We start from the raw sequence: 69336 nt of genomic DNA, 5'->3' as shown, positions 1-69336 counted from the left end.
TGGTACGCTTTGCTCTACGATCCCGTAATCTCAAAGTAAGATGCCTAGCATTGTCTCCCAGTCCTGCATGTCTCCATATGCTTTATTACACTTGTGTGTTTGAGTCCTCTTTTAAGCACATTCTTGGTTTTGTGTGTCTATTTAGGCTGGCATGGCAGGCCATGCGGCAGCTTCACCCAGAAGCAATTGCAGCAATCCAAAGCAAAGCTCTCTTCAGTCAGGCTGAGGAGGCACTGCTGGCCAAGATTGGTTCAGTAAGTTATACTGAGTGGGTTATCATGTATATTCAATTAAAGGTGCTCCACAGGGAAAACACATTCCCAGTTAAGGTCAGTTTTTAATGGCTCGAAATTGGGAGATTTCACCTGGATTGGAATGAAACACATTATTACTGTACACATTGGACTGTTGTATTCACACCCAGTGTTGTGTTATGTTTCTCTCTAAACAGACCAGTCAGCCTAAACTGGACGTGTTTCAGGAGCTTTTAAGTAAGCACCCTAATGTCTTTCACCCGTCTCGCAGTCCCAAGAGCCTACTGGTGCACTGGCAGCTGCTCAAGCAGTACTACCTACTGGACGACCAGAGTGGTGAGTTCAGTTTACCCGGAGGATCCATTCAGATTCCTGTTGACAGTTTGGTTATTGAGCAGCTGGAAAACCATACAAGTATAACTCATGTCAACATCAGATACATTGATCATCTTTGTGGCTTTGAGGGATTTGCAATGACATTTTAATAGAGGAGAGGAGGATGTTTGGACATAAGATAGCAAGCAGTTACGCCAACAGTGTTTTGAAAGATGAATCTTATAATTTTCTCCCAATAAAACTACTGAGAATTAACTTGACTTACCTGGTTGTTCTCTAAAATATGTACAAGAGATAAAAAACTGTTAAAAACATCTTACCTGTTAGGGAGATGATGTTGCTGTTTTTTCATACTGTTGACTTATTGTGCGTCTAGCTGACATGGCATTTAAGTTGGATGGAAAGTGTTAATTTTGCCCAACTTGTCTATTGTTTTCCTAAGTGATGCATGTAACAGCTTTTCATTTACTGTGTTGTTGTATCCGACTGTGTTTTGCAGTACAGCCCCTCCCTAAAGGTGACCAAGTCCTCAACTTCTCTGACGCCGAGCAGATGGTTGATGATGTGAAATTAAAGTAAGTCAGAAATTCAATTCACCATTCAGCATGTGTTTACTGCTAGTAACATTTCAGGTCATGGTGAAGGATATTGCATGCTATATTTTCCAAATGTTTAAAAACCATTGTATTTCCATGACTTCAGGGCACCTATAAGTTGTTCTGTTTCTTTTCACACAGGGACAGCAGAGATGAAGTGTTGGAACATGGTAAGTAATTTGCTTACAATGTAGATTCAGTTAATCTTGCCCACATCACACATCACCTTTATTTACATTAAACTAAGAAGAGACAAGAGAGGTCACTGCGGATGACTGTGATTTAGGAAATAGAGTGGATTTTCTGATGAATTTCTGGGTTCAAAGTGGTCCATATGTCAGTTTGTCCTTGAGATGATACTGAACAGTAGACTGACCCTGATGCAGTGTGAGTGTGTCTGTGATAGTTGGAAAGCACTGACAAGCATGAAACAGCACTGTAAATGGGTGAATTTGGCTTGTAATGAAAAGTGTATTGAGTGTTCACTTCAGAAATAAATGTGCTATAAAAGCACTGGTCCATTTACCCTTTACCAACCCATTTAATGTGTGAATGTCAAAAGAAGCTCAGATCATTTATTATTAATGTGAGCTGAAGTCAAATTCCAGATCAGATGCATTTTGTTCCAGTAGTTCTTTATTGCACGTCATTTGTTTTTCGTTGTTAATTGCCTGGAATTAAAATGTCTTAATGTATCCGTTTGTAGATAACATGGACTCAAACCTCTGGTCATATTAATATTTACTTGAACGTCCTTACTCCTGAAACCTGTAAAACCTCAGCAGGTTTAGCAAACACTGACGTCTGATTTAGCAGCCAAAGGTTGTGAACAACAACAGTCATTGTTAAAGAGCTAGATTAAATATTTATTCAGCTATAATTTAACAACACAGATGGCAATATAAATCAAACTGATAAGACAGTTTCTTTTGAAGACATGTGATTGTACCTGAACCCGTAATAATGAAATAGGTAATGTGCAGAGAAAAAAAAACAGCATCATGTAATTACTGATTCTAAACATACAGCAGAATTTGAATGGTGTAACTTAAATGCTCTTAAAACTAGATCAATAAAGACTCGGATTCAAACTTAGTTCAGTATTCAAATTTTCAAAAGTCTTTTTTTAGCTGCACTAAGGATGCACTAAAAACACTCAATCAAAGTCTGAAATGTTACATAATCTGAACCATTTGCATAATCTCATTGATAACTAGGACAGGAATGTTCCATCAGTATGCCCTGCCAAAACATGAGAAATTATGATTCATGGATTTCCCCCTTTTACATTCAGACTTTTTTACTTTTAATTATTCATTGATTGTGCTGATGTGCAGCCAATGTAAAAAGTTAAGGGGAACTCATTGACTCATTGGTCAACCTGGCTGTTCACTTAATGAGCTTGGATTCATGGGGGCATTACAAAAGTCAGTGTGTCGATTTATTCTAACCTGAGGCTGAATCCACCATGTGTATCTTTGAATGTCAGGACCTCACTATGTTCTGACCAGTGGATCCTAAAAGCTGCGTCATTACTATGAGTAGGCATTGGATAAGAAACTGATGTCTAAAAGGAATTCTGCTGTTGACATCTGTTTGTTTTAATGTCCTCTGTATGGATGGGGAAGTTCAGCTCCACTTGCGCTGCTGCGTCAGGGGTTGAGTTTAAGTTCAGAGTGACTCACTGGAAACTGACTCAGAGTAATCTCAGTTGCTCACCACACTTTTTTTTTTTCTTTCAGAGCTGATGATTTCAGACCGCCACCAGAAAAGAGAAATCAGACAGTTGGAGCAGGAGTTGCCTCGTTGGCAGGTTCTTGTGGACAGTATCACAGGTTACTTACGTTTTCTTTCATAAAGTGCAAGTGAAAGCCTTTATATCTGTTTATGTTCTGAGGAATGCAGAACTTATTTGTGTGCATATGTTTTTATTTTGTTTTGGGGGTTTCAGGGATGAGTATGCCTGACTTTGACAACCAGACGCTTGCAGCATTACGTGGAAGAATGGTACGCTACCTTATGAGATCGCGAGAGGTAAGTAATCGTTCAATAATAGAAACAAAGACTAAAAAGAAAAGACGCTTAAGTAAGATGTTTGTTAGAAAATGTCAAGAAACTGTAAAAGAAAATCTTATTGGGTTTTTGGGGGGTTTTTGGAGTATGATACAATTTTTATTTTATTTTTTTATTTTTTTTATAATTTTTATTTAACCCGTATTCACACAGATTACATTAGGCAGAGCAACCAAGGACAAACAGATCGATGTAGATCTGTCGCTAGAGGGGCCTGCTTGGAAAATCTCAAGAAAACAAGGTGACTTAAATTGTGCATTTTCTTAAATGACACCATGTTTAATCATTTGCTTTTTTTTTTCTTCTTCTCAAGTCCAGTCGTGTTTGTTTTGGCAGGAATTATTAAGTTGAAGAATAATGGAGACTTCTTCATTGCCAATGAGGGCAGGCGACCTATTTACATAGATGGCAGACCGGTCCTGTCAGGCAACAAGTGGAAATTAAATAATAACTCAGTGGTGGAGGTAAGCTCAAAATGTTAACCAAGTTGTGTATTATTATTTATATTAACCGGCTGTTTAATGTTTTATTCTTGCTTAAATAACCTGTCTGTTTCCTCAGATTGCAGGTCTTCGCTTCGTGTTTCTTATTAATCTGGAGCTCATCTCTCTAATAAAAGCTGAAGCAGCCAAGATGACACAACAGTGATCGCCAGCCGTGCAGCTGAAGAATCGGCCTATGGCAGCAGAGCATGCCATATCAGGCAGTCTGCTCAACACTGGTTACAGGTGCTCTTGTGAGGCTGTAGTGCTTCCAGGGGATAGGACTGGCAATGGCCTTCTCACCCTTCAGCCTGAAATGTGAATTTCACACAGGCTTCAGCTAAATCCTGAAGCACGACAGCAACAGGTTTTTACTTGGTGTGTGGATATTTTATGTTGTATGTAATGTAGACACTCTCACAGAGCCTCACTTTTTCCAGCTTTTCACAACGTTGTATTTAAATTCTGTAGTAAAACTTTTTCAAATTAATAAACTTGTATACACAATGAATGTCAGGCTGTTTGAATATTAAATTTTGCATGTTGCCGAAAAAGAAAAAAACAGTACTGGACAAAACAAATTTGCAAAGAAATCTGTTTGTAAATAAGCAGTTATCAGAAAAAACAGCTGAAAACACTGAATATTGACTTTACACAAAATGACTCAAAGTATAAGTCCACTATATCTTTTGGCTGAGACTCTTTATATGCTTATTTAAACTTTTCAGAAATGCAGCATGTATGATGAAGCATACTATCTGAAAATGAACTGCCCTGTATAAATCTCACTATCGATTAGAGAGCACCAGTGATTGCTAGTTTCTCTTTTCAAATTCAAAAAGTAATGCATGAGAGCAAAACTGAGTGCATTACGTTGTTCCTCTTAGACTGAGTGCCTTTAACTTAAGTTTAATCAGTTTTATTCCATCATCTCAAAAGTAAGAAAGATTTCACTGAACTATAACAGTCAGGTCAATGCACGGATTGGGAGAATATGAGAGGAAAATTATTTATGGTCTTTGCATTTCCCGTGTGATATTAGTCTGTCAGTCTGCAAGCAGCTGTGGCTAATTTTACTGAATCATTTATTTGTTGAATAAGGCGCCCTGCAGTTTTTTGCCCTATTCTTCTAGTGTAACTAGTTACTGTTTAACTAAGTTTAATATGCTATAATGAGGCTACTAGATGAAGTTATCTTGCCTAACATTCAGTTACTGTGGGATGGAGTAGAGTGGTAGAGTCATAAACTTTTACATCAAACCTTTTCACCATAAAGCTTTGTTGAATGACAACGAGTAATGGCGGATGAATGATCACTGCACTTCTTCCCAAAACACATACCAAGTGCAAAATAGCACAGTTCATTAAACTGACAGCACGTCGGTGCAGGTTTAACCTTCCTGCTCTGATGAATTTTAAACCAAAGTCAAAGAACCAGAAAATCCAGACACCTCACAACCATCCTTTTTATTACCAGTGTGCTGAAGTGTGAGGACATGAGGAGTACATTTCACCAGTAGATGGCACTAGAAAGCCAACCAGTTAACAAGACAGCAGGATCACTATTGTAGGTGTTATTATGCACATATGTGACAGAATTTTTCCTACAGAGACATGAACACACACACTCTGCTTGCCTCTTTCACCTCTCAGGAGAGACTAAATTCTATAGATTTTGAATGGCTTGTGGAAACTCCACAGCATTAAGAATGTAATCCATTAGATTTTTCCACCCGAACTGAACTCTTTTAAATTAATACATTGCACCTAATAGCAACAACCTACACACCACTGGCAGACTGTTAGTATTACATAAGCAACTGTTAAATATTTATACAAGGTGTGTGTAAAGTTTGAACGGAACCTGGTGGCTGGCTCTCTTTCCATGTGGAATCTTTCCATGTGGAATCTGTCCTTAACCAGGTTTCGTCTGTAAAATGTTTAAATACACAACATGATTATCTCTTTCACGGGCTACCTTAGCAACAACAAGAAGAGACAAAGGAAAAGGCAATGTATCACTACCTGGATACAAAAATATATATTTTGCTCTTAATATTTACAAGAGCACCATGTGTGCATATGTACCCGGGGATTGCCGAAACAAAGACAGTGCAGTCCACTGGCCTGAGGACGGGGTTGCTATGTCAACCCCGTCCTCAGGCCAGTTTTGACCGGATTACTCAAACATGGCAAAGCTCACATACTGACCAAGTTTAAACAAAGGAAACGGGCAACACTCAGTCACATCTTACACAAGAGTGGGCACACTGCTAAGTTCTTCCAAAATGTCTGTCATTGCAGGGTTTCTAAATTGCACGTGGAAAGAAAAGTGGAACTGTGGGTGTGACCTCAAAATGAAACTGAAAAGTCTGGATTAAAAGAGAAAACAGGTTGCCATGGTAACATCATAAAAAGGCATTTTGTCTTCTGTAACAGCAGTTTCATTCACCTCTTCCTGCTGAGACGCCCAGAGTAAAGAAGTTTCGTATCATTAAAGATAAAGTGGGAATGCTTTACAAAAGAGAAAAAGTGCTCACATCTGAATGAGGTGTGAGCACTTCTTGCCTTTTTAATAGACATTGTGACTGTGATTTTGGGCTTGTTGTCATTGCTACAGCATAAATTTGGGATCCATCAGTTCCCCCCCCATGGGGAATCTTTTTCTGACTAAGGATCTGTGTGCTTGGGGGCAATAATACTCAGTGATAATAATATCTACACTGATTTGAGAAGGTATTGTAGCCATGTAGCTAACCTCTCAGAGCTATCACAGCCTCTACAAATATAATGAATCCAGATGGATAAATGTCATGCTACTTGTCCAGATTTTGGGATTCACTTCAAATTCCTTGTATTTGAATAGAAAGTACAGGGTTATTTGTTCTGTCTTCCTCCCCTCACCCCCAACAGGTTGAGGCAGAAACTTGCCCCTCCCTGAGCCTGGTTCTACCAGAAGTTTGTTCCTTTTAGAAAGGAGATTTTCCTTCCCACTGTCATCAATTGCTTGCTCATATAGGCTCGTCTGATTGTTGGAGTTTTCTCTGTATTATTGTAGAGTCTTTACCTTATAATGTAAAGTGCCTTGAAGTGACCATTGTTGTGATTTGGCACTATATAAATAAATACACTGAATTGACATTTATGTCTATCTAATATAATGCCATACTGATCAGAAATGTTGTGACTGACAATTAAACGACCAGATATAAATCCCCATTTTTAGCAGAACATTTACATAAGTGTAGAGTAAGGCGCAGCCACCATTTCTGCAAGTTTACCATGTGTAAAGATTATTGAGCAAAGCTAAAAACTGCTGTGCTGATTGAAGAAACAATACAGTTAGTCTTGTGTCTGGAACACTAGCAGCTCTTCCAAACAGAGCTTTGTTGTCTCTATGAAACTGAGGTATCCCCATTTATTATATTTGCTCGTTTTAGCAGGGCAAAGTAGTCGAGTATGAGACATCCACACCTTCTTTGTTCCAGAGCATGAAGGCTTTTAATTGCTTCTACATTTGTGCATTTTTTCAGGGTGTGGTCTCTGAGTTTTCTGTTCTCTTGCTCTAAATTGTTGGTGTGGAGGACAAGCTGTGCTCCACCTTTCCCTCTGCATACCAGTTAGTATTTAACCTGTCAATCAGGTGCGTTCAGGATTATCTGGTCATTTAAGCAGAGGTGAGCATGTTAAAGTCACTGCTGGCACAGTCAGTTTAGCAAAGTGTTTATAATGCCTGTTCTGCCAGAGAGGTTGATATCACAATAATAACTAATTGATAATACGCTAATAAATGTGTTTTATATTTTGCAGCAAAAAAGTTAATAACGAGGTGTACATGGGTAGTTAAGGGTATAAAAATGGTGCTTCGTGTTTTATTTGTTAGAAAGATTTAACAGTTAGTAGTAAAGATGTGAAAAAAAAGGCAGGAGAACATCTCATTCAAAATGCTGTTTTATTAATTGTTTCGGGCGGATGAAGCGTGCCCTGTACTGTCATAACGTGGATGAGGTAAGTAGTAGCTTTCTTGAACGTCCTTCGTTCAGTGTTGCCAACTTAGCGACTTTGTCGCTATATTTAGGGAGTTTTCAGACCGCCTTAGCGACTTTTTTTCTAAAAAGCGACTAGCGACAAATCTGGCGACTTTTTCTGGTGTTATTGGAGACTTATTTATGACGACTTTTTGACGTGAAAGCGCGTATCGCTCTTACTCTCAAGAAGCAGCCCGTTCCCAAGCGCTCACGGGCGGAGGATAGTCCTCCCCCTATTTCGGGTCACTTTTGCCGGTGTTGTGCCAAAAAAGCGATTGTCTGCCAAAAACTGATTTCCAATGTTTCTGTGTATTTTTTACGTGTGATATCTTTACGTATGTTCGTAAATAGACTTCGGTGAACAGGGTTTACAAAGGGGTTACATAAAGAATTAAAAAATTATCTGTTCTTTAAGTATCTTTACAATCAGGTCCTTTGTGGGGATAATTATCTCCACTTAAAATATTTTTACAGAAGTATTGTAATATTTGCTGCCATCTCTGCTGTCCTGTTGGTCAGCTTACTCTTACAAAAGACATTTTTAATGTTAATGAGATTTTTTAACTGCATAAATAAAGGTTATATAAAAGGAACTGCCAAAAACTGATTGCGGCTTCTACCTTGTTACACGAATGTTGTTTGTGGCTCAAGATGACTTTATGTCATCTATAAGGGATGCATTTGACATTTGACATGTTTCACATATTATTGCCCAACAAGTTACTTATAGCAGTTTAAATATGAGCAATCAGTTTTTGGCAAATACCGGAAATCAGTTTTTGGCAGACAATCACTTTTTGGCACAACGTTGGAATTGTGATATTAAAAAAAAAACAATAATTGCCAAAAGAAATTTAATTTGTAGTTCTAAATAAACTCTAAATGCATTTAGTTTTTTATTCACTTTATGTCTCTTCCACAATGTTATTTCTCTCTCCAACGTAGGTCACAATTAAATTAGCATGATCAATTATGCAAATTAGGCGATGACGTCATTTAGCGACTTCTAGCGACTTTTAAGACAGCCAATAGCGATTTTCAATACTGAAGAGTTGGCAACACTGCCCTTGTTCACTCTTTGTATGCGTGTGTGTGGCGTTCAGAGGTCAGCAGGGTAGCTGTCCTTCGGGCATCTTGAGGAACGTCTGCACACAAACACAGGAGAGGTGAGTGTGCTGCAGTTTGGACCAAGAAGCGGGAGAAAACTGAGATTTCTTCTGTTCATGAAGACATATTTGCAGGTTGGGTGACTGCAGGCTACGAGATGCATGCTTGCTAACTGAAATGTTAGCTAGGTTAGCCGTGAGGCTGGATGGTGATGAAGCGCAACGCCAGCGTGTTAGTTACGTGAACATTGAAGTGCTGTCATTTAAAAAAAATAAATTAAAACTTTCTGCCTGTGTTGAATTCGTTAGGATTAATACCGCCTTGGTTCGCTGTGGTTGATATGAAATAGTCATTGAAGACTTTTGATTGATTTTTCCCTCGCTGTCCATCAGAAGCCTCTCACCGGTTTAGCTAACGTGTGCAACGCTGCAAGGCTCAGCGTGAACCAGCAGGGACCTGAAGCTTCTGTGCCCTCATACTTTATTTTGTATTATTAATATTATTGTTGTTATTATTATGACGTCCATGCTGGTTGTGTTGCCAGGTTTGCCCAAACTAAAAAAGACAGTATTTTATTTTTGTCTTAGTTGCTTTGTAAGTATGTATGTTGTTTTAGTTTACTTTTTCTAAAATTTAGGATTTTATATTATTTTCGTTTTAGTTTAATACATTATATATTATATACATTATATACATCTGCTAATATATGTAATTTACTTTTAGGGTAAAGGGTTCAGACTATGCTGAACGGTCATGGTGGTAAACGTGAAATGTAAGTGCGTCCTGGCCATTGATAATATAGTGCTAGCTTTGAGGAACACCATGCAGATACTACAGAAACAAGGTGATTTATCAGATGTAGAACCCGACCAAATATGGGATTTTGCAGATTTTGGTGATTTATAAATTCAGTATTCCAATACATTTTTTTTTTTTTTTTTTCTTTGAGATACATATTTCCATATTTCCATAACATTTGTTATTTATTTATTCCTTTACGCTCGACCTTGCTGGCATCAGTTGTTCTTGTGGCTTTCCAAAGATGTGTTACCACGATGTAGTTTGTCCACCCTTGGCTGGACAAATTATGCAATGTTAACACTCATAACATGGGTGAAGGGCATTTCTCCTATCCCTTCTTTACTTGTTTAAAATTCCATCTACTGGCTGTTATAAATGCTGATACCGACTGATTAGATCAGTTGGTCAGGCTGTAACAGGCATTTATTTATCCATTCATCCTTTCACCATTCAGAGCTGCGACAGCGACTGTGAGCTCTGCCCTGGCAGGCTGTGCTGGGGGAAGTTGTGTCTGTGGTTGTGGTTACTGATTCTGGTTGAATTTATGGGTGGTATGGATATTTCAGCATCTATCACCATTCAGACACAAAGAGTCTGTGATACCTTATTTAACAGGATTTTATGCATTTTCCTGTTATTTCAAGCCTTTTTCATGAACAAAAATGTGTTTCAGGTTTGAGTAAATTAACCCCCACTTGAACAGGTTTTATTTATTTATTTTCTATTTCAATCTATCTTTTTCTTATCGCTGTCCTGCTTTGCTGATTTCCCTTTGTTGGAAAGCCAACACCTCTTTCGCGCTTTGGTGGGTGCCAACAAAAACAGCATCATTGTGCTTTTATCACATGTTAGCATACTTGTAACAATACTGCTACATGTAGCTCGTGTTGCACCCATTCATAAAGTAATGTGTTGCCAAGAATCATAATTGCTAGTATACATCCACATTTAAAACCAGAACCATGGTGAAAGCTGTGTCATCTTTTAACTACAGTCTGTCTAAATCAGGTTTGTAGTTGAAATCAGCAGTGCAGAATCGTGCAGAGCATTGTACCAAGCTTGGTCCCAATACTTTATATGATAAAATATAAGGTAAGCCTAACTCTTCAGGTTAGACACACACACAGAAGTTTTTTTTGTAACCCTTTTGTTATTTTGCACCATTTCCAGTGATTGGGGTACAGTTGTGTTTATGCTCAGTTGTAACATCTCCAAAAGGCTGGAGTCGAATATAATTTGGTGATGTTTCTGTTAAAAAGTGAAATTTTCATTTGTCATTCTGAGTGAGACAGACTGAGGTCATGGCATTGTTTCCGTTCAGCTGTGTGAACACATGACTCAATGGTTGCACAATGCTTTCTGTTAAAAAGAAAGTGTTGAGATTCAGGAATTAATGACGTCATTCTTGAAAGTCTTTGAAAATCAGAATTTCCTCAGTGACTGTAATTGTGCTGCTTCTGTAAAAGCTGTCAGATAAGTCAAAGTAATGTTTATGGCTGCTGTGATAAGATATGTGTAATCACCTGATAAAGCACAGCTCCCTCATGTGATATCTTCTGGTTTATCAGTGGTCTGTAAATACGTTTTTTTTTGCAAAGTTGGTAGTTCTAGTTTAGTATAGTACCGTTCTCCGGTTAGCAAATCTTCTATTCCTCAAGTTAGTCATTCACAGAGCTTTCTAGAACAATCCCACCCAAACATATTTATCTGACTCTGAAACATATTTGGCCAGTTTAAGGCCTAATATGTTTCAAAGAAAAAATCCTGCTGAAGTACATTTCCATTGAACGGCAATATATTTCATTTAGTATTTATTGTGTGCTGGAGAACATACAAGAGTGAACTGAACCCTTGGCCTCCTTGTTCCCCTCCTACCTGCTCACTCCCCCTCAGCTGGTTGGTTATTTTTTTAAAGGCTGAAGTAACAGCCTGTTGTTCAGTTGATTAGAAACGGGAACATTTTAAGGTTCAGTTTGTCATTTACTCGAAACCCATTGGCTGTAAGTGTACACACAGTTTGGAGTTTCTTGATGAGTGCAACAACACTGAATTATACAAGTAAAAATTGGGAACTATGTTGAAATGTTTCACATTACTGACATTTTCAGAAGTACATTTATCTGCTCACTAAGTGTGGATGGAAAAATAATGATCAGCTACCAGATGATGCTCATGTGCCTTTTTTTTTTTTTTCTTTCTTCTTTTTCAGAACGTCAATGCAATGCTGCTCCTCAGACGCTGCCACAGGCTGAATCCGTTTGGCCCGCTCAGCATTGACAGGTACATTATTATAACAACGTATTTCTAATGTTTATTTCATATAATTTACTTCATTTTTACTTGTCGTACCTCTTGTGATGTAGTTCAGTAGCTGAGTTCCACTAAGACAAGTCTTTCTGGTTAACAGACTGTGTACCTGCAAATTAATTTAGTGTTACGAGTTGTTAGGTCACGTTTTAGTGTACAATAAATCTGAAAGCTTGCACTTTATTTGGGGGCTACAGTAGCAATTAGCAACACATATTTTATATACACTCACACACACACACTCACACACACTATGTGTGTGTCAAAGTTATATTTCCATTTTTTTAAATTTTCACAGAAATCAGGTGGCACCTGTAGTTGCATCGTGTGCAGTTCGTCTCTGCAGCAGCAGCAATGACCAGAGATTCCACCAACATGGCTTCAGTGTCAGCTGGAGACACGTCCTGGCAGGACTGCTGGCTGGTACAGGGGCTGTACTGGCATATGGTCTACACCATCACAAGGTTACAAAGCGACAATATCTGTCCATTTTTGCTTTCTTTTTAAAGTTTAATGCACTTTTTTTTTGCAATTTTTTGCTAAATTATGCTAATTACATATGTTTTTAAACACAACAGCAACTGAAAATTTAAAATTGCACACTCTCTCAGCAAAAAAACATTAACTTTTCAAAGTACGAATGCAGTTGTTCAAAGTAGGTAAATTATTAATGCAGTGAGGCTGTAGAGCGTGACTCCAAATGGTTCTTGGTGTTGTGGTAGACACTAAACACACGGACAAGAAGTCAGTTGGTCATTGAGCCCTTTCTTCCCTAGTCAGCCCATTGAATAACTATAACATCAACTACATCAGCAGATTTTGTACCTTCAAAGCTAGTGAAGCAAAAACAGAGCACTGCCCTGCAAAGTCCACAGTCTTTACAGAAACCCTTCCTCAGCAGCACAACCAGATTAACAGCACCTACAGCATTCTTTGCTCAGACTGCCATAAAGTCTGGCTTTTCTGAACTTTAACAGTTAAATACCAACTGATGTCTTTCCAGGAATTAGGCTGTACCTAATGAGGCTCATATGCTAGCTGTCAGTGCTAACTCTCAAGGAGCTGCTTGCTGGTTGTTTATTTAGTCAAATAAAAAAGGCCACATGGTTTTGTGTTAAGGTAGTAAGCAGCAGTAGTGCTTGAAATTTGAACAGCTGAAAGCTCATATATTTTCTTCTTTTGACATCCCAGGGAACTTTGGGTGTTTTTAAAATAAGTGGGGAGTATATAGGTCTGTGCATGACCACTAGGTTATTGCTATTTTGATAGAAACTGATGCTGCCTCTCTTTCTGTGCAGGCTATAGAGAAGAGCTCCCCGCTTCCTATCATCAGCCAGGAGGAAGTTACAAAGCATCGCTCCCTGAAAGATGGCGTGTGGGTCACCTACAAAGGCGGCGTCTATGACATTACCGAGTTTGTTTCCATGCACCCTGGTGGGGAGAAAATCATGATGGCAGCAGGTGGTGCCATTGAGCCCTTCTGGTCGCTTTATGCGGTACACAATCAGGAGCATGTGCTGGATATCCTCTCTGGGTATAAGGTGAGAAACCCGCTCGTTTCTGTTAATTTAACTAAAGCACTGTTACATAGTAAGGAATTAAAATTTAGTTGACTGGGGTTTGTTAATCAGTATCAAAACATTAGGTGCAACCACTGAGGTAGGTCAGAGTTTAAAATAATCGACCCTGTAGTAAGTTAGCTAAAGGGGAGCGTGGGTGTAAAAGCTTTAGCAACATTGCTGTTCATAGAAATTTACCAGGAAAAAAATTTATTCTGGATATTCTTATGGGTGGAAAAAGTTGTGTCAAACGGGATATTACACAGTATAGCTGTGTGGAAATTTGCACTTAAACCAAACTGCAGACCTCAACACATGTGTGAGCCTTTCATTTGACATCAACACAGACATACCCACTAAGCTTGCAGAGCTCTTTCTTTTAATAAGGTTCTCACTCAAAAGAAAAGCTGACATAATCATAAAACAGTAGAAGTTTTTCATTATATTTATATTTTTGAAAAATTGCTACAGAGGTTGATGAGCTTTCACAGCACATCACTTGAATTTATCCTTAAATTAACTTTTTAAATGTATGCTGTTCATCTTGCCCTTCTGTACAGTGCAGACACATATGAAAAGGTCTGCTGCACACTTTATACTGAGGAAAACCTCAGGGCTGTAAGCTGAATGCTGGCACTCCCTCAAGTGGTCACTGAGAAAAAATGTGTGGCTGATATTTTTATTAGCTTTTTGAGCTGAAGAGAAGTTCAGGTGCAGTGCTGCAGTTTTGGTCTAATAAAATCTTTGTGTCTGTGGTTGATGAAAGGTTGGTGAGCTGAATGCGGAAGACCTGAAGAAGCAATATACTTTTAAATCATCAGACCCCTACTCTTCTGACCCTGAGCGTCACCCTGTCCTGCACGCCAACAGCCTCAAGCCCTTCACGGCTGAACCTCCGCCCGAAATCCTCTCTGACAGCTACATCACGCCCACTGCTTTCTTCTTCAAAAGAAACCACCTGCCGGTTCCTCAGGTGGACCCCGATTCATATCGCCTACATGTGGAGGGGCTACCCAGAGGAGTGCTCACACTGTCTTTAGAAGAGTTGAAGACTCGATTCCCCAAACACACCATCACAGCTACCCTGCAGTGTGCAGGAAACCGCCGTAGTGAGATGAATAAGGCCAAGCAGGTTAAGGGACTGAACTGGGGCGTTGGTGCCATCGGTAATGCGACATGGAGCGGCGCCAAGCTCAGGGATGTCCTGCTGGCTGCAGGTTACGGGCCAGATGTAGCCCAGTGGGCTCGCCACGTTCAGTTTGAAGGACTGGATAAAGAAATAACAGGGAGTGCGTACGGTGCTTCAGTCCCTATAAACAAGGCAATTAGCGAGGAGGGCGATGTGCTGCTGGCCTATGAAATGAACGGCGAGGATATTCCGGCCGACCATGGCTTCCCCATTCGCGTGGTGGTACCAGGTGTAGTGGGCGCACGCAGCGTGAAGTGGCTGGGTAAAATAGTAGTCAGTGCAGAGGAGAGCAGCAGCCACTGGCAGCAGAAAGATTACAAAGGTTTCTCCCCAGGAATAGACTGGGACACAGTGGACTACAAATCTGCTCCAGCCATCCAAGAGCTGCCTGTTCAGTCTGCCATAACCACACCAAGAGAAGGCTCCGTGATCGATCGCAGCGAAGAAATGCTGGCTGCGAAGGGCTACGCTTGGAGCGGCGGGGGCAGAGAAGTGATACGCGTGGATGTTTCTTTGGACGGAGGGAAGACGTGGAACGTGGCCAAGTTGAAGAGCAGCGACAAGGAAGGAGATCAAACTTCTCCTCCACTAGGACGAGCTTGGGCATGGAAGCTGTGGGAGATAACGGTTCCTCTTCCTCCAGAGGCCCAAGAGCTGGAGCTCATTTGCAAGGCAGTGGACAACAGTTACAACACGCAGCCGGACACATTCGGTCCAATCTGGAATGTGAGGGGCTTGCTGGGTAACGCCTGGCACAGAGTGAAGGTGAAGATCAACGAGGATGACGACGAAGAATAGGCTCAGCGGTTGAAGTGCAGAAATCAAAAGACTATTTTTGTCTTTTTTAATCAAATTTGTGTCATAGATCCAGCAAATGTAGGAAGAAACCGGGAGTAGCTTCTTAGGAATATAACACTACATTTTGAAATATTTTTGACAAACAGCCTCAAATATTTATTCATTTTGTTGCGAGTGAGATTTGCAGCAGTACGTACATGCGATGAAGCTCAAGGGCGTGAACAGCCAAGTTAAATTATGTCTGGTTATCTCCATTTATTATTCACTTTCGTTTATTCTTAAGCAAAACCATGGTTCAGTTTGATTCTGAAGCTCTGTAGTTTATAAAGATGAAACATTTATTTTTCATACTCCGTGTTTATAACTGAAGATGAGGGGATTTTGTTAAAAGGGTTAAAATAAACGATTATGGCACCACAGAATGTAAAAGATTAACTTTTTATAAAGATATCTAATCTAGCTGAAGGGAAGCCGAGTGGTTCGTTAAGTGTTGATTTGTTTTTAATCAAGAGTACTGATACTGAGTGTAGTGGTCACATTTATTTTTTCCTTTCTTTTGGGAACTTAGATTTTCTTTGAGTAGCTCAAACTGTAGTAACCATCTCGTGGTTGAAGTAATCGATGTTTGGCTTGGGTTAGCACATCAGCGGTGGACTGTGGCCCTCTTTTGACTAATCATGCTGTGGGCCTGTCCTCTGCTCTTTCAGAGGAGATATGAAATACAAAACTACAGTGTGAAGTTCCAGCTAAGGTCAAGCTGTGTACAGGGCAACACACAGCACAGCAGAGGTCCCTTAGTGTTCATTTAGTGTAAGGAGACGCCAGAAAAAATATACTGTTGAGAAGAGAGGAGGGGTGAATAATATGTAGGACCACTAAAATGTTACAGTTAATCATTTTAGCATTTGTTTGAAGAACTGGAGAAACTGCAGGTTTTATTTTTATAATGTTATGAAAATATGCCGATGCACTGCTCTTAATTCTTATTAACAGGTGAATTATATTTGAATGTGTGAGAATCATAACATGTATTTAACTGCTAACGATGAATAAAGATCTCTGACTTTACACTGGCCTAAGTCCGGTTATTCAGCTTTTCCTGATTTTTGCTTTTCAAATTTTTTTTTTTTTTTTTTCGAATTAATGCACAAGGAATAATTATGTCGTGATGGCGGATGGCTGTTGTTACAGATGGATAGAGTTCAGCGACTTTCAGTCCAGCTGGTACACAAAACGCCTCCTGTCAGTCACGTAGCTCTGCTCTGTTTGCTTTAGATACTTACGTGTGTGTGTGTGTGTGTGTGTGTGTGTGTCTTATGATTTCAAAAGCAGCCTGATCCAAAAAAAGAACATTTTGTACTCCCTAGTCTTACTCTTTCCTCTTTCTGTTCCTTTTTTCCCCCTTTAATTAAATCACTGTAAATTTCACAACGATGACAAATGCAGATGACAGGAAGCACGAAGCTGATGACCGAAGTTTACTGCGAAGTCAGCAAACACACAGAACTGTGTCACGTTGGTGGTAAATGGTAATATTTTGCCAGTATGATGCAAGATGAACATAACTGAAGTCTGCCATACAGTTTTTTGTTGTTGTTGTTGTGGGTTTTTTTTTTAAAAAAGACAAATATTAAAAAAAAATACTGAAAACGTTCTTTAGGTTTGTGGAGATGTTTCACCTCTCGTTGAACACACTTCTTCATTTCTAAAATCAAATAGTGAAGAGAACAACGTATTTAAAGCCTAGTGGGGTTTTGGAAGTAATCCTGAGGGTCATCATATGAGCCAAGCTGTGAAAAAAGGTGTGGGTCATTGCCATCACCAGGGGTTAAGGGTGAAACCCCCTGTGAGACCTTGCCCCACCCCGTAATGTGACCTCCTGTGAGGTCACCTGAGGAAAAGTGTGAGCGTACATTGAACAGCCTGGGAAGAGATCTCAAGACTGCATTTTAGGTGGCTGATAGCTGGTGTAAGTCACCGCCTCTGTTCAATGGTTGTTCACATTGGACTTTGAAGACCTCTTTCACTCCTGTTTCACACCATCTGTCTTCTCGGTCATTGATATGATGAGAAAGAGTGACCTTTGCCCTTTAGGTGCAGATGTACAGCTGAGGCTCGAGGTGGCTCTTCTATGCTGTGCTGTGTGTTTGTGGAGTGGCTGTTTGGTCTCTTGCTGCACTGCACAACAACGTTATGTTGTTTAACTTGTGTTTGGGAGTTTTTTCCCTTGGAATCAAACAGTTTTCGTGTGAGGGTGTTGCTGGGTCTGAAGCACACTGGGATTTTCGTGTTGTCCATTATTTTTTTTTATTTTTTTTTAGAACTAAAAGAACTAAAGAAGTCCAGTCAACTTTTCAGGCTCTCGTGCCTACCATGAACCTGGACAGCTGAGACATACAAGTCATTCTTGTTAGCTTAGTACCACTATGTAAATCAGTGCTAGAACTGAATAATTATGAGCAAAGACGCATCACGTTATAAAAGTTATTACTCTAACCTAATAAAAAATGTGGATCCAGACTCCTCTGCTGGTGTAACAGACTGCCTGTGTGGTACCTATGAGGCTATATGATGCCAACCATGCACACATCTTGAGACCAGCTGTTTTACTACCTTTAATGCTCCTGTACATTTATACCACTTCAGTACACAGCGCTCCATTCCAATTACATTTCAGACATTTCAAGAATACACATCAAAAGATAATGTCAGCCTTCCATCATCTGCAGTTTTTTTCATTAGATGCCAAAGCAGGGTTGAATGAAATCAGAAAATCTCCAAAATGAGCTAAGCTCATCAAAAGGTATGACTCTGCTGCTCACGTGAGTGGAAACAAGAAAGAATAAAATTTTGGCTGACTATGCCAAATGCCAAATTATTCTCTCATGCTAGAAATAGTAACATGATTTTTGTTTAGATCTGATCAGTGCTAATAGCTCACTTTAACATGCAACATAGCCACTGTCTAACTGAAGCATCCCATCTTCTTTTAACAACAGCCTGTAAATAATCTGAGGAGACCGGCTTCTGGACTTTAGGGAGAGAAATGTTGTCCCATTCACACGTCTGATATGAAGCTGCTCAACAGTTCTGAGTCTTCTTGGTCATAGTTTTCATTTCATGGTGCTCCAGATGTTTGCAGTTGATGAAAGGTTTGCACTGCAGGCAGGCCAGCACCCAGACTCTTCTATTATGAAGCCATGCTGTTTTAATAGTTATGCAGTGTGTTGTTTAGCATTATCTTCCTGAAAAAGGCATTATATGAAGAAATGAGCATATGTTGCTCTAAATCCTGTACATAGCTTTCAGCATTGACGGTGCCTTTGCAGATTTCCAGATGTAATCTGTCAATTCCAAAGGAACTAACTTTATACCATCAGAGATGTAGGTTTTTGATGGAGGTCAAAGGCCTTGTTATCAGCTAGACAGTCCCTCTTTTTTGAGACGTGTTTCTGGCATCAAATTAAAAATGAGCTCATGTTTTTCTTGAAATCATAAATGTCTTATTTTAACCATTTGATTTGTTTTCTAAGTTCTATTGTAGGTAAAACATGGGTTTACGAGATTTCCAAATCATCGCAATATGTTTTTATTTACATTTTATACACAATCTCAAGTTCTGTAGTTTGAAGTGGAGTTGTACAAAAAAACAAAAAGATACACATACAGCAAAAGAAATCGAAACCAAAGGCAAAACTAAACACGAGAGGAAAAGATTTCAGATTTTATGGTTAATCATGGGTCTTATATAGCACTTTTCTGCCATACCTAAACACTCAGAGCGTTTTATTGTATATTTATTCTTATTTGTGAAATTAAAGACAATAAGGAGAATCACAAAACAACATTTTTTTTTAAAAAAAGAACAAAAAAAAAGAAAAGAAAATGTAGGTCCACTAAAAAAGTGTTCCACCAATGGAAATACAAAAGCTTTTAACTGTTCGTGTATTAAAGATATCTGTCCCAGGTAATACAGGTGTGGGGGTGACAGGAATGTGAAAACAGAGGGCAGGGCAAATCCTGTGGTTTAGACCCATACCCGAACTCCAGTCATCTGTTAAGGAATGAACAACTCTGATGTGATCCCGGATAGTGATATATCGGTGTTGTTGTGTTCAGGAAGAGGGCCCTCTCTCCACTTGTTCATAAAAAGACCAAACTAAAGCCACACTACTGTAACATTTACTAAATGTGTAGAGCATGCAGGCGGGGGGGCTTTCGGTCTTTCCTGACAGCTGTACAATTTAACAGCAGACATGTTGATAGTAGGTCAACTGGCTGCTCTTGTAATCCTCATTCTTCAGAGGTGGATCATCACAGCCGCGGGGCTGACTCATGCGCCGGACGAGTTAAAAACCGCTGGAGCGCCAAGAGAACAAAGAGTCTGCTGTGGGACTCCGCTGAGCACGTCTCCGGAGCACCAGCTGTGGAAATCTGAATCTCAGGATGATTATGGAGCACAAAGGACTGCTGCTGGCGCTGCTGCTGCCGGTGTTCAGCCTCAAAGGAGTATTTTGCGCAGTGGTACCATGGACGGAGTTCAGTGAAGCAACGGTAAGATGGCAGGTTGTTTTGTGACTTGTTTGAAAACTTCCCTAAAAGCAGACCTTTTTACTTTATTTAATCAGTGAGTCCTTATGATGTGTTTATAGATGTGTCTTTATTTTCCTGCCAAATGAGTTGGTTTATCGTGGTCTTATACGCACATGACAGCTTTGTTGTTTTCTCACACATGCACAGGCCTATTTGAGGCAGTACGGCTACCTGAATGAGCCCACCGACACACTGGACCCTCGTTACCTGGAGGAGGTCATTGAAGCCCTCAGGTAAAGTAGATTATTGCTATTTCTACAGAAAACACGCTTCCAGTAACATCTGCTGTTAGATCAGGATCCGTTAGAGCGATACTCCCTACACAGGATGTGGGGAGTGTCTGTTTTTTTCATTACTTTGCAGATATTTGATTTCCTTGTATTCATCAGGGTCTTCCAGAGAGTGAATGATCTGCCACCTACTGGAGAGTTAGATGAAGCCACACTGGAAGTGATGAACCAGCCCCGCTGTGGTTTGGAGGATCCTTTCAACAAGAAATTTCACAAGTACAGAGTGATGGGTGAGAAGCAAATTGTGTACATCGGTGGTTTTAACATTTACTTGGGACTGTTACACAAAATACCCAGCCAGTGTCACAATTTCCTCATTATTTTGGTTTGTTTAGTTTTTCAGTTTCATAAAACCACGAGCAGCGATACGTCAGTGTTTCTAGTATGCTGAGGCTTTAAAGTTAAGACTATATGTATATTACACAAGACAAGCTGTCATGATTGGATATAGTATGATTTAGTACTCATTTGTTAACTTGTTACAGCTGCAGTTTAGCATTAAAAAGCTGGATCTTTAAAGGCAACAGCTATGACGTTAGTTTAAACACACTCCTGAAACAGGCTTTTCCATGCAATTTCAAATTCATCCACTCTGCTTCTCGAGGAGCTGACAAAATGCGTTTTCAACCACCCAACTCTCCACGCATAAAGTACATAAAATCTTGATTTCGGTTTCATTATGATGACTTAGAAACAAAATGTTCTTCTCTTTTAGCCCGCTGGAGGAAAAGGAGCTTAACCTATCGCATCTACAACTACACTCCTGACATGATCAAGTCAGATGTCAGGAACGCCATCCGTTCTGCCTTCAAGTACTGGAGCGATGTGGCGGCTTTGACCTTTAGAGAGGTCAATTATGGCAGAGCCGACATAAAGATCTCCTTCCACAAGAAAGATGGATTCTGCTCTGTCCCATTCGATGGCCGTGGTAAGTCTTGTTTGTAAATGCATGTGTCACTAGGTCGTCTGTGACTGGGTTGCTGGGAATGTTACTGTTTATTTGCTCTGGGTGCAGGTCGTGTACTGGCCCATGCTGAGTCACCAGAATCGGGTATTGTCCACTTTGATGAGGATGAGTTCTGGACTGAGGGAACATATTATGGCACTAATCTGCGTATTGTAGCTGCTCATGAAATTGGCCATGCTCTCGGCCTGGGTCACTCTCAGTTCAGAAGCGCTCTGATGGCACCAGTCTACTCTGGTTACCGTGTCAACTTCAGGCTGCACTCAGATGACGTGAATGGCATCCAGGCACTATATGGTGAGTGTATCGAGGGCGTCCTACAACATGATTGGTGCTGTTACTGGACCTGGGCTGTCGATGCTGCACAAATACAACATTTGTCAGTTTAAGGGTGATGATTCTGGGTTCTGATTGCATATAAGAAAACATGCAATCATCCTAAAATGTTTAAGTTCTCTGCTTAAGGCAAACGGATCACAAGCACGTTAGCCAGTCCCACAATTCCAGACAATCTGGTTCCCACAGTGAGCAGCCAGGGGACTGAGAACATCCCTGATCCCTGCACAGCAACACTGGATGCCATTATGCTGGGTAAGTTATCGATCAGTGTTTGTTAGACCAGCTAACTTTACATTAGGCCATCAAACATGAAATTAGTTTAAAGAATGAAACTGCAAGATATAAGATTTAAAAGGCACCAAGAGTTAAAAAGGTTTAGAGATCTCGTTATTCAGATCATTTCTCATGAATGGCTGTTATTATTTGTTCAATCAGGTCCCTGGAAGAAAACCTATGCTTTTAGTGGCGATTATGTGTGGACTATCTCTGACCTGGGACACAACACACCTATAAGAATTGACAGACTGTGGGGAGGCCTCCCAGGAAACCTAAATGCTGCTGTGTACTCTCAGCGAACCAACAAGACATATTTCTTAAAAGGTAATTTTAGTCCGGTCAAGCTACACTTCAGTTACCCACCGCTCTCCGGCTTGGAATAGTCAGCATAAAAGGTCTGTTCTCTTTCTGGTCACAGGCAATAAAGTGTGGAGGTATACCAGTTTTGTTCTGGACTACGGCTACCCCAAAGAGCTGAAAAGGATTCCCCCTAATATCGATGCAGCCCTGTATCTGGAGAAGAACAAAAAGCTTGTCTTCATTAAGGTAGCTACGAAGAGAAGCACTTAAACATACAACTACATCCACACCTTCTATTCCTCAATAAGCCTCATTTGTTTTTTTTAATTTCCATCACCCTGCGTAGGGATCAGAGCACTGGCAATGGGATGAGCTGAAATACAACGACCTAAATTTCTACCCCAAGCCGCTCAGCATGATCTTCACTGGAGTGCCACCCGCTCCTGATGCAGCCTTCACCTGGACCAATGGCAAGATATACATATTCAAGGGAGACGACTACTGGCGAGTGAACGAGCAGCTGAAAGCAGAGAGAGGCTATCCACTGAGCAAGAAGGAACGCTGGATGCGATGCTAGTGCTCCACCATCAGGGGGCAGCAGGTACCAAGAGGTGTGAAGCACAGGGCATTTACGAACCACCCTAACCTCAAAAGCAGCAATTCATTGTAAATAATCACTGACCACATTAATGGAAAAGCTAGTGTGGGAACCTGTACCCTCTACAGCAGGCTTGTGTTTGTGTGTCTCTGAATGCAGGATTGTGCAAACTTTTGTTTTATATGATCCTTGAGAAAAATCAAAGCTGTTTTGTTTTTTGTTTTTCCATTTTACATGTGTGTTGGATTATGTGTCATTATACACTCAGTAAGACGTAATACGATGACGGGAACGTGCACTTTCGGGTCAGTTTTGTTTCATGGACTTCATTGCGTTCAATGAGTAACACTGGTCTGCGAGAAAAGCACGCGACACTCACTCGTTCCCTCGTTTAAAGTGAAAATGTATCATTTTCTACGAATAAACAAGACGTAACATCAACAATAAAACTGCGTCTCGGATTGCTCACAACATCTTCACAACAGTTGCTCACACTGCCACATTGAAAGGACAGAAAAAAAAATATTTACTGTGATGAAAGGGTGGTCTGTCTCACATTGTGTCTGCAAAGAGAAAAAAACAGAAAACTGTGCGAGCGCCATGGCAACTCCAACCAATTGCAGAGTAGGAAATCCTCCCCATGACCTCTTTATTGCCTATGAGAAATCTGGTGAGTAATGCCGGCAGTGTTGCTAAGAGCCCGGAGAGACAAACAGTCTCAGTAACTCCCCCCGACTCAACAGATGACTAAAAACTGCTTACTATTAAACAAATTTATTAATCTTTGACATTTCTATCAACAGGTATTTACAGATTCAGGCAACACGTGTGTAGTCACTGCAAAAAAAGATCCCAACAACGTCTGGATAATTATTTAAAAATCTACAAATCAACAACAAACATGCTTTGTTTTTGTTTTGTTTTGTTTTTTCTCCTTTTTTACTTAGCGCTACTAAGGTACTTGAACATTATATAAATTAAATTGTAAAAAGTGGACTCGAAATCACCACCCATTTTATTCTGATGGGAGCTACATTGCAAAAACAGAAAGATGACAGAATTTGTTAGAGTGCTGCTAGAAGATCCCGCTAAGGGTTCCAGCAAAAGGCTTTTTTCCTCTCTCGCATCATTTAGTTTTCACTTCACTTTGTCTTACTCCACACAGCCAGGTCCTATAGTTCACTTTTTCATCATACTCCATCTGAAGAAATACACAAAATCAAATTTACTGTAATGACAAGACCCCCCCACAAAAAAAATCCTACGACCGGACGGGAAAAGGGTAAAACGGGTAATAACATGACATTTGATTGCGATGACTAACTTCTGAAGTACAGTACATGTAATGTCAAGCATTGCTTTGTGATGTTCACTATCAGAACAGAAACACATCTGTCTTCGAGGCTCATTGGGCTGTTATGTGCTCAGTGAAGAGTGGAAATGGTCGACCTCTATTTTTGTTCATGTCTGGGGTTTTTCTTGTGTTTCTCTGTGAAACAGAAGTTGCAGTGGTTTTAGCCTCATCCTCTTACGTTCTCCCGCAGCGCTGTGTTTTGCTGAACACCTGTGACCCACTGAGGAGAAAATCAGTTCAAGGGGGACAAACACCCCATGGATAGAAGAGCAGTTATTAACTTCTACTCTACATTAGGAAGACACAGTTGGAGAACCAGAGTGCATTAAGTAGTCCCTTCTTATGTTTGTGCTGCTCAGACCCTGACGACTGGCGTTGTGGCTGTGAGGGGCACCGTGGAACCAGTGTCGTAGTCTAAGTCGATCGTGGTGTGGTTGGCGGTGCCCAGGCTGCTAAGGGAAGTGCCGGTGCCCATCTGTCTGTCCCGCAGACTTTGCAGGTAGCTCTGAGGAGAGGAAGAAGACAAACAGAGAGATTAGCGAAGCGAACAAAGAGCTAGAAAAAAAGTCCAGCGTCTAACGTCTAATTGCTACTGCACGCGGCATGTTTGTCACACTGACCGGTGCCAGTAGATCCCCAGCGTAACGTTTCACTGGGGTGGGTTTACGGCGGTAAGTGCCTTCCTGCCCACCTGCCTGCTGTCGCTTCTTGGCGTCTTTCTCTCGGATCCGCATCAGCTGGACTCTCTTCTGTCTCCGACTGATGACAACTATGAGGTGAAGGGAAAGTAAGAGAGCAACTTTTATAAATTGTGAATCCTGATTGAAAAATGTGAGTCTATATTTATGAAAGTAATATAAGAAAAAGAATGTTAATTTTGTGAAAGTAAAAGTTTGCTATTTTCACTTCATGCAGGAAACCTAAGCTTGAAAAATTCCAGCAGTTCAAATTTAAATGATTTCACAAAAAAAGATGTGATTGCACGAATCTTCATCCCCAAACTTTGCTTTTATAGGGAGAGAAAACTTTGATGCTAAGTTTAAGCCTTAGCTTGATTTGATTCATCGGAGGAACGAAAGCGCCACGCTTACCCTCTGTGTGTGAGAAGCTGTTGTCCGTCAGTTTCCACTGGACCAGCACTCCTATGAGGCTGAGAGCAGGCCAGATGCCCAGAATGACCCAGCTGTACCAGCAGAGCGCCTGTCCGGGAGTGAGGCGCAGGCATTCATACACGTACATTCCCAAAACCAGCATCTCCACAAAGTAATCTGCACACACTGTCATGATAGCCGCCCCAAACACAGCGGTAGACAGCATGGTGAACATCTTCTGCCACTGCAGTGTCAGCACGGCAAACAGCATGCCCGATCCCAGAAGAGCGCCCAGCGGCACCCACAGTGTGGTAGGTGTGTAGAACTGCTGAGTGACCAGCAGGGCGGCGAGAGCCAGGAGGAAGCCGAGCAGCAGGCCCGTCATGAAGAGGCCGACGCTTCGCACGAGCATAGTGACGAGGCCGCACAGGAGGCCTATACCGAGGCCGATGCCCGCGCTTGCCTCGACGCTCAGCTGCGTGTCCAGCACGTGCTCCTTGTGGCACAGCAAGAAAATGATGACCGAGCCAAACATCAGGCCAGACAGGAACATGACAGCTTTGAAACACCGGTAACCTGGAGGAGGAGGGCACACAGGCGAGACGTATAGTGAAGAAATTAGAGAATGAAGAACTGGAAGGAAACTAAAAATGAAGTTAGACCAGAAGATAAGCACAGAACAAAAACAGCAGGCTGCACGTGCGCCTGCAGTCTCGTGTCGTTTCAAATTCTGTAAGCCAGCAGAGATCCTCACCAAAGAAGCAGTAGATGATTCCAAACAGGCAACACATGGAGCAGATGACGGTAGGGATGACATCATACTTCCTCTCTATCTCCAAACTACAGGCATCTGCCATGGCCGACCCTGCCCCCTCAGAGCTCAGTCCAGTGGGATCCGTCATTGTGTCGAACTTTGAGGCTCTGGGACAGGCTGAAAGTCAGGATAGGGAAGGCGGGGCCCGCTGTGGGCGTTATCTCAAGTCCATCAGAGCAGGTGTGGTGACTGCAAGAGAAGAGAAAAGTGCTGATAAAACAAGGAAACCTAAGAAAGGGTGACCATATCCTAGTCAGTAACGCTTTTTTTAATGCTGATTAACACGGAAAATAAAGTAATTCAAAAGTAGGGTGTTAAATCTTCGGCTCTGTATGTGCAACTCTCACTGCAACTCAATAAAACCCTAAATGCTGCAGTCAAACATCTCATTCACTCGCTACGCTCATATGCAAGCTCAGATCCTCCTGAAAAGGAATTTTTATATGTCAACAAACTCTGGTTTCATGGTAAAGGAATTATGTTTCTTCACCACTTTTTACCATCTCATGAAAACCACTCTTCTACACCCAATTTTTAAGCACTAACAGATTGTGTTTTTAATTTTCTCTCCCCTGAGTAATTCACCCCTTCCTTAAAAAAAAAAAAATCACCAATCGTTTCATGGAAAACAAAGGCACAGATTTATCTATGGGCTAAATTGGCCCCAAGTCTACTTTTGTAACTGCAGGCGACTGTTAATATTTCCCCACCACCTTCTGTTCTACTCTGTTATAATCTCTTTCAGAGGAAGGGCACCAACGAGCACTCTTAAAAGATTATATATGCTATTTAAGCTGGCAGGCCTGCAGATTGCCACAGAGGGCTGCAGTGGGGCTAAAGACTTATGGGTGGACTGCTCTTTCTGAGGCTGCTGGCAGGCCTCCTGTATGAGCTCACCGCAGCTGAGATCCGATTACAACTAACTCACGTTTCTACTTGAGACACTCAGGAACATTCGGTGCTGCCTTTTCTCCTTAATAACCAGCTTCTCTCTTTTTGTCCATCTTTACCTCACCGTGTTTCACATCGAAGTTCCCCCACCTTGCAGCTGTTTTCTCTTTAACTCTACACACTTCTTCTATCTGCTCCTCAGACAGAAGAATGACTAATTTGGATGTCTTGCCTAAGAATGACTTTACATGGAAAAAATGAACTGGCCACTGGAAATTTCTCTTTTCTTTTGCAGTCTCTCGCATGTTCTTCTGCCTGTTTTCCCCTCTCTGTTCTTCTTCTTTCTGTCACTGAAACTGCAAAGTCCCAATTCTGTGGTCACAGAAGAAAAACTACATGATCAGTGCCACTCTGCTGGGCTTCCCCTGCATTTCAAAACTGATCAATGACTTAAAGATATGCATATCTTACTTTTCTCATAATAAAAAACCTCATTCTCAGACTATAATGACTCCTATTTGTCAGTGTCTTCATTGGAACAGTAAACCAAAAGGAATAAGCTGTCGTGCAAATGGAAAGATTGCAAAAAAAAAAAAAGATGTTAAAAAAAAAGTAATGAAACCAAGCTGTAAGGGCTCTCTGTTGACTACAGCAGGACAAATAATAAAATGGAGAAAAAAAACGTTTCTAACAAGAATGACCGCTGTGGGCCAGATCTCTGTTTACAATCATGACTATAATCTTCACATCAGCCCTCGCCAGCTTACAATGAAGGCCCATACTCAGCTCTGGGACGCAGCTATGCACAGAGGTCCGGGCAGCATCGGTGGATGGGTGCAAATATGACAGCTGGTGGGTGGAAAGGGTAGTAGTGTCTTTCTTTGACATTTCTGCATTCTCTGTATGATTAAGGGTTAACGCTACCTCCTAAAATTCAGAGGAAGCACTAAATTTCGAGCAGATGTTCGTGTCAGTGTGTTGTGAAAGAGGTTTAGAAGGGAAAAAATCCCTTACTGTTAGAGGCTTTTGTTTACCTCTGGCTGGGGAAGTACTACGGTCTCCCTCCTCGTGTTACCAAAGGTGCGGTCATGTGAGAGAAGGGGAAAGTTTTGTTTATGCGTGACTCTCTTAAGGTGTCAAATGAATTTAAACGAACAAAGTTGGCTGATGCGCTTTATTTATGAGTAGAGCTGACTTTTAGTGTACACTCAGCTCAGTGTTAAACCCAGCTGGTTTGTGTCAAAGACTCTTTGCATTAACTGGTGTTATTATGACACCTGGTCACTGTGGATATGAAACAGCTGCTCTTTTAAAATTTTGTTCTTCTTTTTTTAACAGTTTTTACAAGTTTGATGTCTTTTTTCTATTCCAGGCATCGTTACTCCTTTAAATTAGTATAAGACTAAAGTCCTGGGTAGTTAACTGGCTCTAAACAACTACAGCAACACCAACCTGAATAATGTTTACCACAAAGATTTGTGGGCCGTTATTAAATATTTTTACTTTTATAGTAATTCCTGTCATTCCACATTAACAATACTCCACATTTACACTCACAGGCCGGACTCTGAATGAACGCTTTGTCGTCGTCTATTTAGGTTTAGTTAAACTGGAAGAAGACGTCGTCGGCGCTAACACGAAATAACATCCCAGGCCTCTTCCTTTCTCTCACATATCTGGTTACTGTTGGATCTCATATCTTAACTGCTAAGATAATGACTTAATTCACTCGCAAACTAGAGATCCGCTCATATTTCAGCAGGATTTTAACAGTAATCTGCCTCAGCTTCACACACATATACACCCATGTTTTACTCCCATGCCTCTGCCTCATGCTGCCTCCTCCCTTTTCGTCACAATGGTGTCTTATGTGTAGCAGCCTTGGGAGTCATTGCCGCTGTGGGAGAATAGAGCCATTATGGGGCAAAACAAAGACTCTGAGGCCCATGCTGTGACCTCTAGTGGCACTCGGAGGAAACCATGCGAATGAAAAACGAGACCACATAAAGATGGCTGAGCGCAGCAGCAAGGACGCTGCTACATCCCAAGTCGTTTGCTTTAAGTGGGGAGCCAAGTATTTGCCTTCAGACGGCTGGTAAGTGATGAAGGGCGGTCCTAAACTAGAAGACAGAGCTATCAGTCTTAACGCTTGAACTCCCTGGAGGCCCCCCCACCAAAAAAAAAAGCTTACAATGCAGAATTTTCAACAAGCAGCCTGGCAACAGAGTCATTAGAAGTCAACTAGACTTTGAGTCTACAGCTACACAGGCTGCACTTTGGCCTGGCAGCACTTTGAGTCAGAAGGTAGCATCACTGGTTTTTCCCCATGCAGCAAAGTATTGCACAAAGGTGAATGAATTCAATTCTGATGACTCAGTGGAAATTAAAGTGAAATTCGTTAGTTTTACAGCAGCTATTTGGGAAATTTTCAAAATGTGACACCCACATACCGGTAAGCTAATAATAGGCACAAACACACACACAGGACCACGAGCCTGGGGGAGCCTGGGTGTAGAGGGGGACAAAAATGGGCCTTTTTAAAAACATTTCTATAGCATTTAAATCACTAGAAAAGCCTGTTTTTAAATTTTCCTCATTTTATTTATATAAAGAAATAAAGCGGTCAAATAAAATTTTACCTTGCCTTCCTAGAATGCAAAAAAAATCAATTGTAACCTTAAATCTACATTTAAGGTCAAGTATAACACCTACCCAGCCCTTCCTCAGGGAGGGTCCACCAACAGACAAAGGAGAAACAGCAGGATTTTAGGACATTCGTGCCCATAGCATGAGCAGAATAAGAATGAGTGAGGACGAGCTATTTACTAGCCCCTCGCATGACAGGAAGAGCAAGCGGTGAATGGAAATTATTGCTGTGCTTACAAGGTGGAAAACGAGGGCTTTAAGCAACAGGTTAAGAAGCTCGACCCAAGGTGCGACGTCAGAGGTAGAAAACATTTTTCAGTTTAATCATGCGACTGTGGTGTGCAGCACTACAAGGTTAAGTTACTTTAGTTAGTGTTAAGTACATATTTTATACGTTTACTAACATTTTCTGGGGGGAAAAATACCCAAAGCTACTTCTGTGCTTACATTGGATATTCGCTGTATCACTGGATATAATGCTGCTGCAGCTGCTGCTGGCACCTTGTTTACATACTTTGAATTAGGCCATGTGTCATCAATGAAATTAACTCATTAGAAAACAAGGCCGGAAAATGCCCTTCATATAAGTATACTTATAAATGCTTACCATGTGTCTCAAACTGCCACTCAAAAATAGGCCCATGCATCTGTTGCTTCTTAGATAAAAGCTCTGCTGTGACAAATCGTCAGCTAATCCAAAGTGTTGCAGTGTGAGTACAATGAGGAATTAGCAACATGAATCAGATTTCTGTAGCTTCCCTTCATTAGTTTGCAATAAAGTCCACAATAGCTTTTAACCCTTTAAAGCACCTCAGAGTGCAGGTTTGTGGTTCCTACAGTTTTAAAAAGCAGAATGAAGTCTTACTGAGGCAGACAGTGTAGCTCCTTTTATGAACGGGCCTGAAACTTCCTGTTCTGATCACACTTACAGTTATTGCTCAATCAAGATCGCCTTAGTTTTTGCGAATTTAGTTTTTGCTGGAGAATCTCATATCATGAATGCCCTGAGCTTTTCCTCTCCCTGGCTCCATAAATTTCTGTGCCTCTGCTGCATGTCATTATGTCGTCCCTCCCATAATTTTAGCTTTTTCCTCTTTGTCTTCTCTCTCTGTTGTAGTCTCTATTGTATTTTCTTTAGTCTCTACTGTTTTGTCTTCATTGAGGTGGATCGGCCGCTCCCAAGTCTGCTTTTGCTGCAGATTTCTTCCAGCTGAAAACAGAAAATAGTTCCATTTCTCTTTGGGATATTGCACCATTGGAGGGTCTATACTTTACAACATAAAGTGCCCTGAAATTACTGTGAAATGCAGTGTGTACAGTTTAATAAGTCTTTTGCACTTCATTTCCCTCCCTTCTTTGTGTCCTGTCTACCTCTGCACTGTTAAAACACAATGAACAAGTAATAATTCAAATCCCTTCTACAAAGCTCACTGAGCTCACACTCAGTATCAGCTGCAGATGCGCTATTGGAATAACATGTTGTCCTTGGGTATCCTCCCCTTGAACACACCCAGCGGGGTGCTGTCCTGAACAGCGCAGATTTGAGTGCTCAGCTGCTGAGGAACAGACAAGGCTGACTAAAAGTTCCCCACATAGCTAATGCGGGTGTGTTTAATCAAGGGGGTGGGCGTGCGCGATCGCAGCCAAAGATTCTGGGAGCGTTTCTCTGACTTGACGGCCGGGGCCAGCTGAGAACTGAGAAACCTGCGGAGTTATGGCCTGGCCGTCTGACAACTTCACTTGGAAGACCCTACCAAGAATGCGAGATGCACTGGGGTCTCAACAGTTGTTGGTTTAAATTATGTCTCCTCAAGGTGAAGACCCGAACCAGCTGAAAGACTAACCGAGTCAAGAAAATAAAAATGGGAATAAAGCGAACTAATGTCACAGCTGGGGTCTTAAAATATGATAATATATATTGTGCTAAGCACAAAACTTATCAAAATAACATCTGCTTTAACTCTAAAGCAGACTGAGCAAGACTTCAAATGACCCACTGCTGAGCTTCCTGCCTCGTCGTAGCAGGAAACTGAGGACCACATGAGGAAGTGGAACATCAGGTTTCAGCAGGAACTGACCCCCTGTGTTTGTGACACGGACCAAAAACACTATCAAAGAGCTGGATTATCAACACACAAAGCTGAGGAAAAACAAGGCGGCTACCTGGAAGTCAAAAAACTAGCAGTGTCTTTAGAAACCATTTCACCTGAGAAATTTGACCATTAGGAAGTTGCAGGATAGGCACCCTTGTGATGCAGCATTAATAAGCTTGTAATCTGTCGGCTCACAGGCTAAGCTACACATAACACTTTCAATTATGTCATAATGCCCCAGCTTACGTGATTGTGGCTACTTTCAGAAGGGGTTTTTTTGCATAGCAGCTACTGCCATGTTTGTATGCTAAGAACTTACATAACAGACAAAGCACCACATGACAGCCAGTTTTCACTTTGACCAGACTTTGAGTCCCGCGGGCTTTGCATTTCTTCTTCATATGCATCCGTGTATGAAAATGTGCAGTAAGGAAACAGATTAGTAGCTGTCACAAACTCTTGGCTGTAGTCCTTTTATTTATTCATTCAGATTACTAAGTGCCAAAAAACTAAACACACAATACACACAGAGATTTATAAACTGAGCTATAAAACTAGGGGCAAGCTATGTGGTTCAAAACCTTTAAAAAGCAGCATTTTTTAAAGCTGTTGAGGCGTAGGTAACTCAGGTCTCCCAGTGTTTTTCACTCCATTGTACGTGAATTAACAACAACTTGTTTTTAACAACTTTCCATATATCAATCCATACTTTCAAGGGCTGTTTTAGGGCCACATGTGAACTACGACATCAACAGAAACCTAATTTTTCACTGCACAAATCTGACCTGCAACTCCCCCCACTTTAAAGATCTTCATGTATTCTCTCCCTCATTGTCCTGATCTATACCAAAGAGATACCTACACACACAGGGATCAGTACATCTGTCTATAAAGAAATGTCACAAATCTCAGTGCAATCGATGCCTTTAACCAAACAATTCAGAGGGGATAATAAACTGCCTTGTGACCACAGTCTCTTAAATGCTGAGTTTAAGTTAAACAATTTCTTCTATTTGCCTCCCAAAACTGACCCAGGTCAAAAAAACAACATTATTTTCCACAGTGGGGGGTCCCTGAATTAGGTCATTACCCTGAGTTATGGAAGTGCACATTGGGAGTATTTCCTTGTACTCTGCAAGACAATAAGAGAGCCACTAGTTGAATTTCTAATTCAGTCTAAAACATTCAGTCAAGTTTATATTTTCACTGCAAAATCATTTCCCCTGTAGTCCTGGGTCCCAATTACATCCACTTATGGCTCCTTTTTTATATGAGCAGCAATCTAACTTTTTTCCTGCTCTTTAATCTCTCCATCTCATGCTTGCCTGACTTTCGCCTCAATAAAATAGATCCTCAGACAGCTATTCATAAAGAGGCATGAAAAAAATCTGCAATACAATGAGCAGCCTTTTGAAGAGAGTCACATGTCAGTGGTGCATGAGTGTATACTGTACCTCAGAGAAAAGCTCAATAACGCAGTGAAAATATACTAACGTGTAATGTACATTCATCAGCTGTGCTGTGGTAAGTTAGCATTGTGAGTGCACCGTATGTGCTGTAAGGAGGGGCAGATTCACAAACGCTCTATTAACGTCTGTGGTGGGAGCAGCGTTTAGCAGGCCGTGTGGTGGAGTCTGATGTCCATATGTTAGCGCCAGCGTGGCAGTGTATGAGATAATATACGCGGCTGATGAACAATGACACGGAGGCCGGAGTCTAAATATAACCTCCAATCGTGAAACTTTGACAAAAGGCCACTCACTGAAATGTAAAGAAAGCCCAGTACAGAGGAGGAAGGGACGTCAGACCGTAACACAGCAGCGGTTCGGACCTCCAGTGCTGTGCCTATATACAGTACGTCTGCAGCACTTCCATTGCAGCTCTGTCATTTAGAGCAGGCCTTTAACCCTCTCTGTATAATTCCAGCCTGCAATAATTGTACCTCCTACAGCGCTGTCACAAGCCGAAAATATCACACGTCCTTCATTTTTTCCCCCCAACTCAGCACCAGCCTCATGTCACAGCTGTAGCACAAAGTACTTTAAATAGTTTTTGGATGTTAGAGAATTCAGTTTAATTCAATTCAAACTATATAGCTCCGAGTTACAATAATGGCTGCCTCAAGGCACTTTATATTAAAAGATAAGAGACCCTACGATAATACAGAGAAAACCCCAACCATCGAATGAGCACCTACGAGCAAGCACTTGAAGACTGTGGGAAAGAAAATCTCCTTTTTAACAGGAAGAAGAACCCCTTCAAAATTATGGTTTTTACTTCTTTAAAAGCTACATGTAACACTCAGTTTAGCGGCCTATCCGTACAAAGGACAATGGTTAGAGTGAAAGAAAATTGATGAAAACGTGATGAAATGCAGATTTTTTTTCTGCACTGTAACAAAGACACAGTATATACTGAGCCCTGGGTTGCCCCTCATTCATCGGAGTGTAAGTGTGTGTGTGTGTGAATGTTAGATAAGGTGCCTAGCCATAGAATAAAAAGCTTTTGAATGTGTATGTGAATGGGTGAAGGAGGCTTGTAGCTTCAAGTGCTCATTCTTTGCCCTCGTAAATATAAAGCAATAATTTTGAATAAAATCCAACTGAAATATATCAAATTAAGGGTTGATTTTCTCATATAATTAATCATTTAGGAAAACATGACCGATATAAACTAAATGTATACCAATCAGGTACATTTTAGTTGACCTGATTCCATTGCATTTGATGTTTTACGTTGTTGTTATGTAACACAATTGCATGGGAAAATTTACATGTTGTCAAATTATTTAAATCAGCATTTTGGCCAAAAAAATTTGTGTGCGTGTAAAGAAACTGCTATATAAGTACAGGTCCATTTAGCCCACATCTATTTAAATTGCACTCTGTATTTTTGCCTTACTTTAGTACTGAAGAAATACGCCTTTGCTGTAGTTTCCTAGCAGCTGAGAGAGTCACAGGTACAGAGTACTGGGGTCTAGGACAAGCATGTGGCCTGACACACTAACACATATGTCTTGAAAATTTCATAGGTGAACTTTTCTAAATAATCATCATCCAACAGCATTTTGGATGTACGAGTGTATTTGTGTTTCTTGTTGCTTAAATGTTACTTGTCAATGTGCTGTAAGACATTGCATTTGTACATTTAACTTAGATATTCCATCTTTAGCAAAAACATATCTCATATAGGTTTGAAACTGCAGATAAATAAAGAAGGGCAGCAAGTCAGTGCTTTAGTCAGAAGAATAAAAACCAGCCTGTGGTCACTTTGAGAGGAAAAAATGTAACAACACAGACTGTAACCCAGGTCCTACCGGGATGTCAAGTTAAAGATGTGCATACATTCACTCCAAAGAGTGTTTGACATTTTTCTGAAATGTCACCTTGTGTTTCGGTGATTTTAGATGAGCAAGCATATTTTACTAACATCAAAAAGACAAAAACTGAGACCCTTGCATCCACGCTGACATCTGCAGACTGACTTTCATCAGCCCCTGCTCTTCGCGCTTCCTTCTCCTCCTTCCCCAAAGCAGGGAAGGGCTTCCTCTCAGCCTGTTCAAAGGAGTTTTCAAAACCATCTGGTGCAGGCTGAAGGAGTAGGTCGTGTAGATGGCGGTGGGGGGGTGCACGGAGGGGCTGTAACTGCAGACTGTGGTCCCCCAGTAAAGACGGGACCTGAAGGTTGTCATCATATTGCCCAGAAAAACCAAGAGGCACTCCTACCCTGGATCACACAGCAGAACCACAGGGCAGGGCTCTTTGCACGCCATCCACAGGCATAAAAAGATGTAACTATATAGTTATCCTTGAATGCACGCTGGGTGGATACAAAAGAAGGTAGGGTGTTGTTACAAACCACCTGTGGCTCTCACATAAAACCCGGATTAAAAGCACAAATCAGCAGGGGTTGATCACTTCAACTAAGATCTTGACTTTTATTTCTCCCCACACACACAACTCTAGCACAACTAACATTGAGTTGTTAGCCTCCACTGATTAAAGCACATCACTGTGGGACTTTGGTCTAAGTGTCCGGTTCAGTGCGCACACAAAAAGCGTGCATTATCCCCGATCATTACGTCTTTGTGCCCAAAGGCTCCGGGATAAGTTGCATTACGTGCCTCAAGTTTAAAAAACTTTAAAAGAGGAGCAGCTGTAGAGCTTGGCATCGATCAGTCAGGATCTGGATTCAACTATAATCAGCCATCAATAGTTCTATCAGTGGAATATATGCGGCTATTGTCTCCATACGGCTGTTAACTGAACTCAGATATCCACTGACACACTTAACACCGCAGATGACATCCAGAGTAGGCTGGCATTGTGGACGACACACACACACACACACAAATAAATATGTTTTAAGTTAACCTAAAGTTAAAGTTACAAACTTACCGACGCGCCCGTGAGCTGCTGAAGCCTCAAACTTTTCTGTGACACTCGGCTCTGTCAGCCAGGAAAAGCAGCCAACCATTCAAAAACACAAAAGCAGCGGCGGTAGGATTCAAGGGAAAACCGGTTTTCTCTCCTTAGGCTCTTCCTTTTTTCTTCCCCTAACTCACAAGCTCCACTAACCCGACAGCAGCGGCTGCATGGTCTTGTCCCCCGTCCCTGCCTTGCCTTATGCAAATCTCTTTAAAAAAAAAAAAAAAAAAAAAAAAAAAAAAGAAAAGAAAAGAAAAGAAAGGCTCCGATTGCAGATGTGAGGACCTTCAGCTCGCTTCCATTCTCCGGGTAGAGCCTCGGTCACTCCGACCCAACTTTCAAACTAAAATGTTCAGTTTCCGTCCCAGTCCACCTCTCTGGAAAATCTTACCAGTCCTCCCTCTCTCACACACAAACACACACACACACACAGACACACACACACCTCCCCTCTCTTTTTCTTCACACTGAAATAAACGACACTTAAAAAAACAAAGGAGGGAAAAAGTTTTCCCTCTATCCCCCACCCTGAGCTAATCCCCTCTCTATCTACATCCAGCCTCGGCAGTTTGGCCGTTGAAAAGCGGGAGGGAGGGGGAAAGGGAGTGGGAGGGTAGTGGGGCCCAGCTGAACGTTTTACTGGCGGTACCTGAGGGGGGTTCATGTGAATGTAAGAGAGACAACAACGTACACACTGCATATAGATTACAGTGTAGTGGTTTTTAAAGGAGACGCTAAACGGCAGTTTATATTTAGACAACCTTTGCAAAGGGTCTATAAGTGACAAAGAATGTCTAATAAATCATTTACTATGGATTTATGGGGCATTTAAACCAACTAACTAAACCAACTTAAACCGAGGTTGTCAGGACTATTTGTTTGAATTAGTTACAATTACAGGGGCGTATCCAGGATTTTTTCTTAATGAGATGTCAGGGGGGGACCAAGAACAAGGCTAGGGGGAGGGGGTTATATTTAATCTGAAATAACCTCAGTTTGGGCAGCACAGTGGATGTTAGCACTGTCAGTGCACACTAGGTACTGAGTTCCAGTGCAGCCTGGGGCCCTTGTGACTTTGCATGTTCTGCCCATTTGTGGTAGAGGTGGGTGGAAAGATCCAAATGTCGATAGTGTCAGACTGATACTAGTGCTATAAGATCAATACTTGGTTTCTGTCCTCTAAGTTCAGCATGTAGCCCACTAAATGAAATGAAATGGGGTTTTTTTTTTAAATGAAAAATAACAAAATATACTTCTGTACCAAATGAAAAAACAGTTGTGTATAAAAAATATGTGGACAGCCATGTCTATTTTGTATAACCCACATTTAAATAGCAAAAGCTGACCCAAAGCCTGGAGCCCGTCTGAGTTTGCATGTTCTCCATGTGTCTGCATGAGTTCTCTTCAGGTACGCCGGCTTCTTTCCACAGTCCAAAGAAAAGTGTGGGATCAGGTTAACTGGTGATTCTACATTGCCTGTAGGTGTGAAAGTGTCAGTGTTTGTCTGCCTCTCTGTGTTAGGGCCCAATAATAATATCCTGGTCAAAAAACAATTCCAAGATTTCTCAGAATTAGAGGTCATTAGAGGTCATTAGAGGACTTTTTTTTTGTCTTTAAGACATTCCTCCAGTTTAACTAATTGGTGTGTCTCATCTAAATAGATAAAGCTGGGTGTAATCTGCATAGTTGTGTAATCTGAATTATGTTGTCTAAGGGAAGCATGTATAAAGTAAAAACTATTGGTCCCAGCACAGAACCCTGTGGAACTCCACATATCTAATATCTAATCACCTAATCTAGTGACAGCAACTCAGTGCATTTAGACATGTAGACATGGTTGGGATGACTGTGTCTACATGTTGAAGTTCAAAGTGAGCATCAGAATGATGAAGAAAGGTGATATAAGTCATTTTGAATCTGTCATGGTTGTTGATGATAGACGGGCTGGTCTGAGTGTTTCAGAAACTGCTGAACTACTGGGATTGTCCCACACAACCATCTCTAGGGTTTACAGAGAATGGTCTGAAGAGAAAAACCCCCAGTGAGCAGCAGTCTCTGGGTGAAAATGCCTTCTTGAGAAGTCAGAGGAGAATAGCCAGACTGCACCAAGCTGATAGGAAGGCAATAATAACTCAAACAACCACTTGTTATAACCAAGCAATGAGGAAGAGAATCCTGAATGCACAAGACATTGAACCTTGAAGCCGATGAGCTACAGCAGCAGAAGACCACACTGGGTGCCACTCCTAATAGCTAAAAACAGGAAACTGAAGCTACAATTCAGACAGGCTCATCAAAATGAGACAATAGAAGACTGGAAAAGGGTTCACTGGTCTGATGAGTGTTTGAGCTACTGTGACATGCTGTAAGCAACCAGCATGTCACAGTCCAATCAGACTGCTGATTTCTGCTGCAGCATTCAGATGGTCAGATCAGAATTAGATGAAAACAACATAAAAGCGTAGATTCATCCTGCCTTGTTACAATGGCTCTGACTGCTGATGGTGTGATGGTGAGTGGGATATTTTCTTGCCACACTTTAGGTCCCTTAGTACCAAACAAGCATTGTTTAAATATCACAGTCTATTGTTGCTGATGATATACATCCTTTTATCACCACAGTGTACCAGTGTACCCATCTTCTGATGGTTGCTTACAGCATGTCTCAGTAGCTCAAATCATCTCAAACACTTTTCTGTAACATGACAGTGAGTTCACTGTACTCAAATGGCCTCCAGATTTCAAGAGCACCTTTGGGATGTGGTGGAACTGGAGATTCACATCATGGATGAGCAGTTGAAAACCGGCAGCAACTGTGTGATGCTGTCATGTCAGTATGGCCCAAAATGTCAGAGGTGCTTCCAACACCTTGTTGAATTTATGCCACAAAGAAATAATGCAGTTCTGAAGACAACCCAGTGTTAGCAAAGTGACTGGTGAGTGTATATCTCTTTGGTATTACACCTGCTGCTGATTTGAATTTCTTATATATTTGCTGGAAAGCTTGATCTGTGGGAATGCATTTCATCAGCAATAAAATAAGTATAGATACTTTCAGCTGCTCCCTTATTTCCAGTGTGGTTGCCACAGCAGATGGATCCTCATGCTTGAGTTGGCACAGATTTGACACTGGATGTCCTTCCTGGAGGAACCCTCCCATTTATCCAGGCTTGGGACTGGCACTAGGAATACAATAGTTTGCGATCCACTGACGCTGAGTTTTGTATCTATTTCCAGCCTCGAAATGCAGACCTTTTGCATATAAGGTGAATGTGTTAACCATTAAAGCTTTACAAAAATGGTACGGAATACAAACTGCAATATTTGCATCCAAAATTTAGTAGAGTAAAAGCAGAAAGCATAACACAGAATAAATAAAATAAAATACAAGTACATTAAACCTGTACTTCAGTAAAGTAATCAAAAAAAATTACTTCGTTACAATCTGACTGGTTCTATCCATGCTCTAATCCAGTGGTTAGATTAATGGAACTGTAGTACAATGATATTGTTGGGAGGAGGGGCCCCACAGGGGCCAATCATATTGGGGAGGTATGCGATACTGCAAATTTCAATAACGATCCAATACCAATACCAGGAAGGTGCCCAAGGGCGAACGTCTGGTGGCCGGGCACAGCCCGAAAAAAGGACATGGGCCCATCCTCCCGCAGGCCCACCACCCGCAGGAGGCGCCGTAAGGATCTGGTGCATTGTGTGCCGGGCAGTGGCCAGGAGTGGAGGCCCTGGCTGACCGATCCCCGGCTACCAAGACTACAACCACTGTTACTGTTAATATTTATAGATACATATTCATTTGCTGGTTACCTTTGTTACTTAATTAACTTATTTGCAATAACTGAGAGGAGACTTTTCATAAATATCTCATCCTTTAAAAAGGGGAAAACATCGAAAAATATGACTAATACATATATATATGTGTCTCCAGTGAGGCCTGTCGAGCTCTGCGTGTTAAAACAGAGACAAGTGTTTAGATGTGTAGGTCAATTTGTTTACAGGCCAACTCATTGGTTTCTACTTTTGTGCTCACACAGGGAATGACTTGGGTACAGAGAGTAACAACTGGTGACACAGGACCTCGAGGATTGCGCTGGTACATTCAGGAATGAGCTGCAGCTGTGAGCGCTGCTTGTAGGAGCACTTTTTTTCTTTCACAGTCAGATGAGTTGGTTGTACATGAGTGTTGTTGAGCAATAGCCCCAGCCACGGCCCTATCGGTTGAAACCAACACCCACATGTGTTGTTTACCACTCTCTCAGTGTCCCCCATCCATCCACATTTGCGTATGGAAATCATTGTTGGATGTGCTCAGTCAAGCTTGAATCATGTATTGTAAATCATTGGCTGACAAACCTTGTGATATAATATTTAATTGGCACGTTTATTTGCGTAAGCCACGTCACTGCATTTCCAAGAACATAAATGTGTAGCCATAGTCAGATGAAGAAAAAGTAAACACGTAGAAGTGAGCGATTTAACCTCATTTTCTTGTGCTCTCGAGGAAGAACAGATGCCACCTCCAAACAGTTAAATTTCTAAAGAGTAGCATCCCTGTTCTGTTTTTTCCATTAGACATTTACATCCCTGAAAGTCACAATCTGATCACTGAATACACAAAAGTGTATGAACTACCAGACACACATAGAACTGATAACATCTTTGTGCATTTTCTTATCATGCTGTGGCATGAAGCTCAAATACACATGTATTCTGAGATAAATTGCAGTATGACAAAAATATCAGGAAGTTGTGGTGTTTTTTCCCCAGTCCTTACAACAGAATAGGCAGGTACATTTTCCAGAGAATTTACCCACAAACGCACAGCGCCCCAAGGCAATCTAAAGAAGGAGAATGACTAAGTGCCTTATGCAAGATGTATGATTTAATAGTTTTCATGGATTTGAAATTGAATGGGTGCTGTCAGTGGGTTCAGTTTTGTAAGGCATTAAATCTTTGAAGGACCTGTTTGTTGCTGAGCTGCTTTTAAAAATTCCAGCTTTTTTTTAAACTACAAAAAGTCCCGAGAAATACAGGAAATAAAAAGCTACAGTTTCACATCTGCTGAGAAAATGTGCCACAGTTACCTTGTGCCACAGTCACAACTAAACAACTGTTTCTTAAAGGAAACAGCTGAGTATAAACATACACACTTTAAAAATCAAATGTCCTTTAATTTTGTAATGAAAAGTCAACTTCCATTTGAGTTATCATTTTTTGACTTCTAAATATTTAATCTATTGGTCAGCACGATGCCTCATTCATGTAAGACGAATGCTTCTGGTCACAAATCCTGAGTCACTGCTAACAACTAAAGTGTCTGACCCTTAAATTCATGTAGACCATTCCACTGTTCACAGGAAGTGATGTACCTTTAACCTCTCACCTTTAAGGACTCCACCCACACATGCTTAACTCACAGCAGTGTCTGTAGATTGTCAGCTCTGCTTCTGGCTCTGTGGGATGGGGGCAGAGCAGATGCTGTGACAGGAAGTCACTAACGTGGTCCAGATGTGAGGACAAAGACCACCTCCAACCCAGCTGGAAAACGTGGACGACTAGAGGCGGCGACTGCAGACTAGATGCAAGATCCACACGTGGAAGGAAACCGAATCGCACATTTGTTCTTCGGATTTTTTTTTCGTTTTTCACAAGTATGACTGAACCTAAGAAGAATTTTTATTTTTTCCGGCTGTCTTGTACAACTCCGTAACTGTAAAGCCATTTTTTTTTTCAAAAACTGAAAGCTACATTTGAAAGCAATAAAGAGAAAAAAATGAGTCTGTGTTGCTATTCTATACTTAATTCTTGGTTAATAACATGTATACGCCCCCTAGTGGTGCAACAAAGGCCAAAGCACAACAAAAAAATCTGTCAGGGAGCCATTTTTGTATTCTGTCAGCAGTGTGGTTTTATTTATCAGTACACTTGAATAGAATTATCAAGTCCAAAGTCAACATTGACAACAACTTGAAAACATACAAAAGACTTGTATGCATGGAACAGCATTCAGATAAAAAGTTTAATTTCAGAGTACACATGATGCACAACCTTCCCAGCATTGTTTGATATCTATTTGGGAACCTTTTATAAACATATACAGACTAACAAAATTAAAGACCAGCAGAACGTCTTTAGCAGGAAACGCCAATAAATTGTCCACTTGGAGAAAAAAAGAAGATTTTTTTCCTTTTTACACAGGCTCTAATTTTCCATATGTTCTTTTGGGTTACTTTTTTTTTTTTTAGTATTCCATTAATAGTTTCTCCTGTCTGGACTTCAGGCCTCCAGAGGGCTGCGTGCACCTCTGAGCAACATGCGGGACTTTTAATGCATCTCCCATCTGAAGTTTTACAGCCCATTAAAGGCCGTCTCTAATCCTCCTCTTCCTCTTCATCAATTAAGACCACGCGTCTTCTCTTCACAGGAGCAGAGATGTCCTCCTTGTCTGAATCTTCATCGCCATTTGTATCCATAGCCGCTGCAGTAGTGGAGTCTTCCTCTGCAAAGACAGCAACGTGTTAGCAAAATGATCAAGCTCTGTCATAATCAAACACCAGTGAACCCTTCAAACAAGCAGGAGCGCAATACCGTTCTCCTCGTCATCCTCCAAAACTCTGCTTCTGTTTCTTTTAGTTGAGGTGTTGTCCTGGGAACTGATGTAAACATGGATATTTAAAGAGTTAATGCTCTGAGGATTTTCCCCTTATGTTTACTAGTTAATAAAAATCATAGGATGAGACCTCACCTTTCATTTACATCATCTGTGTCATCGACAGGAGTGGCATCTGACTCAGGAGCTTAAAAAAACAACAACAAAACACCCAGTATGAACACAAGTCACATCAATGTAATTACTGCTCCATCCCCGATTAACGGTACACATGCAACTTCTTAAATGCTTGAGACACTAAGTATTTTACCAGCATTGCAGCCATTTCCCATCCTGATTCTAACGCAGCTGTACTACTTCGCCCAAACTGGCACAGCAGAGGACTCTCATCATAACATGTGGTTTCTAACTTTATATTATGTGCACGCTGCTTTTTTCTCTAAAAGCAGCGTATATAGAGAGTAGAAATAAAGTCATCATCAGTGCAGCTCTGAGACCAGGATTCACCATGGCAACAGGTAAATAAAGAGCAAAGACTCCATTTAAAAACTGGTGGATTTATCTTTAAAAACAACAAAAAACAAAAACAAACAAAACAAAACAAAACAAAAACGACGAAAGAAAAGTGTCATTTTAGTCAGTAATATCTGTTAAGTTGAATTTGTACTAGATGAAGCTGGAATCCTAATTTTACATTTATTTTGTTTTTCTAAATCAAATTATTCAAACATAACTTGACAGGGAGAAAGTGTAGGTGACTCAAACTGAGGATAAAAATCTGGAGAAACAGCTAAGACAACGTTTACCGTTTGATCTGTGACATTAGTTACCAAGAGAGCAACAGATAGATCCGCCCTCAAGTCCCTTGACCTTGAGATTCAGGGTCACTGAAATTCAACCTTGTCTGAGATTTTTAGCAGATGCAGGATCACAATCTTTTCAGCCTCATCTTCACTCAAGTGTTCACATTAAGTCTGAGATGCAGCTCTTTGACCGATTATAGTACGACACATACCACACCGACGATCGATCGGTTATAAACATACGGTACAGTACCAGGCAGTAAAAGTGTCCAGTGCAGGGAAACTGGCTGACAGTCTGACAGCTGCATTAATGTCCACAGTCACAAAGATGGAGACTATTTTACTCTGAGCTGATAATAAATCACTGTCTCCTTCTTTTTAGGTATTCTAACAACTAAACGATTAAAAAGCGCTCATGTGAGGGAGTCAGGGAAACTCAGTTTGTTGAAATAAACCTGCCAGCAACCAGGTTTAGTTCACAGAGTCTGCTAAGTGACTCAGAGATGAACATGAAAGCCAAAATTTCCCTCATCTCACGGTTAATAAACTCAGAGTCGTTGGCCAAACCTGCTTCCTGGCATAAGGCCCAGCTTCCACTTCTTTGGGTTGTTTTATATTCAGTTAAGTTTCCACTGTCTAGACTGCAGACCTCCAGAGGGCTGAATTCACCCCCCAAACCACTTTAGGGAGCTTTTGTTTTTCTCAGCTCCTGTCTATGGCTTTTACAGTGTCTTAAAGATGGCAGCTAATCCTAATCCTCAAACCATCTTCTGTCTTTGCTTCACAGGAGCAAAATGACCCTCGATTTAATCTACAACATCTGCATTAGGCAGCTGAATTATTTTTTCAAACTTAAAGCTTTGTTACTATTTTCCTAAACAACTACAGATGCAAACAAACAGTGGTCAATTCTTCACAACCTATGAGAACAGTGCTATCGTAACAGATTAACCTAATACTACTACTACATTAATTATTACTCAAGGTTACTGCTACATTGTTGGCTATGTGACAAGCTACAGTGCTGTAAGCTGTAATTAAATGGTTTCATCCTAGACAGAAAATAAATCTGCCACATATACCTGCATCCTCATCGGTGAATCGTTTCCTCTTGCGTGCAAGCAGTAGAGCTCTCAGAGCCTGAGCTCTCTGTTCACGCGTCGCGTCGTCCTCTTCCTCCCCACGGGGTTCCTCTGCTGGGCTCCTGGTCCCATCTTGCTCATCATCATTTTTAGGTTTGTCCTCCTTCGGGCTGAGAGCTGCAGCGGCACTCCGGAGCTCAGATACACTGATCTTTGCAGGGATTCTCCAGAAGGACTCCTAGTTACCAAAAAACAACAAAAAAACTTTTTCAACAACACTCGCCTCAAGATTTTTTTTTTGTATTTAATGTAGTTCTGTGTCATTTCTAAATATAGATTTCTCTAATTCAACATTTTATTTATTCTTGTTATATTAATTTGTCATCAGAACTGCCACATATGAAACTATATATGAAAAGGCTTCAGCCCAAACTACAGCAGCACAAAACAGATTAGGAGTAGGACTACAGCACAGAATAATGTCAAATGACTCATTTGACAGTGAAATATCACTCGCATGCAAGCACACACCTGTTCATTTGCAGGTGCTCGCATTCCCAATTTGCGCAACAGTCGCTGGAAGCTCTTGTTTTCCATGGCTTCTTCATTTGACTCTGTGAACGGGGCCAGTGGAACAGGCTGGGACAAACCTGGGAAACGGACCACAATCATTTCAATATTGCGCCAAATAAAAGTAATTACAACATGCTTTAAACGCACTGTGCAGCATGCATCCATATCTTCCTAAAATCACCAAAAGCAGAAAAAACACCGTCTGGAAAATGTTTTTTTGTGTTGACAGATGCACTCACCGTCATTTTCACGATCATCTGCTGTTTTGTTCAGACAATTCTGTAGCCACAACAAAGGTCCAGACATGCCTATGGGGGGAAAAAAAAAATCCAGATTTTAATAACTTACTACAAACATTAAATCCACATCATCGCATTACATATTATCCATTCATCCTCTCTGATCAGTGAGAACACAGGGGCAATCTGGCCTTTGTCTCACCTTCCTGTTGCAGAGCATACACCATGTTCTCTACATCAGGTCTCCTTTCTCCTGTAGAGTGCATGCCTTGGCTCCTCCTGCCACCATTTAGTGATCTTTCACTTTCCTGCTCTTCAAGGTCCTCTTCCTCACTCTCCTCAGACTCATATTCATCATCTCTGTCCACAGGATCATCCTGGGTGCCTTGTGTGAGTTCAGCCAAGAACTCTTCTTCAGTCTGCACCAAAAAATGTTTGAATTCATTAAGAAATTGACATTTCTTCAAATATAATTCATTCAGAACAAATAACATCTTATTTGTTCTGAAGTTTTTAATCTCTTATATTTTAAGCATAAGACTAAAGTAGCTACCATTATATTTCCAGTGCTCTTCCCGTGAGCACTCCGACTTCTCTTCTTATACAGTTCTCGTCTCTCAGACACCAGGCCCATGCTGAGCAGCTTGTCCACCACACGTGCTCGGGACCGCTTAGCAGTGAGCTTCTTCATGATGTTACCCAGCACATCTGTGAAAGCAGAGGTTTTATCAATCAAAACTGAACACACATGCTGTGAAGTATTCATGCTTAATTTACTGAGACTGGAACAGAGGACAGATGAAAGGTAAAATTTAATTTTTCTGTCATGCGTTTAAAAATAATATAATATCTGTTACCATCAGAGTCTCTATACTCCTCAAACAGCATCTGCAACTCCAGCTCCTGCTCTTCAGTCCACAGAACAATTCGAGTACCTTTCCTTTGAATACGACAAAAATTCTTTAACGGCAGCCTTGTTTAGTGTACAGTGTATTATTAGTTTGCGTTACATCCTTCATTGAAAATAAACCACAGTACATACTTGGGTTTCTTCAGTTCTTTAGCATTGTCCACCAGGCGCATATGAACCAGCTGCGTCACTACCTGACGCCGAGTACGGTTGCTGTTGCTTAGTAATGGCAGGAGAGTCTCCACTATGTCTGGCACTATGCACAAGAGTCAGCAGTCAGAACCTTCAAACTTCAGTGCATCATGTACAAGTATATTTAGTAACTTATAACGAGTCTTGGGTGCAATATACTCTCAAGTAACACATTAATGTGGTCACATTACTTTTTCAGTAACGCATCACTTACTTAACTCTGTAATCATGTCACAGTTAGAATTATGTTGTTATTGTGCTCCAATGGTTCAATTATCAATTAGCTGGTTTGACAGTCAAAAATTAATTAAAAAGCCTCTATTTCTATGTGTACATATTTCTACAGTAGAACTGCAGTAACAACTGCTCTAAAGTTACTTTGGGTGATTTCTAAATTTGTTTTGATTTCAAGCAATAAAAGGTTGTATGTGTGTTATTATTAGGATGTTGATTTATGTGTGTGGGACTACAGAATGAGATTTATTTTAACTGGCAATTATGTAACTGTGTATTTCAGGCCAAGTTATAGAGTAACACAAAAGGAAGTAACAAATACTGTAACAATGTAATTTCTACAGTCATTAAGTAACTCAATGCATTACTTAAAACAAAACAAAACAAAACAAAAAAAACGCCAAATAAGGAATAAGTAATATTTAACATGTTACTTTTTTTTGAGTAATGACCCCAACACTTCTTATAAGAGACAAGAAAAGATGTGCAAACAGCAAATAAAGCCAACCTTCAGAGTCACGGTGCTCCTCATAGAGTCTGCGCAATTCCTCTTCCTCCTCTTCAGTCCATGCTGGTCTCTTTTCCTCTCTAACAGATTCACAACAATGACATGCAATACTTCAAATTATGGACATAAATACATATGGATGCTTTTCATTGTTACACATATGATATGGCACATTAACCGTTTTCACACACGAGCAACAAGAAAGTAATTGGTCACACAAGGGGTGCTGCCTAGAAATATGATATTATACTCTGTTTTATAATGTCTATAACAGTTCAGGGCTGCAGTGCACATGTGAAAATGACTTTACATGAACACATGTATGAAAGTCCATGTAAACAGAACCTGAGAAAAAAAAAAAAAAAAAAAGCACCCACTCTTTGGTGTAGCCTTCTGTCATCTCGCGTACAGCTCCCACATTTTTCCAGAACAGCAGCTCCACATATGCCTTATTGTTCTGTGCTGCTAGTGAAACAAACCGCTTCACTAAATATTTGCCAAGAGTCACTAGTTCCTGTGATGGAGAAGAAGAAAAAATGTAAGCGATTGTGTAATATCTAAGCTTTATATCAACAGCTTGCAGAAGAAAATGTTCTTTTTAATTGCTAGATATCTGACATGCCAGGTGCCCTCCGGTGTTATCAATCACAGAAGCTTCCCTCACCTGAATGTAACAGTGTCCCCTCCCTTTAGTGCATGTTCTGGCTGCACACCAGGCAACCATACTTTCTTCTACAAACAGCACTTCAGACATAACTGATTTATTATCCAGTGTCAGGGTAGTCCCTGAATGTGGATATTCTGGTATCAGAATGTAGCATCAGTAGGAACCTCCCATAGTGAGCCATCTCACACAGACGTTAGAGAAACTTAACTAGGATTACCAAACGCTTTCCTCCAGTGTTGTTATCATACCTGGTAAGCAGCTGCAGCAGGGTCATTTAAGATTTTGTTGAAAATGTGGAAAACTGACAACTGGAAAAGCAGGGCGTCCATTTTAAGGTCAACAGCCAGGCGGTGCAGCATTCGAGCAATGCAGTGGTTTGTGTGTGGGGTGTTTTTTGAATAGGATTTCAGCAGGAGAAGGTACGGACGAACAATACCGGGGGTGGCAAATCTGTGGAGACCAAGAGAAGGGGCAAACTTCCCATTAGGAAAGTCACAGAATTTGTATGCAAACAGACTCTAAGGCAACATTTAGCATGGATTACAGCACAGATTGGCCACAAGTTACTTCTCCTCACCTCTTGATAAAGTCTAGAAATTTGAACTCCGTTTCAGAAACCTGGACAGACTCCAGCTCTTCCTCTTCCATCTCTGGCCCATCCTCCTCTTCCTCCTCCTCCACCACAGCAGTCTGAGATGACCCTGAAGTCAAAAGCAAAGGTTTGAATCCTGCATTGAGGCTTTTGCACAAGAGTGATAAATATACATTTCAATACTTACTTGGCAGTTTGGCGTGCAGGATCTGCTTAAGGAGTTCCAGTTCCTCTTCAGGTTCCACATCAGCTGAACCAAACACATCTCCCTCTGGCCACACCTCTCTGAGCATGACAAGAAAGGAAAATTTTTGTTTTTTTCCCTAACTACACATGCCTGCTTAGAAACCTAGGATAACTGAAAGAAAAGTCTAATTTAATAATTGAATAAACAAAGTAATTTTTAACCTTTAAAAACTTCTACAAAAGGCATTTGTCATATGCACATGATTTCAAATTGAGTCTCTAATGTGGTTAACTTTAGAAACGATGTGAATTTTAAGCATTTTGCGGTGGCCATTATAAGATTTAAATTAAAAAAACAAACAAATTATAATACTGAGTTTTACTGACCTGGCGGCACGCAGCAGCCCCAGAGCTTCTGGGCCCATTCGAACCAGCAGAGCATCCTGCACTCTCACCATAGCCTCAGTACGCTGATCCTCGAGGGGAGTCTCAGACGTGGCATCAAACGGCACTAAGCTTTGAGTTAAAGATTCAGACAACTGCAAACAGAGGACAAGAGGAGACACTGAGCGTGAGCAAGTACGTCTCATCGATTTGTTTTTGACATTTTTAAGACCTCTTGTCTAAAATCAGCTCTGAAACAAAGCTTTCTCTCTGCTACTCCTGATAATAATATTATAATATACTTACAATGCAACAATATTGGAGTGTGAGTGTGTGTGAATATAAAGCACGTAGGCATAGATAAAACAGCTGTATGGATGTGAGTGAGATCAGGTGCCTGAGACTTGTAACAGAAAGGACTCTGAATGCTCACATCGAGTAGAAAGGTGCTTTTTAACTACCAGTCAGGTCTATACCTTTCTAGATAATGGTAAATTCTTTCGTAACTTTCCAATCTCGTCAGTAAATTTTAAATCAAACAATCAAGATGTCATTAAAATGCAGACTTTTAGCTTTAATGTAATGGGTTTATTGAATCATCTGTTTAGGAATTACAGTCATTTTAAATACAAAGTCACCCAAAAACTTATGGATATTATTCAAAGGGTCTCCCGACCTTTCCAGATTTTTTCAGCCATGACTTATTTTGTCAAGTCACACCCAGCGACATCGATACTATTACATTTTCCCCCAAAACAAAATGATTCATGTGTCTACATTTAAGATAACGAGGTTGATTTGTCCCATTTTTCTTTTTGGGTATAAAACAAGGAGAAAAAGGCTTTTTTTAAAAAGTGAAATTTCCTGTGAAGTAATGTTCCTAAAAACGATTTCATGTTTCTACACTACCAAACAAACATCCCTTGAGGCTGAGCTTCACACCAACCTTAAACCCTGCACCCTTCAGCTCTTCCTCCACAATCTTCCAGGTCTCCTCCAGGGCCTCTGGACTAGTTTCTGGAGCTGCCTCCTTTTTCTTACCTTGAGACTTTCTCCGCTTCACCCTCTTCCTCTGAAGAGTTAACAGAGCAAATGTTAACATTTTAAAAAAAAAAACAAAAAAACCAAACACTGCAAATTAAGCATAAGAACTTACCTGCACTATCAAGTTTTTGCGGCCTTTGCAGAAGCGGTCTAACATTCGCAAGAAGAGGTGAGTTGACTCTACCAGGTCTTTGAGGTAGGACTCAGGCTGCTTGGTTTCATCATACTTTCTCAGCAAGGTCAGGAAAATCTCTCTGTACTCCATCAGGTAGAATATGTTACCTAGAAAGTGAAAGTAAACAGATGAGACAAACTCTCATAATCAGCCATAAACAAGAATTAACACTAAAGATCGTCTTAGTGGTATACACAGTTGTGGACAGAAGTTTACATCCACTCATCGTGGGCATGAATTTTGTGGTTATTTTTGGATTTTAATCATTTCTTTCAGTTGTTCTTTTTCCAGGTTGGAATAATTGTACAGCATATATCTCGGGTGAACAAGTATGAATTTATATTTCAAATATATACCACTAATATCTGGCTAATATTAGTACCGATCCTCTAGCTGTTGATTTGAGGGGAAGGTGAAAAATTTGCAGGTAGTCCTCCTTGTTAATTATTCCATCCACTTTGTGCAATGTACCAGTACCACTGGAGGCAAATTAAGTCCAGTTTGAAAGCCTCACCTTCACTCCTCCATACATACCTCTTGACATTGTGGCCAAACAGCTCAATCTTTGTCTCATCTGACCCTAAAACATTTATCCAGAAGGTGTTTGGGTTGTCTCTCAATTGATGTAAAACCCACTTCACTGTGGACAGTGATGCTGGTCTTTGAGCAGTTTCTAGTTCATGGCAGGCTTGAGCCTTCAGGTTCCTGGGTTGTTCCTGAACATCCTGACCAATTTCCTCTCATCTGAGGGTGACAGTTTGGGTCTTGTGCCAGACTTTAGCAAAGTGGTGACACATCTGAATTACTGATCTTGGAATCTGCAGTTGTTTAGAAATGGCTCCAAGCAATCTTCCCAATTTGTGCAAATCTACTATTCTCATTAGCACGTCTGTGAAGTTCTTGGACTTTCCCATTGTACTTAATACTTGTCAATCCAATGAATGCTATCAAGCAAATCCTTTTCATAGCAGTTGTACTCAATCATGACCATGAATGAGAAATTAATCGGCCTTGGCGAGTTGAAAGTCATTGTAGAACCTTCAGCACCACTTGTTAAAAGAGTGTATTAGTGCTACATATTTGAGACTGTTTGTATACTTTTGACCCTGCGTGGTTCAGAGAAAATCCAAAATAAATTAAAACTTGTGCACTCAAAGTCTTGTTTTTTAAAATCATTTAAGATTTATGCTGTACAAAAGCCCAAATTTACCATGACATTCATGCCCAAACGTCTGATCACAACTATACATATGCTAGAAGACCATGTGAAAAACTGTTCACCTTGAACAAAAGTTATATATAAACTTTTAAACCTACAATCTTACTTTTAATGACGCTGGAACTCTGCCGGATGCTTTCATCCTCCGATCTGTCCATCTCATTCACAGTTAGCAGCAGTTCTTGATATGCCTTTAATGCCAAGTGCATCCTAAAAAGAACAAATCGCAGCAGTGTTGGGCCGACTCAAGTATTCGATTCCATTAACCAGCCTCTAAATGATCGCCTTACCTGCGGGACCAAGAAGTGGCCTCTTTGCGGTCTGTGAGCAGCATCTCATAGTAGTTGGTAATGTTGCGCTCAATAAAATGAAACGCCCGAATTGACATGGTCTCAGAAACTAGGTCGGCACGGAAACAACTGCCTCTGTTGAAAGCCATGAAAAAGCTGAGTGCCCACAGGTAATAGGTCTCATCATGTTGCTGAGTCTGCTCACGAATGAGACTTTCCTGTTGAGAAGACAAAGACAAAAATCTGGTGAAAACAAAAAACATTAGATGCCCTTTTTGGTTGTTTTCTATGGTTTTAAATGTCGAGGTTAGAAGCATCTTCCTGTTCACAAAACAAGCATTTTAATAATTTAGCTGAGAAAAACTTGTGTTCAGCATATCACTGTACATCTATACAAAAAAATAAGACACGTAACAGCGGCCGACCTTAACGAGGTACATGAGTCGATTGTAGCAGTTCTCCAAGAAGTCCACACAAAACTCTCGCAGGAAAAGTCGAACATTTAAGGCCGAACGTCGTTTTTCCCCACTTTCTTGGGCCTTTCGATGCTTCTTGGGAACACGTCTCACTGCTTTGCCAATGTCGTGAGAGTAATTTTTGAACTTAAAAAAAATAGATAAATAAAACAGACAGAATAAATTATTTTTTCTTAACACGATCACTTAATGGAAAGACTTCTTAATGGAAATTGAACAGCTCACATTCTGAAGGTTCCTGTGATAGATCACATCTTTGTCCCCTATTGCCTTCAGTCCTTGAACAACAAAAGACCCTCCAAAGCGAGAGTGTCTAAGAGGAAAACAACAGCATATACATTGCGTCTCAGTACTGAGGATGCTATAGCGTTTTTTGGGAACATTTTTGCAAGCATATAATGACATTTATCCATCCATCTATGCTAATTCTAAACCAACTTGTTGCAACTCCACCATGTGTGTTAATGCTCTGCTGACTTTTGCCATGAAACTATTTTTTTTTACTGCAACTCTTCTGTAGATGCACCTCACCCAGAAGTATTCCTAGTTCACAGATACTTCTAATGTAATACACAGTCCAGAATTGTGAACAGTCCAGAATTGCAGGAAGGAAGTGATTTTGACTGAGAAGTTCAGAGGTTCGAGTTGGAACCCTTGCTTACCCAGGACCTCCCACCCACCAACACTTGAAAATCTATGTGCACTTAAACTCTTCTGTAATTGGCAATGGTAAACTTGGCACTAAAGAACATCTGTGTGTCTGCACCTGGTCCCTCTCTGGAAAGTGCGAGAATGTTTCTCTGCATGCTCCTTCTGCCTCAGTGCCTCCAGCTCATTAGAGTCCTTCTTCTTCTCTTCTGCTGAACGAGCATGGCCGGCACTCACCAAAGCTTCTGGAGTCTGTAAAGAAAGAAAACAACAACAACAACAAAAAAACCCACTGAAACAGAGAAAGCTAGAAAATTTAGATGTGCACTCCCAAAATGGATTTTTCTGTCTAACCTGGTCTCTGAACATAAGGGAGATGATTTCCAACACATGCATACTCCACTGCTGCTCACTCTGTGCTGAGGCCAGGAACTTGATCAGGTCATCAAAGCCGCTCATGTGAATGGCCCACAGCACTCGATCATGGACACTGGCATCATCATCCACTTTCTGCAAATAAGGGATAAAAAGAGAGAGATTAGGGATGGGAAGAACCTGCAAAGCACTTATATGGAATCAGCATAATGTTTTTTAAATCAAACCTTCTCTTCACTGGGGTTCGCAGGTACATGAAGCACATTTCTAACCAGCAGCAAAATCCTCTCTATCAGCAGGTTATCTTCTTCCTGTCTCTGCTCCCAGTCCTGAGTGACCAAAGGTGAGGATGCAGACAGAAACGCATGAAGAATCAGAAGCATTTTTACTCTGAGTGGAAACGGTTCAATGAAAACAAAAATCTGAACAAGTGAAATACTCACAAGTTGTAGAAGGTTGTACAATGTCTCACTCAAGATACAAAACACACTCTCACTGGCAAATGCCTGAAAATGAAAGATAATGATACAGTGGCAACAGTGATACTTTTATGGTGAGTTTTATAAAAACATGGGCTGCAAATATTTTGTTTGTAATTATATAAAAACCACTTTTTATAAAATCCTTGTGTTATTGCTGTTCAAATACCTCCTTATAAGCCTGCAAATGAGACGTCACTTGCAAAAAGTGATGCCTGAACACCGGGTCATCTGGGACTTTACCAAAACAGAGCATGGCAGGCTGCGTGAGGTTGACCATGAGTCTAGAAAAAAAAAAAAAAAAAAAAAGAGATTTTAAGTAACAGATTTTTTTTAAACCAACTTGTATCGACAGAGAATCAAATTTATTACTTTTCTAACAATGATCTGTCACCATAGTAACACGTTACACGAATTGTATTATAGGACAGTATTACTATTTTTATTTGTCACTGTCACTTGCCTATCAATCAATCTTTACTCCAGAATCACAAAACATATCACATAACACAAAAATAAGATAAAAAATATACCCAAATAACCTTCACTAAAATACAGATAAGCATATTTATATATACACATAAATTTTATAGATGAGACTTCTCAGGATTCGTACCTGATGCAGGCATCAAATAAGGCTTTGTCCTGTCTGTGCTGAATGATAATAGGCAGAAGGTCATTCTGTACAATCTGGCTTTCACCCAACTGCTGCCGGACATCACGGGCGTCATCTTCATGGCGTAAATAGCGAATCAAGTCTTTCACACTCTCTGTAACATAGAGACAGGGCAGCTGTGAGAGGACTGTTCTGGATCAAAACAACAACTACATATACATATTTACACTTCAAATGGACTCACCTAAGCAATCAGCCTCCTTGTGATAGGTGTCTCCCTCCAGATAACCTAGAGCACTGCACGTTGCCAAAAGTTCACAGTTCATCATGAATAAGTCCACACACCATCAGGGTGCCTTGAAGTCCAGGGGATCAGTGTAAGTGACCTAAAATTGTCAGAATAATCACAAAAAGCTTAAGCTGAAATAATTACTCCTTACAAACAAGGTTAGCAAAAGAGCGTCTCAAACGTGTCCTTGAAGTAGATGGCCTACAGCAGCAGAGGACCACACTTTGTGCCACTACTGTCAACTAGGAAAAGGAAACTGGAGCTACAATTACCACAAGCTCACCAAAATTGGGCAACAGAAGACCTGAAAATGGTACCTGGTCTGACGAGCCTCAATTTCTGCTGCGACATTCAGACAGTAGGGTCATAATTTGGTGAAAACAACATGAAAACGTGGTTCAGGCTGCTGCTGGTGGTGTAATAGTGTAGAGGACATTTCCTTGGTATGCTTTGGACCCTTTAGTACAAACTGAGCATTGTTTAAACAACACACCCAACGAAGTTATTGCTACTGACCATACCTACAGTGAACCCATCTTCTGATGGATGATTACAAGCAGGATAACATCATGTCATAACGCTCAAATTATCTTTAACTAGTTTCTTAAACATGACACTGAGTTCACTGTCCTGAATCCAACACAGCATCTTTAGGTTGTGGTGAAACAGGAGATTCTCATCGTGGATGTAGTGCCACCAAATCTGCAGCAAATGTATGATGCTGTCATGTCAAAAAGGACATTATTCTCTGTGTAATGTTTCCAGCAGCTTGTTGAATCTATGAATTAAGCTGTTCTGAAGGCAAACGAAGGTCCAACCAGGTACCAGCAATGAGTACCTAATAAATAAAGCGACAAATTTTTCCATATACTTCCTCAGCTGTGTTTGACTTGATGACCAACCTTGTTAAGTGTGTGTCGGTACAAACTGAGTGCACTCTAGCTTTACTACAATTACTACTATTTATTTACAGGACCTGCTGAAGAAACCTGACTTATGTTATTGATGGCATATTTAGAGCTGTATGCTATATACTTATAATACTACTATGCTACTATTTCTGCTAAGACTGCAGTCTTCCTTCTGATCGGTAATCTTGTGTCAGAGCAGCTACCTTAGGTTTTACGTTTCAAACAGTATAAAGAAAGTAGAAACAACTTACTTACCTTCTAGGTCGTCCAAATGTTGTTTCAGTCGCTCCTTTTAAACAACCTCCAGCGCATTTGGCGACAGTCTTTTCTAACAATATACGGCTGTTTTCCACTTGCAGTCACACAACTGCGACAAACCGGACAAGTCTCGCGCCAAGACCGCGAGCGAAAACTCTGGAGACGGATGTAGAATGTCGTCACGACGTAAAGTATCTGTGCCCTGATTTTTGCCTTTCAGGTAGCGCCTTTTTAAGTTGGGTACTGAAAAAAGAATGTACAGCACTGACATGGCTGTGATAAGTTTAATTGAAGAAGCTTAATACAGAGATTTGAGCCAGCAGGATTCAAGTATGGCGGAAGCAAAGTTCGCGAAATGTGTGGAAAACCGCTGCAGTTTGCGATGAAGGTTCGCCTGGGAGGTGTCACTCAGGGAAAAATAGATAGTAATAACAAAGGGTCCTATGTGATGGATATGACCGTGTGCAAAAATGCTAAGCGTTGCATTAACTTAAGAAATTCTGTTGGAAAACCAGATTCAGTAACCGGCGATTGAGACCAGAGAGAATAGAAACAACATAAAGGTACAGTCAACAGGCAACCTCCCTCATAAGGCCTAAATTACTACAACAGGTTTTTTACCTGTCTTATTAAAAACAAAAACAAAAAACAAAAACAAACGTCTGTTCAGAACTCAGCTGTCTGGCTTTTAACGAGAACAAAAGAATCCCACTGTGACCTTTTTTACGTATTTTTATGTATTAGAATTTATTTTAAGCTGTCATTGACTAATACCTTTGTGGTCTTGCTCCCAGCTACACCTCAGCTCTCTTACTACCCGATTCACCAGTACAAGTAGCCAGATCGATCCACATATCGATATCATGGATGCCAAATATTGGTATCGGAACTACTAGCGTAATAGGATCGATCGTTTGCATCTATCCTCTAATTTTATTATGCAACCCACTTCACACGTGAAAATTGCAAAGTGCAGGTTATGGAAAGATTACATTCATGGACACACAACAACAACACTGATTTGCATGGATGGCGTTTATTTTCACGGATGACTTTTATTCTCACATACATGTTTTTTCCTCGGTTGTGCCAGATACACACGGCATTGCAAAGCAAAATCAGTAAAGTTTCATATTTTCACTGTCAGAATTTCCTATTGTATTTACTAATAATCCATGTCTTTGGTGAATGGTGATTTGCACAGTAAGAGGACAGCAAAGCTTCTAAAACAAATGCAGACATCTTGATTTGTTCTCAGTCGGTTTTTAAGGTTTGTTGGCCAAAGGGCAGTGTCAAGCAGTTTGTTAGTAAGGCATTCATATATAGAGAGAGAGATTTATATAACACAAACAACTAAAATGCTGTACATAAATGACGTAGTTTAGGGTGTGGTTTAATACTCTGCTACAAATGTGAGATCATCTTAGGATTGCACTGTAAACCAAGGCCTCTGTGGTTCGTTTATAAAGGGGTTTTTACTGCTACAGAAAGCAAAAGTGTTTAGCAAAAAGTTGGGTGGTTTAAATAGCACCAGATTGACACTGTCTAAAGGAATCCATCCATGGTTGCACCTATGCTGAGAGACAATTTGCTAAACAGTGAAACTCTTAACTAGTGAGAACGAGAACTACAGTGTACAGATCGGAGTTTGTTTTTCTATTTTTCATCAACATTTTCAGTTTTGTTTCTATCATGGCACTGGCCTTCATATTATGTAATGAGTTTCTGTCTACTCATCCATGTCATCCTTGTCAATTGCACCAGAATCTCTATCTTTCTCCCTCCTGGATTCCTTCAGCACCTAAAGAGGAACATAATATCCAGGTTAGTATAACTTTTCTACGTGATGCATACTAATATTGTCGTTGTGTTACTTGCCAGTGATCAGTGTTGTGATCTTTGGTAAGCAACATTTTTCTATAAATCACCTTACCTCGCCATCTCTAGTCTCCACTGTCTTTATCACGACAGTCCTCTTGCCCATGCTATCCGGAGCTTTTTCATAGTCTGCAAAAAGGTTCTGTTAAAATGCTGCTTAGATTTTAACATTTAGATATATGTGCACTCACGAAAAGACAAGTTTTACTTTTGAGAGATTTATTAGAAAAGTTGAATCATCTTGATGAATGACTGAAAGAGTTTGTTACTGGACAGTGATAAGAGGCAAAGTTCTGGGATTCTAGGCCCCCTTTGTCCTAGAAGTAAAAGAACCCATTGTTTTAAATGAGAATCCTAGATTACTTTTACATCTGCCTCCGGCATGAGCCCCTCCTGTTAGAATAATCAGTAAAAAGATGAACTTTTCTTTTGGAAAATGTTTTCTGTGATAAAAGAAGTCACAACACATTTTTATTTCATTACAATTTGTGCCAGTGATTAAGCCAAAGAGAGCAGCTGAGAAACAAAATGGGAATTCTGAAAACTTTTAAAGTTTCCATGCTGAAGAAAATGAAGAGCAATCAAATGGTTACAGCTTTAATGCCAAGGTGTGAGAGAATTTAATCTTATATTTGACTGTGAAAAAAAACAAAAAACAACTGTAGCTTACCTCCAAGGTGATTGCTCATGCCAATATTGAGGATGGGAACAGAAATCCTAAACAGAAAAATAACATGAACGTGTTACAACATGTAATAAAAAGCTAATTGCTTTGTTGCACTTGAGTTGTAACATTATCTGGGGCTAAGCTTTGAAGAAACAGATGATACTGATACTGATCATGTTGTTACTAGTGAAGACATGGACGCAGCATGTTCTCGCTTACCTGCTCTCCTCCCCCTCCAGCAGTTTGCGGTAAGTGGCAATCTCAATGTCCAGAGCCATCTTGACATTGAGGAGATCCTGGTACTCGCGAAGGTGGCGAGCCATTTCCTCCTTCAGGTGGCGGATCTCATCCTCCAGCCTGCCTATATTATCTTGGTAGTTGGCTGCCTCATTGCCAAATTGGTCCTCTATTTCACGCATCTGCCTCAGCAGAGCTTCATTCTGAGAAAACAAAAACCCCACATTTGGACATCAGACTTTAGACGTCTATCCAAAAACATCTTGACTGCTGATACTTGTGTATAGTACATTATGATAGACTAATGACATCTGGTACTCCAGCTTACCGTGTTCTTCAGTGCATCAATTTCACAGTTAAGAGACTGAATCTGCCTCCTGGACTCATTGGCCTCCTGCTTGGCCTGCCTCAGAGCATCATTGTTGCGCTTTGCAGACTCAGTCAGATCAGCAAACTGCAAAAAGCAAAAGATGAAGTACACATAAAAAAATACCAAATACTTATATACTTGTGTGTGGCCCGTCATTGTGTGTTTTCTCTCTGCCTACCTTGGACTTGTACCATTCCTCAGATTCTTGCATATTCTTTAAGGCAATGGTTTCATATTGGGCTCTGATTTCCCTCAGAGCACCAGTTAGATCAGGCCTGGAGCTGCTGTCCACCTCCATCTTCAGCTGCTGGGTCTGGACGCTCACTTGTACATCCTGGATTTCCTGATGACGAATAAAAGCACATAAAAATTGTGAAAACCATTTTCCTTCTGCAAAGATGCTTTTCACATTCTCAGTGAGAAACATCTGTGTGCATACAATAGTTCCTCCGGAGGCTGGGTCTAATCAATAATGGCTAACTCTCAAGCTTTAGCAAACACTAACAGGAACGTCTCTTACAAATCCTTGCATATCCAAGCCTGGAGTGTATTTGCTCCCCCCCCCTTTACCAGCTCTCTGCATCTGTGCTCCAAATACTTTAGTGCATGATCTGTTATCGCTCCCATTTCCCTCAACCGGTTACAGCATATGGCTGCCCCTCCTTTAATCTGGTTCTTCCAGAGGTTTCTTTCCTGTTAAAAGGGAGTTTTTCCTTCCTACTGTCACCAAGTGCTTGCTCAAAGGGGGTCGTTGGATTTTCTCTGTATTACTGTAGGGTCTCTACCTTCTAATGCCTTTAGGCATCTAATGTTGTGAATTGGAGCTATATAAATAAAATTGAATTTAATTGTTTAGTGTTATACTCACTAAATAGTCAGTTAATCTGATTATGATGATTTAAATGCTAATTAAATCATCATAATCAGATTAAATGATTTAAATTACATTAAATCACAGAGGATTTACGTATTTGGAAAGAATGTTACAATTTTAGATCTCCAGAAAATATTCTGTACTTTGATAAGTGAACCCTGAAAGAAAGAAGGTTCACATTTTTACAAAGAAAGAGAAGTGGGATGCAGTGATAGGACCACTTACCTCATCGTGGATTTTCTTTAGGAATTCAATCTCATCCATCAGAGACTCAATCTTCCTCTCCAACTCCAGACGAGACAGTGTGGCATCATCCACATCCTACAAAACAATGTAAAAGGAAATCATCAGATAGGATACGGCAGACATAAATAAAATGCAATAGAAAACATTCAGTGTATGTGTGTTTCAATTGTACAAACATCTGCACCCTTAGAGGATACAATTTTTATATAAAAACATGCATTAACTAAAAAATGTACACAGGCTCCTGTGTGCACTGGTCTGGATCAATGCCATTTTAGGAATCTGCCCTGTCATATTACTGTGGCAGTATTACATAAGTATTGGAGGTGGAACAAAGCTGTCCATTGTGACCTGAAAGGGGACACTGTAATCAGTCACGGTCCACTGAGCCTGTTGTTTACCTTGCGGAAGGCAGCTAGGTTATTCTCAGCATCTGCCCTCTTCTGGGCTTCTTCATCCAACCTAAGAACAAAATGCAATATTTTCAGTAATGATCGATGACAGTCAAAAATCTCCTTTATAAAAAGGCACGGGAGAAGAACAGGTGGACTATTTTATTCCCCCCAAGAATACTGTCTGAGTCAAAGGTTGCAGCAGGGCATCAGCTGGCAAAAAGCTTTCTGGATCAATTTGTTAATTTGTTGTGTCGTAAAAAGGATTTTTGGGAGTGCGCCCACTGGGATCAGCCGCTCTTCCTCTCGGCTAATGTGGCATCTCTGCAGTTCAATAAGGTCATGCACTCAGAAGGGTTATGTACACACACACTTATAATTTTTTAACATATTTTTAAATCATTACACTAGTGAAACTAGTTTACAGTGATAAAAAATTAAAGAGAATTTGCGTGATATCAGAAAATATTTAAATGAATTATAGGTTTCTGCTTATTCATTGGATTTCTTGTCAAACGTGTTAAAGTTTTAAAGTCCTTGATCTAAATGCAGAACATCTAAGTTTGCTTCTGCTAGCTTCTTCTGGGCTGTCAGTGTCTGGATGTGCAGGTGAAGGCAGGCCCATCTGTTATGTCAGACAGAGGTCTTACCCGGGCTGGACATAAAGTAGATTAGTGGGTCCTGCTGCCTCATCTTTAATTCATGTCGTGTTACACAGGGCCTTTTGTCCTAATGGGCTCTCTGGCACCATCCCATCAGCACACAGAGGGACACTGAAAATACACCTAATGGAGTCATTGGGTCACATTGATTTTTCCTGACGCTATCCTCACCACGCCTGACACCCAACCTCTCTTCCTCTGGTCCCATTTCCCCTCTCTCTTTCCTCGCTGGTCCTCACCAGCCCCTCCCTGTGTCCGATTTCTCCGTCCTTCTCCTCGCTCCTCTTGTCTTCCTGTCTGCATGAATTCTAATGTGCATTTGTAAAGCACTGCACAGATTTGGCAGTCAAGAAAACAACAATTTACTGTCAGTCATGTCATGAAATTATTTGGCATCAATCACAGTGTCACAGATTTTTTTTTTTCCTTTGGTCTCTTTGCTTTTGTTAATAGACATTTTTCACCTTACTTTTAGTTACTCAGTCTTTCAAGACATTTATATATAGCCAGATATGATTTGCACACATGATACGATGCAGCCTCCTGTGTCCTCTGTATCATGCTGCTGCTTTTGTGCCACGCCCAACCTCACCCTTTACACGAGTCAAGTAGCAGCGCAGCAGATTCTCTGTCTCCTCTTTGCTTAAAATGGGAGGAAAGAAAAGTAGATAATCTTATCTATCTATCTATCTGTCTGTCTATCTGTCTGTCTGTCACCTTGGTACCAACCTTTGCTTGAGTAGGGTCAAGTCTTCTGCCAGGTTATCCCTCTCCAGCTGGTATTGGTCCCTCTCTTTGCCGATAGCATCCATCTGGCGCCGCAGCTCCCTCAGCTCCTCCTGGAAGAGCTCAGATGCACGGTTGGGCTGCCCGTGCTGCTGCTGGCCCTTGAACTGGTTGAGCTCCTGCTGCAATGCACCATTCTGCTGTTCCAGGTATCGCACCTTCTCAATGAAGCTGGCAAAGCGGTCGTTGAGCTCCTGCAGCTCGGCCTTCTCATTGCTGCGGGTGGTGAGGAACTCCTGGTTGATGGCTTCGGCCAGAGTGAAGTCCACCTTGTCATAGGAGAGGCGAGGGGGCTGGGGGCTAGGGCGGGAACGCTGTTGGTGGAAGGCGGTGGATCGGGATGTCACCACAGGTGACATCGAACGCATGTAGCGTCCCGAAGAAACAGGCATTCGAGAGGACACGGGGGTGTAAGAGGACAACGAAATGGAGTGTGGGCTTCCAAAGGTGCGCCTGTAGGAGGTATGCACTGAAGAATGGCTCATGGTTGGGCTGGTTCTGCTCTCTGCCGCTGAGGATAGGTGGAGTGATGTAGGCTTCAAGAAGCTTGTGAAGCAACAGGACATCAGACTGAAGAGCTCTGAGGGTTTTTATGCACCCAGGCTAGTTGCCCTATGAGCATCACACCTCCCCCCCTCGCTCATTTTCCTCACCCCACCCACATGATGCCTTCCTTACTCAATCAGTCATCAGCACACCAGCTTTGACCACTCCCTACCCTTCAGAGCCAGACTCTGCCTCTTTCTGTGCTGTCACCAATCCTCTGCCTTGCTCTCTGTCTCGACGGTACCATCCTTTTAACCAGAGCATTTGGCAGAGAGCCACTCCAGCTTCCACAACACTACTTTAAAAACTAAGGTCTCCTCACTCCCTCCCTCCTTCCCTCTCTGATTTTTGCACTCGCTGACATCTTGAACTTGTGTTTTCTTTGTCAGTTTTAGTTTCTTATATCTTACATATAAGTGATTTTACTCTTGCATAAACTTCTACAATTCTCATAACAGTGCCAGCTGAGGATTTTGTTACCCGGTTCTCAATATAAGAAAATGTGAAATTCTATTCTTAATTGAATCACCTAGGTACATTGATCTGATTCTTTCCTTTCCATTTGTCTCCCTGCCTCTCTCCTCTTTGTCTCTCTCTCCTTTTATAGTAATGGGATACTTTATTGATATTCTGGGCGTCTGGGACAGAGCCATGACTCTGCAGTTATTCCATCCATTTGAAATGCACTAAACCCAGTAATCCATGTTTGAGTAGGAGTTGTCAGAAAACTCTGTACTTCTGGTCACTGGTGGATTTTTCAGTCCAGGTAATCCAACTTGTAAGTTCATAGAAACACTGGTCTTGCAGATGGAACAGGTGACATACAGTGACTTTTGTTACAAACTCACAGTCTGTGATTTACCAAGAACAAATGATTTCTATTGTACTCTAATGCACCAAGCCAATGAAGTGCAGTTTCCCAGAAAATGAATTCTTCTCTTTACATTTGCTGTTTTTCCTCCAGGTGCAGACATAAAAATAAGCTACAATAGAACAAATATGTGTTGCAAGTATAAAGTGTAATTGCAAGGTTGCAAACTAAAAAGTCATGATGTCCCACTGTGCCATTTAAGAATATTAGCTCAAACTGTGAAATCTAAGTTATAATTGAGGATTACATGATAAGCACACAGCACTGCAACAACTATAAAAAGTATGACTCAGTCTGGCATAAATATTAAGTATTAATAGAAGATTTGAGGCAATGCCTTCAGATCTCTCAGCAGTCTCTGTGTGTGTGCCTGTTTGTGTAAAGTAATTTTAACCAAGGTCTGCAGACAGTCCAGCATAAAGTTGATGTAATACAGAGCATGCTCTGTGTCGACTGGGTGTGGCACTCTTTGTGTCTCCGGTGATGCTCAATACCTCTGATAGACATAGCCATTCAAGTGATTACATATGTTATAACACACATGTGACACAGTCTATCATGTTATTTCCTCCTTCTAATACATATACCCACACGTCGTTACAAATAAATCAACAGCCTTTATTCAAACTCAGTATTTTCTGATTAGATTTAAATTTGGGTTTCCTCTTCCTGAAGGATCATCTGCAGCACCCTGTAGTGTAATTAGTCTAATCTCTTTTTTTCATCTTTCATTCACACTCACACAAACGCACTCAGTTTTGCTCTGCACTTCAGATCTGCAGCTACTGCCGAGGTCTGGCTCTCTGTGTAACAAATGGCCTGTTAGCCATGGCTCTGTAATCTAATCAACCTGCTGTATGATCAGTAATGCTCTCTTCTTTCCCTCCCCCTATTTGCACAGAGCTCATCTCACTTTCTATTGTTTCCAGATTCTGCTCCAACCAGCCAGAATGGCTTCTGTCAAAGTTTCTTATCCATCCTAAGACTACCTGCATTTCTACACTAGCTTTAACGGTGTTTATGTGAGGCACATGCACTTATGCCCACATTTAAAAAAACATCATAGTCAGTGATTTTTCAGGGGACTGTATCAATAATACTAACCATCAGCCAGATGCTGCCATTAGCATTGATCCTTCTGGTTCTCTGAGTATTCCCGAGGGGGCATGCCCTCAATGCTTCTTCTTTGACACTGTCAGGATAGAATATCTTTTCCCATTTCAACCTGCTGAACTCAGTGTGCACATCGTGTTTCAAATGAAAGCAGATATCACACTCATGTGGAAAAATAGGGAGTAAATATACTGTGCTGAGATTTCATTATCGGGGTGAAGGGAGTTCATGTATTGGGTGTGGTCTGGGATTAGATATCAGATCAAAGTTGAACAGCAGTGATCAGAGCAGCACAGAGCATTACAGCATAAAAACCTAACTTATAGGAACATTTACAAATACGCATTTCTTTTGTCATTTTGTCATTTTAATTTCACTTTTAACTTTTATATATTGCACAGAAAAAAGTCCGAATTTCTGGATGATTCTGTTGAGCTCATTCTCCCCCAGAGTGGTCGTGTTACAAGCAATATCTGACTTATAAATGTCCCAAATCAAATATGATAACACTTTTGTAACTTTCAGGGTGGCAAAAATCAAAATGTGAAGCATTTGTTGGGGGTTTAGTCTTTCATACAAATAGAGATAAGTGTGTAGGTTTAAGAAGTGAAAAATGTCGTTGTGTGAAGAATCTGATAATATCAAATGCCTTCTCAACTGGTTAGTCAGCAGTTAAAGGTATAGTTCGTTTTTTAGGTTATTTAACATAGATATACGTTGACTGTGTAATTGTGTCTTCTAACAATTTGATGCATTCTTATGAACTAATCCATTAAAAATACATAGGAACAGGTGTTGGTTTCTGGAAATATTAATCTGTTAATGTTATGCCAGGCAGTGTTTGGGTCGAGTCTCCCTGATTGCTCAATTCTAAATACAGTATGATTACATGTTTATATTATGTTAGAATTTATTTGCTAAGTCCAACAATGTTAGCTCTATTTCAAAGAAAGGTTAGCTAACAATGGCTAACATTAACAAGTTGACAGCAGGAATAGTAGCGCTTAATGACAGAAACGTTACGCACATCCTAAACAACTCACTTCACTGTTGCTGTCATCACATAGAAGTGTGCTACACTGACTTACTGATTCATATCAGACTCCTTTCACAATGTTTTACAGCCTCTTCTAAAGTACCTGCCAAAGTGACACAGGTAAATGTAACATCATTTTCTTACATGGCGCCACCATGACAAAGGTGCCCTTATACACTTGAAATTAAAGGGGTAAAAAAATAGAATTCAGTTGACTGCAATCTGCAGTCTACTGACATCTAGTGGCTCAATCTCACACACTGTAACTTTAAAGCAGGCATGAAGGTTTGGACTGTTAAAAGGTACAAAAAAGCATTAGAAATGGTTCAAGCAATTCTGAAAAAAATAAGATGTGGTAATACTGTGTTGTTTAGAATCACGTAATGCATGCTGAACATGATGTTATTAATGCAAAAGAGTATGAACAATATGTTCCATTAATATTTCCCATTAAACTGCTGGATGTGGTGGGCTGCAGCAGTGCTTACCATCATGTTCTTCTTGTAGAAGATTTTGCTGTGCTGAGGTTGAATGAAGGAAACTACATCCATTTCAAGATCTGTTGCTAGGGAGTGGTGAGCAATAAAGAGTGTGTTAAATTAATCAGAGCTGTTTGGCTGCCTGGGTGGCGTCACCTCACTGACTCATCTCTGGTTTCACTGTCCGGAATAAAAGTTTGAAGAAGGCCAGTAATCTAACAAAGAAAAAATGATATTTGACCTCCTGAATCTTTCAGTGGAGCTGGGTGACAGCGCCAAATGTATCTTGCTTTGACTGGGACAAGTGGTGAGATTGTAGTAACAGCTACAATGCTGTGAGGGCTGCGATATATATCATCAGTAAAAAACAATGGCCTCCCAGAAGGGCTATTGGGTCGTGTCTTGGCTGAGTAGCATGTCAGGAATGAATGGAAGTGATGTGAACAGGACTGAGAACATGTGACCAGGAGACATGTTAATGGCTGAGCATGATTAATGGCTGCGTTTGGTCATTAGTGTAATGGAGCAGCACAGTCGTGAGCAAGCCGTAGGAAGGATATTCATTTGGAATCTTGTTTATGCAATTTAAGTGAGACAGAGACAGTTAAAGGACATGTGGAGCAGTGCACATATGAACCATGCAGGCATATGCATATTAACTCTTGGTTTTACGTGTGCTTAGTTGAGAAATGTTTTTATGCACATCCTTTGTCTCATATTCTACTACGTATGGTCTCAGTGTACAGCAGTAAAACCATTTTTCAGTAAAAACATTTGAAACAAGAATACATGTCACTTTAGACTTTGATTCATAAATACAAATAATAATATGAAAGCCATATTCCCCTTGGCTTCCCTTCACTCCATGTCTTTGTTCTATATCAAGCCTCTTCCATTAAAGATTGCTGCAATGACGTCAGCCTTTTCTCCTTTACTGCAGTGTGTCATACATGAACCTTACTATCACCAGTGCTCTGTTCCTTCAGTGCCTGAGTGTAGCCTGCTGTGTTATAGTAAATCATTTTATTCCAGTGGAGACAGATATTGATAGTAATAATTTTTTCAGTGCACTCAGCTACAGCGTTCTTACAACCACAGTACTTCCTGACCACATCTGCTGCTCCTGAATGTTCACCATAGGGTTTCACATATTTCATAATGTAGTAGTCCAAACAAAGCATCTTGTGTATTTTGTCATAGATTTTTGAGTGCCATGTATTAGTTTCTACTTAAGAAAACTGCTGTTTGGTGTTGGGGAAAGTACTTTGAGTTGATTTTGCATTGTTCCAGGTACTTTACATGTGAGTACCATTTTCAATCAGGGCTTTTTCTTTCAAGCTTAACAGGATGTTTTTTTTTAATAGTATGGATTGTAGATCTGCAAATTTAAGAAGATTCTTATCTTTACACATGCAGCACGTATTCCAGCTCTTGAACTATCATCACTGTAGCTTTCCTGACCTACAGATTAATGTTATCACTTCAATTTTATACACTCACCTGCCACAACACACCTGTTCAGCTGCTTTTTACTGCAAATATCATTCAGTCATGTGGTAGCAACTCAGTGCACTTTGCCATGTAGACATGGTCAAGCAAGATGACCTTTAAAGTTCAAACTGAGCACCAGGATGAGGAAGAAAGGTGATTTAAGTGACTTTGAACTTGGCCTGGTTGTTGGTACCAGGTGTCTGAGTATTTCAGAAACTGCTGATCTGCTTGGATTTTCCACACAGCCATCTGGTCTGAATGATGTCAGAGGTCAGAGGAGAATAGCTAGGCTGCTTTGAACCGCAACAGTAACCCAGTTGCAACCAAGATATGCAGAAGAGCATCTGTGAATACACAAAATATCAAATCAGCACCAGAAGATCAGACAGAGTGCCACTGCTGTCAGCCAAGAACAGGAAACTGAAGTTATAATTCTCAAGGACTTAATAAAATTAGACAATAGAAGATTAGAAAAACCTTATTTGGTCCGAGTCCCAAATTCTGCTCATTATTCAGATGGTAACGTCAAAAGTGGGTATGAACAATCTAAAAGCATCAAGCATCAGTTTCAGAATGACTGAAAATAAATCAGGCAAACAAACAATGGTGATAAAGTTCCATTTTATTAATTTCAGGGTATCAAATGATGTTCAGTTATACATTTTCTCTCATTTATATTGTAAAGACATTGAATGGAAATGTGCTAGTATTGATTTTTCAATAGGTTCAGTATATGTAGGCCACAAATAAGAGAATATGTTAGGACTTCTCTAAACTATCAGGTCCAATTAATACAAATATTATGGGTCAAAATAAATATCAATTTCCACTACAAATGCTTGAACACCTTAAACACACTTTTACACTTCCACAGTGACTCCTGATTCCTACATATCTTGTACATGGGGCTCATTGGTTCTGGTTTAATGGCAGAGAGTTACAGTGTCAGAGACAGTACAGACAGTATTCTGTTTATAGGCGATACGTTAGCAAATATTGTTGATGTTGAGTGCATTTATTAACGACAGTATTCACACAATCCTTCCCTGAAGCAGTGGACGGCTCTCTCCTGGTGACTGTCTACTCAGCAAGTTCCACAAGAGCAAAGGCACTGATGTTACTGCAGAGATGCCTCCATTATTAGCACGGTCTTCTCTCAGCGGCTGGTACTGCTTGAAACGCCTATTTAGAAAAATTGCACTTACAGCAATCTCACTTAAACAATCAACAATCAACATCAATCAGGAACAAACTGACAACTGTCTTTTCAACTTGGGTTTACCCCCCCCCCAAAACAAAAGAGGTGGTGGGTCTGACTGTTGAACTGATGCTAATTGGCTAACAACTTGTCAACCAGACAGATATTCCTCCTTTTTGGAACATAGTGTGACTAAGATTTACAAATATACATAATTTTTTATTAAATATGGCCCGACATGAGCGAAGAAGCCCATTAACTCGGCAAGAAAGTGTTTGCAGAGGTCAGAACAGGAACTGTTTTCCCATAGACTTCTATAGGACTGGAAGTCTTTGTGTAACCACAGCTATCGCCATCTGGTGGCCTTCAGAGAGAATGGGGGTTTAAGGCACTTAAGCTTAACCCTGCAGCGGTTTCATTTTTCTGGTTTTATAATGTCTGTGGGCTGCTCTCAGTCTTTGTGCCAAACTCAGCTAACACACCGGGCTGGCTATGGCACTTAATGT

At 40.7% G+C, this 69336-nt stretch overlaps 7 protein-coding genes across 12 annotated transcripts in view; 3 read left to right on the top strand and 4 right to left on the bottom strand.

The window, feature by feature from the left end:
* Positions 1-4252, top strand: part of mcrs1 (microspherule protein 1) — a 6235-nt gene extending 1983 nt beyond the window's left edge. For both annotated transcript variants that reach the window (XM_031747973.2, XM_039612796.1), the window contains 10 exons: positions 1-35; positions 146-254; positions 452-590; positions 1090-1165; positions 1328-1356; positions 2929-3021; positions 3138-3220; positions 3413-3500; positions 3596-3723; positions 3821-4252. The exon at positions 1-35 is cut by the window's left edge and continues 75 nt beyond it. In XM_031747973.2, the coding sequence (XP_031603833.1) occupies positions 1-35; positions 146-254; positions 452-590; positions 1090-1165; positions 1328-1356; positions 2929-3021; positions 3138-3220; positions 3413-3500; positions 3596-3723; positions 3821-3907 (867 nt within the window). In that variant the 3' untranslated portion in view covers positions 3908-4252. The remainder of the gene's footprint in view (positions 36-145; positions 255-451; positions 591-1089; positions 1166-1327; positions 1357-2928; positions 3022-3137; positions 3221-3412; positions 3501-3595; positions 3724-3820) is intronic.
* Positions 4253-8798: 4546 nt separating this feature from the next.
* On the top strand, positions 8799-16598 carry suox (sulfite oxidase). Of its 3 annotated transcripts, none has more exons than XM_031747991.2 (5): positions 8799-8935; positions 11887-11957; positions 12283-12448; positions 13283-13525; positions 14310-16598. In XM_031747991.2, exons 2-5 carry the CDS (start codon positions 11899-11901, stop codon positions 15528-15530), a joined length of 1689 nt encoding a protein of 562 aa, XP_031603851.1. In that variant the 5' UTR covers positions 8799-8935; positions 11887-11898; the 3' UTR covers positions 15531-16598. The 3 variants fall into 3 exon arrangements, with proteins under 3 accessions (XP_031603851.1, XP_039468681.1, XP_039468682.1); XM_039612747.1 differs by having other exon boundaries at positions 8807-9010; XM_039612748.1 differs by lacking the exon at positions 8799-8935 and adding an exon at positions 11635-11677.
* Positions 16599-19655: 3057 nt separating this feature from the next.
* On the top strand, positions 19656-23353 carry mmp19 (matrix metallopeptidase 19). The gene is made up of 9 exons (XM_031748014.2): positions 19656-20084; positions 20271-20356; positions 20513-20643; positions 21129-21341; positions 21429-21674; positions 21843-21968; positions 22152-22316; positions 22411-22538; positions 22639-23353. Exons 1-9 carry the CDS (start codon positions 19977-19979, stop codon positions 22867-22869), a joined length of 1434 nt encoding a protein of 477 aa, XP_031603874.1. The 5' UTR covers positions 19656-19976; the 3' UTR covers positions 22870-23353.
* Positions 23354-23648: 295 nt separating this feature from the next.
* Positions 23649-36775, bottom strand: LOC116326648 (transmembrane protein 198-like). 3 transcript variants are annotated; one of them, XM_031748012.2, is made up of 5 exons: positions 36177-36775; positions 26090-26338; positions 25336-25911; positions 24865-25013; positions 23649-24749 (listed from the first exon to the last, which is right to left on the bottom strand). In XM_031748012.2, the coding sequence occupies exons 2-5, from the start codon at positions 26235-26237 to the stop codon at positions 24600-24602; spliced, it is 1023 nt and encodes a 340-aa protein (XP_031603872.2). In that variant the 5' UTR covers positions 26238-26338; positions 36177-36775; the 3' UTR covers positions 23649-24599. The 3 variants fall into 3 exon arrangements, with proteins under 3 accessions (XP_031603872.2, XP_031603873.2, XP_039468479.1); XM_031748013.2 differs by having other exon boundaries at positions 24936-25013; XM_039612545.1 differs by lacking the exon at positions 36177-36775 and adding an exon at positions 30294-30588.
* Positions 36776-42112: 5337 nt separating this feature from the next.
* timeless (timeless circadian clock) lies at positions 42113-56132 on the bottom strand. The gene is made up of 30 exons (XM_031747968.2): positions 55982-56132; positions 54771-54912; positions 54527-54680; positions 54080-54194; positions 53875-53937; positions 53659-53760; positions 53411-53566; positions 53175-53308; positions 52634-52721; positions 52358-52534; positions 51933-52150; positions 51749-51852; positions 50361-50530; positions 50151-50276; positions 49208-49359; positions 48822-48919; positions 48620-48743; positions 48291-48492; positions 47753-47889; positions 47376-47455; positions 46574-46697; positions 46389-46471; positions 46085-46239; positions 45734-45950; positions 45532-45600; positions 45251-45369; positions 44720-44957; positions 42970-43021; positions 42813-42877; positions 42113-42723 (listed from the first exon to the last, which is right to left on the bottom strand). Exons 2-30 carry the CDS (start codon positions 54853-54855, stop codon positions 42596-42598), a joined length of 3735 nt encoding a protein of 1244 aa, XP_031603828.1. The 5' UTR covers positions 54856-54912; positions 55982-56132; the 3' UTR covers positions 42113-42595.
* A 52-nt stretch (positions 56133-56184) lies between these two features.
* Positions 56185-62633, bottom strand: prph (peripherin). Its single transcript, XM_031747969.2, has 10 exons — positions 62040-62633; positions 60658-60718; positions 60236-60331; positions 59315-59479; positions 59095-59220; positions 58749-58969; positions 58533-58579; positions 57918-57991; positions 56759-57785; positions 56185-56227 (listed from the first exon to the last, which is right to left on the bottom strand). The coding sequence occupies exons 1-9, from the start codon at positions 62579-62581 to the stop codon at positions 57714-57716; spliced, it is 1404 nt and encodes a 467-aa protein (XP_031603829.1). The 5' UTR covers positions 62582-62633; the 3' UTR covers positions 56185-56227; positions 56759-57713.
* A 5603-nt stretch (positions 62634-68236) lies between these two features.
* pmela (premelanosome protein a) overlaps positions 68237-69336 on the bottom strand; it is a 7955-nt gene continuing 6855 nt past the window's right edge. Inside the window, exon 12 of the mRNA XM_031747986.2 lies at positions 68237-68814. Coding sequence (XP_031603846.1) covers positions 68664-68814 — 151 coding nt within the window. The 3' untranslated portion in view covers positions 68237-68663. The remainder of the gene's footprint in view (positions 68815-69336) is intronic.

This window comes from Oreochromis aureus, linkage group 5 (assembly GCF_013358895.1).
Source record: "Oreochromis aureus strain Israel breed Guangdong linkage group 5, ZZ_aureus, whole genome shotgun sequence".
Taxonomy (NCBI): Eukaryota; Metazoa; Chordata; class Actinopteri; order Cichliformes; family Cichlidae; genus Oreochromis; species Oreochromis aureus.
The sequence above is the reverse complement of the archived record's forward strand: the minus strand, read 5'-3'. Positions and strand labels throughout refer to the sequence as shown.

Coding starts and splice junctions, on each gene's coding strand:
- suox (XM_039612747.1), top strand. Junction 11,958..12,282: donor GGCCCGCTCAGCATTGACAG/GTACATTATTAT, acceptor AAATTTTCACAG/AAATCAGGTGGCACCTGTAG. Junction 13,526..14,309: donor ATATCCTCTCTGGGTATAAG/GTGAGAAACCCG, acceptor GGTTGATGAAAG/GTTGGTGAGCTGAATGCGGA.
- prph (XM_031747969.2), bottom strand. CDS start 62,581: ATGAGCCATTCTTCAGTGCATACCTCCTACAGGCGCACCTTTGGAAGC. Junction 58,970..59,094: donor TTGATGCACTGAAGAACACG/GTAAGCTGGAGT, acceptor TTGTTTTCTCAG/AATGAAGCTCTGCTGAGGCA. Junction 57,786..57,917: donor TGGAGACTAGAGATGGCGAG/GTAAGGTGATTT, acceptor GTTCCTCTTTAG/GTGCTGAAGGAATCCAGGAG.
- timeless (XM_031747968.2), bottom strand. CDS start 54,855: ATGATGAACTGTGAACTTTTGGCAACGTGCAGTGCTCTAGGTTATCTG. Junction 51,853..51,932: donor GCCACTTCTTGGTCCCGCAG/GTAAGGCGATCA, acceptor TGTTCTTTTTAG/GATGCACTTGGCATTAAAGG. Junction 48,493..48,619: donor TTTCTAGACTTTATCAAGAG/GTGAGGAGAAGT, acceptor TGGTCTCCACAG/ATTTGCCACCCCCGGTATTG.
- LOC116326648 (XM_031748012.2), bottom strand. CDS start 26,237: ATGACGGATCCCACTGGACTGAGCTCTGAGGGGGCAGGGTCGGCCATG. Junction 25,912..26,089: donor AATCATCTACTGCTTCTTTG/GTGAGGATCTCT, acceptor CTCCTCCTCCAG/GTTACCGGTGTTTCAAAGCT. Junction 25,014..25,335: donor CAGCTTCTCACACACAGAGG/GTAAGCGTGGCG, acceptor TTCACCTCATAG/TTGTCATCAGTCGGAGACAG.
- mmp19 (XM_031748014.2), top strand. CDS start 19,977: ATGATTATGGAGCACAAAGGACTGCTGCTGGCGCTGCTGCTGCCGGTG. Junction 21,675..21,842: donor TGGCATCCAGGCACTATATG/GTGAGTGTATCG, acceptor TCTCTGCTTAAG/GCAAACGGATCACAAGCACG. Junction 22,317..22,410: donor CAAGACATATTTCTTAAAAG/GTAATTTTAGTC, acceptor TTCTGGTCACAG/GCAATAAAGTGTGGAGGTAT.